Source organism: Solanum dulcamara, chromosome 10, assembly GCF_947179165.1.
Source record: "Solanum dulcamara chromosome 10, daSolDulc1.2, whole genome shotgun sequence".
In the NCBI taxonomy this organism is placed as follows: Eukaryota; Viridiplantae; Streptophyta; class Magnoliopsida; order Solanales; family Solanaceae; genus Solanum; species Solanum dulcamara.
This window is the reverse complement of record NC_077246.1, coordinates 7581854-7653942: the sequence shown is the minus strand read 5'-3', so window position 1 is coordinate 7653942 and position 72089 is coordinate 7581854. Positions and strand designations below refer to the sequence as shown.

The 72089-nt window shown below is 32.9% G+C and overlaps 4 protein-coding genes and 1 non-coding gene across 5 annotated transcripts; 2 read left to right on the top strand and 3 right to left on the bottom strand.

Annotated features, from left to right (window-relative positions):
- Positions 1–17929: 17929 nt before the first annotated feature.
- On the top strand, positions 17930–19945 carry LOC129871572 (transcription factor TCP4-like). Its single transcript, XM_055946527.1, has 2 exons — positions 17930–19585; positions 19673–19945. Exon 1 carries the CDS (start codon positions 18259–18261, stop codon positions 19543–19545), a length of 1287 nt encoding a protein of 428 aa, XP_055802502.1. The 5' UTR covers positions 17930–18258; the 3' UTR covers positions 19546–19585; positions 19673–19945.
- A 6578-nt stretch (positions 19946–26523) lies between these two features.
- Positions 26524–35084, bottom strand: LOC129870509 (protein IQ-DOMAIN 10). The gene is made up of 5 exons (XM_055945320.1): positions 34882–35084; positions 33983–34141; positions 33103–33330; positions 27597–27710; positions 26524–27036 (listed from the first exon to the last, which is right to left on the bottom strand). Exons 1-5 carry the CDS (start codon positions 34948–34950, stop codon positions 26743–26745), a joined length of 864 nt encoding a protein of 287 aa, XP_055801295.1. The 5' UTR covers positions 34951–35084; the 3' UTR covers positions 26524–26742.
- A 1574-nt stretch (positions 35085–36658) lies between these two features.
- Positions 36659–36732, bottom strand: TRNAI-UAU (transfer RNA isoleucine (anticodon UAU)). The gene has a single exon. It is a non-coding gene; the product is annotated as a tRNA-Ile (tRNA).
- A 5825-nt stretch (positions 36733–42557) lies between these two features.
- LOC129871030 (uncharacterized) lies at positions 42558–47294 on the top strand. The gene is made up of 5 exons (XM_055945896.1): positions 42558–44011; positions 44178–44294; positions 46029–46198; positions 46275–46461; positions 46561–47294. Exons 1-5 carry the CDS (start codon positions 43316–43318, stop codon positions 46729–46731), a joined length of 1341 nt encoding a protein of 446 aa, XP_055801871.1. The 5' UTR covers positions 42558–43315; the 3' UTR covers positions 46732–47294.
- Positions 47295–49094: 1800 nt separating this feature from the next.
- LOC129870776 (sodium/calcium exchanger NCL) lies at positions 49095–53164 on the bottom strand. The gene is made up of 7 exons (XM_055945638.1): positions 52686–53164; positions 51663–51848; positions 51200–51381; positions 50591–50736; positions 50237–50513; positions 49858–50160; positions 49095–49494 (listed from the first exon to the last, which is right to left on the bottom strand). Exons 1-7 carry the CDS (start codon positions 53074–53076, stop codon positions 49246–49248), a joined length of 1734 nt encoding a protein of 577 aa, XP_055801613.1. The 5' UTR covers positions 53077–53164; the 3' UTR covers positions 49095–49245.
- Between the last annotated feature and the right edge of the window lie 18925 nt (positions 53165–72089).

Genomic DNA, 72089 nt, shown 5'->3' with positions numbered 1-72089 from the left:
GACTAAACCATAATCTACAATTACAGGCAATCAAATAGGTTCATGGTAAGAGACTATCAATACTAAGACATTCACATTCATCCTTTATTTCATGATTCGCATTACTCAAGTAATTCTCAGGGAATAATCAGCATAAACACACATAGTTATTGTATAAACACATCCCTCTATATACATCAATAGCCCATAATCCACAAGTCTCAGAACTCCATTATAACCCAGCTATTGTCTACACTTAATCTCATAAGAATCATTGGACTTCTAAATAGTTTCACCAAGATTAACATTCAAAGATTGGACCTTTATCACTAGTCACATAATAATCATGACCCACAACATACATTTCCACTCTAAACAATAATTAACAATCATTTAACCATCCAGACTCCGTGCTCGAAGGCCTAGTTATGAAATCTCCCATCAATTTACATTATATTAAGCAATGGAAATGAATTTATAACTACTCAATTGAGAAAACCTAGCCTACTTGGGAGCCAAGCAATTGCAGAAGGATTAAAGCACGATCCTTGACTTCTAAAGGAAAAACTATGGAGACGGGCCTGAAATCCATGGGTTGTTGCCTTCCTTGCGCTAGGAATCTCTGTTGTAGCCTTTCCTTCTCTAGGAATCTCTTCTTTCCTACTTTCCAAGCCTAGAACACCTTCTTGGGGGTTTCTAGGGTAACCCTCATCTATTTTGGCACTTAGGAAAAGAAAGAGATAATAAAAAGATGCCCTCTTTAGCGTCTGGCCCGTCGGATCCCGCTTTGGCAGCCTAAATCCCGCTCTAGCAGCCCAACACGGACAGTTCTTAGTAAAATGAGCATAACTTTTTATTCTGAACTCTAAATGAAACAAGTTCGGTGACTTTTAAAGAAGACTCATAGACCTTTAATTTGATAGGTCATGGGCCACCTAACTGATAGTTATGATCATTTTAAGTTGACCCTAGTTTGAACTCATGTCTAAAACTAAATCGGAAAAACACTTTCAATTCAACTTTGAGATAGGAGCATAGTACGACCTTAATTCACAACTAGTGCATTCGCATACCAAGGAATTGATCCTAATCTTATGACAAAAGAGATTCGTATACTTTTACCACATATATTTTTAGTAACGACAGACTAGGTCGTTACATTTCCTTAGCTTGTGTGAACTCACTCTCATTATTAATTTCAAGCCCAAATAAAAGAGAAGGATTACAGTAAGTTGACAATCAAGATAAAATTTGACAATTAATAATAAATTATCATAATACATATATCGTTGAGATGTTTTACCAGTAGCTAAAAAATATTCTAATAAGTAAGATTCTCACCTAATACTTGTAGAAATGGAGGTAATTGTAGTCAGATAAACCTTATTCTTACAAGCAAATAAGATAAAAGTACATGCAAGAAATGTAAGGTTAAAGTAAGAAATGTGATAAATTGTAATTAACCATGAATTAAATGGTAGAATGAAACTTGGTACTTAAAGAAGACGGACACGTGCGACTATCTTCGCTATAGAAAGAAAAAAAATCTAGTAAAGTAACTATTAGAACCAAATAGGCTTTCTTCATATGTATCATGTAAAACAACGATATTTATCAGCTATTTCAAAAAAGGAAACTTCATAAAAGCCAAAATAGGAAAAAATAAAAATGCCTAGCAACTCTTATCCTACCTTTGGATAATTCGTACACAATCAATGAAGACTTTTCCTATGTTGCAACGTCTTTAATATCATGCTCTTACTTTATCTTTGCTTTAATAAGTCATTAAATTTGATGCTTTTTAATCCTCAGTTGCTATGGAGAACCAAGGATGAAATTTAATGGATTCATCCATTTAAGTTTAGGCTACACTAAAAAGGTAGTAACTGAAGTGTTAAGCATGTCTTAAGGTTTAGGACTTTGACCACATAAATCCTGGTGGTAAAATCAGAAGGTATAAAAAAAAATTGTAAAGCTAAAAGAGTATGCTATAGAAAGTTGCCAAAAATTGGGGATGAAGAAGACTTTTGAAGAATACAAGAGGCTATTAGTAATACGTGATGAAAAGTTCTAGATGGATTTTATCTAAAGTTAGGGACACGTACAAAAAGGGGAGAAAAAAATATTTAAACTAGCACGACTGATAGAGAATATTGGTAAAATTTAAATCAAATGAAGTATATTAAGGATAATTATCAACAAATGTTGACAAGAGATAATGAGATCCATAAGAGATAGAGAGACTATTTTGTAAAACTACTCAACTCAAATAAGGAGAGTAACATTTTTTAATACCTCTTCATGCCGATAGAAACTTTAGCTATACTTATAGAATTAGATCGACGGAGGTAAAGGATTTCATGAAAAATATAAAGATTAGAAATACTTATGGTCCTGATATTATCCTTATAAATATTTAGAAGTTTCTTGGAGATATCGGAATAAAATGACTTACCAAGTTATTAAATGTTATATTAAGAAGTGGTAGAATGTCCGATGAGTGGAGGAAAGAGTATCCCGAGTTTGATTTGTAAGAACAAATGAGATATTCAAAAGTTATGTAAACTATCATGATATTAAAGTCATGGGTCATATGATAAAAATCTAGGAAAAAGTGATGGAGTGTAGACTTAGAAATATGACATAGGTGAAAGAGAACAAATAAGAGCATGACAAAAGGAATACAACAAGATGGGTGTTGTGTGGATATGAATATTAAAATGTATGTGCGATCAAGATGGGTGTTGTGTGGATATGAATATTAAAATGTATGTGCGATCATATCAAATTAGTATAAGATGATCACATTCGTCAGAAGGTGCAAGTAACACATAGTAAAGATATAATGCAAGAAGGTCGCTCAAAATGGTTTGGACAAGCTCTATCGACATTTAGAAATATGACATAGGTGTAAAACTATGTAAAGTGAAGGTGTTACAAGGGAATGTGGTATACTCAAGATCAAATAGAAGGAAGTTGTCCAAAAAGACCTATAAATCCATGGTATTAATGAAAAATAACGATTCACGTAGGTACTATACTAGTTGAAGATATGTTTCAAAGTTGCAAAGAACTTTTAATATTATAACTACTATTATTTATATATATATTCCTCATGTTTGTTGAAAGGGTATACTTGAAGCAGCGATAATTAAAGTTTCTCTGTGTGATCTATAAATTACGTGTTTGAATCAAATTTGTGAAAGCAGTCACTACTGCTTGTATTAGGAGTACTGGCTACATCATATCCCTTGGGATGCAATATTTTTTTTTTGAATCCTGCTAAGACGAGATGTTTTGTACAACGATCGAGTTGTCATTTATTATTTGCCTTATGTTTATTACTCTCTTTTTTAATTTAGTATAATAAAGATATGAAATGAGCTTAAATGGAAAAAAATAAGTGTCATTGAGGGGTGGCCGAAGATTGGGCGTATACATGGGCTCATCTCTACCATCGATTTATAAATTTTTATTTTCTGCAATTTTATTTTTTATATTTATTGATTTTACTTTATTTGAAATCGAGACGTAGATATTATCGTTGCTTAAATCCATAATCCCATGTGTGTAGCGTGGGCAAGATGTCCCGTCCCTCTCTTTGGTGATAGCTACTAATTTTGCAGAGGGGGAAACATTACAATGTGTCAATCACACTTTAATGATTTGTTTGTTCATGAAAAATGCAATTATGGATCTCTCAATTGTTTACCAAAATGACAAAAATCTCTCCTACTCCTTCCAATTGTTTTATCTTTGCAAAGTCCCATCACTTCTCAATTTCCTTGTTCAATTGAAGTTATATTCCCTCCGTCTTAATTTATGTGATATAGTTTGATTTGATATGGATTTTAGAAAAAAGAATAGGTTTTTGAAATTTGTGGTCTAAAATAAGTCATAGATATTTATCTGACTATAAATCATTTCATTAAGGATAAAATAGACATTTTAAAAAGTTAAATTGCTATTAGATATAGAAATATGTCATTATTTTGAACTAGGACCGACTAAAATAGAAAGTGAGTCATATGAATTGAGACAGAGGAGTATCATTTATTAATAACATCAATAAATATTTATAATGTTAATATTTACTTACTATTTATTTTGTATTATCAATTAACGTTAAATTAATAAAAGTTACCTACAATTATGTGCACATATGTGTGTTTTTCCTCCCACAACATTCTCAATGTATCAACTTACACGTTTTTGGTATGTACACTATTTTGGTGAAACTGACAACTCAAACGCAATCAACTAATTACAAGCTTTGAATATTTTTTGTTACTCAAAGCATACAGGTGAAACTACCCCACAGAGGTAGAAATAAGGATATATGTTGTGTGTACATCCCCTTTTTTTTTTTAGATTTTATGTGAAATTATATTAGGTATATTATCGTTAGGGGTCGTTTGGTAGGCTCTACCAAATGATCCCTTATTGTTGAAAGCACTCAGGTGAAATAAATTAGGGGCGAATCTAGGATACTGAATGTGAATTTTTAGAAATTTGGTAACGTTTGTGCAGATCCTGTATTTATATTAATAAATCTATTAAATAAAAATTAATTATTTATTAAAAACCCAACAACAAAACAATCATTTGATCCGACAGTAGTGAAGGAACCTGCTTAAACTTAGCTGGACTAAAGTCTCTTTTTTTAATTTATGGTTGTTGAAAATTTATTAACTTCAAATCTTGGATCATGCAGGTGAAAAAAACAAAATATTATACAACAAAATATTGGGGGGAGGGGGGGGGGGGTTAAAAAAATTGTAGTAAAGTTGGGTCAACCTGATATTGGATTTTTTGAATATTTGATTTGAGTTTTTGAATTATGGATTGAATTTGAATTTTATTTTTAAAATATATGGATCTAGGATTTTTTTTTTTTTTTTGGGAACAGACCCTACACGAGGCTCCCACCTCTCGTGCACAGTCAGGGGTTGAGCAGCACCCCCAAGCCTTAACATAAATAATCAAAATAAAATACAAGGAGGGGGACATAAACCTTACCTCCGATCCTATGGTGGCTCATAAGTCGGCTAACCTATTAAGGTCGGCTAACTCATCCCCGATACAAAAAGAGACTAACTATAACTAGAAAGCATTAAACCTGTTAGAGGACTCCTCTCGGTACAAATCAACTAAGAAAGCATAAATGAGGGAGACTCTCCCCTTCCATGAGCATACAAGAAAGTAGCCTACACTAGTCCTATTCAAGAACAAGTATACGAACCTTCTATCTCGCATGGGTTGGGGAAATTCTTTTCATCTTTGCTCTTTTTAGACATGTCGTACCAAGTAGGTCCAAGGAAAGTTGCAGCAACACCAATCGTAGCCAAGTTGGGAAAATTAGAGATAAACATGTTCAAGAAGGTTGTTTTATCCTTTTTAATCTTCTTCTCCTGAAGCTTGCCATTCCTATCTTGTCTAGCTTTATGTAGCCCTTGGTTTCTTGTGGAAGTTGTTGAAGGTTGTAGAAGTGTTGTGTATTATCAAGTGTATGGCTGTACTTAGATAATGTATCAGCTGGAAAATTTGCTTCCCGAAAAACATGTTTGCATTGGAAGTATTCTAGCAGTTGGACCAGTTGTTGGAGTTCATTAACGTAGTTTTGAATGTTCCAGGGTGGTTTGATGTCCAGATTCAGCCACTTGATCACAAGTTCCGAATCTACTTCCAATATTACTCTATTATAACCATGTTGAATGCACCAATTAATGCCAAAACTGGTTGCTTGCACTTCCGCTTGATTATTTGTTCCAACTCCCAAAGGAGAGGCAAAAGCATATATCAAATTACCCTTATGATCCCTTACTATGCCTCCTGCTCCTATCTTTCCTGGGTTGCCTATGGCACTCCCATCAGTGTTAAGTTTAACTATGTTAGGGGGGGTTGAGCCATTTAACCTGGGTTACTTTTATGTCATGCTTACAGTTTTCTATCCAAATAATTAGATCTTTCCAAGCTGGTGGCCATTGGATATATGGAAAAACTGTGGTAATAAGCATGTATATTTCTTTGATTATATTGAACTTCACCCTAGTAGTACTAGATTTCTTTCCTCCATACTTACTTGCACACCTGTTCTTCCAGACATTCCAGCAAATAAATATAGGAAGGGCTTGCAACATGAGTTTATGTACAGCATTGTTTGGTTTGTAGGTCCACCATCTCATCAAGATGTCTCTAATGGAGTTGTGGTCCTGCCTGATTCCCCCCCAGTTGGAGAAATATGTCCAGATGTGTTTAGCAAAGCTTCCAGAGACAAATATGTGATCTATGTTGTCCAAACCAGGCCTGTAGCAGCATGAGCACTCTGCAGTTTCTCTCCCAAAAGAAATCAGTTTATCATTGGTTGGCAGTTTGTGTCTCAATGCTCTCCAAAGCAAGAATGAAGCCTTGAAAGGGATGTTAGTATGCCATGTCATCCTATCTATCAATGTCTTGTTTTTTTTCTTTCTCACATTTTCCCAAGCTGATTTACAAGTGAAATTTCCATGTGATTGCAGCTTCCATTGAGCTTGATCTAATGTGTTTTGTTGGTACATGATTTTAGTATTGAGAATTGTGTGTATCATGTGTTGAGGGGCCTGTTGCCTGATTTTCTCTTCATTCCATTTTCCATTTGTCAAGAACATGGAGACAGTGGAGTTGTTGAATCTTGGAATATATTCATAGTGATTGGCTAGAGGGACAATACCCAGCCAATCATCCCACCAGAAACTGCAGTTCCCTGAACATAAGGTCCACTTAATGTGAGGTTCTATGTCACCTTTGTTCTTCATCATGTTCTTCCACATGAGAGATTGACCTGTGTGCTACTTTTTTGTGACAGGGTGAGCTCTTTGGCAGTATTTAGCTCTCAAGAAATCCCCCCATAAAGATCTCTTAGTTCTGAACAACCACCAATGTTTGTATTGCATTGCCAGACATATATCTTCCAAGTTTTTTACACCAATACCTCCCTCCTCATATGGTAAGCTAAGGGTTTCCCAAGAGGCCCAATGGTACTTCCTTTTCTCCTTATCCCAACCCCAGAAGAAGTCAGCAATAAGGCATTTTATTTGTTTCAAAGTGGTTCTGGTAGGGGTTATGGCAGATAACAGATGTATAGGAAGTGATTGAAGCACTGATTTGATCAAAGTGGCTCTCCCCCCATAGCTTAGCATCTTTGTCTGCCACCCTTGAATTTTAGCAATCACTTTTGAAACTATACCAGTGAAATATATGACCCTTTGTCTTCCTATATACAATGGACATCCCAAGTATGTCATAGGCCCATGAGTGCATTTATAACCAGTGATGGTCACTACTCTATCCATTATATCATCAGGGGTATTGGTAGGGATTAAGATTTGGCTTTTGTCCTTATTAATAAGCTGCCCAGAAATGCCTTCATACATCTGAAGAGTCTTCATGATGAGTCGAAGGGAATACTTGGAAGTTGAGGTGAAAATAATAATGTCATCTGCAAAACTCAAGTGGTTAATTTGAGGACCCCTTTTCTCCATTTGAAAACCAGTGTATAGATAGTGCTGATGAAGGTTGTTTAACATTCTGGTCAGTACTTCTGCACCAAGAACAAAGAGAGCAGGAGAGAGTGGGTCTCCCTGTTTGAGACCTCTTGTTGAGTGGAAAAAACCATGCCTACTGCCATTTATGATGACAGAGTACCAATTGTTAGACATTATTCTCCATACCATGTCTATGAAGGTTTCCCCAAATCCCATCTTTCTCATGACAAGACAGATAAAGGACCATGAGACTCTATCATAAGCCTTGGCCATGTCAAGTTTAATAACCACATAATCTCCAATTTTGGGTTTGTTTATGTTATGCATAATTTCTTGAGCCAGCATAATGTTCTCAGATATGCTCCTTCCTTGGACAAATCCAGACTGATTATCAGAAATAAGATGTGGAAGGATGGGAGCCAGTCTGCTACTAAGGAGTTTAGAGATTATTTTGCTACTAAAATTGCTGAGAGATATAGGTCTGAATTCAGTTAGTCTATTAGGATGTTCAACTTTTGGGAGTAGAACCAGACATGCATGGGAGACGTATTTTGGGATGTCATGGCCATTAAAGAAAAACAGAATCAGCTCCAAAAGGTCCTCACTAATAATGTCCCAGCATACCTGGAAAAACTTGCCACTCATCCCATCAGGACCTGCAGCAGAAGTACCATTCATAGAGAAAATCACTTTCTGTAACTCCTCTTTAGTAGGTACCCTTTGCAACATGTGGTTTTGATTGTCACTGACCTTTCTAGGTATGTACTTAAGGAAATCTTCATTGATTTTCTTGTTGTCTGTAGTAAATATCTTTTCAAAGTAATGACATGCAGCCTTGGCAATTTCCTCATTTCCCTGAATACTATTACCCTGATCATCCTCAATTTTGTGAATATACAGTCTTCTCCTTCTCCCTCTAATGATAGCATGGAAGTAATTGGAGTTGGCATCCCCTTCCTTAAACCATTGGAGTTGAGTTTTTTGTTTGAGAATGGATTGCTCTATCTTTAGATACCTGATGTATTTGGCATTGATCAAGTTCAACTTGGTTCTATTATCTTCGGAGTTATCACTGATTATTGCATCCTCAGCCTCTCTAACTTTTGTCTCAAAATCAGTGATGGAAGAGAAAATATCACCATATTCTTATCTTGACCACTTACTCAGAGTGCTTCGCACTCTTTTCATTTTTTCCTGAAATCTTCTCATAGGATTTCCTGCGGCAGGTTTTCCCCAGCACATTTTCACTACATCAAGGAAGCTATCATTATCAACCCAGCAGTGTAGAAACTTAAAATACTTAGGGGCATTGTTCTGTCTCTCTGCACACTCCATGAATAAAGGGCAATGGTCTGATCCAGTGGAAGCTAAATGAGTAATAGTAGTCATGGGCATCATGTCTAACCACTTATCATTTACCATAGCTCTATCTAGTCTCTTCCAAATCCTGGCATCATTATCTCTGTTGTTACACCATGTATACTTTGCACCATGAAAACCCAAGTCTATGAGTCCACAAGCTTCAATAGTACTTATGAATTCAAAACTTTTGTTCATGTTGTAGGGTATGCCCCCCAGCTTCTCTTCAATGCCAGTGATTACATTAAAATCCCCTATTGTACACCATGGTTTGCCTACACTGGAATATAGCAGTAATTTATCCCAAAGATCTCTTCTCAAATGATCTTTACATTTAGCATAAACAAAGGTTGTGAGATAGGTAATATGCCATGTAACATGTTTGATCTCACAGGTAATCTGCTGCTCATCCTGATCTATAATGGAGCATGCTACATCTTTATTCCAGAAGAGCCAAATTTTGTTGTTGGAATTATGAATAGCACTGTCCATATTAAGCTGAATGGATCTAGGATTTAATATCGAATTTAGTGCTATAAAATTGTTCGATATCCGGAATTTAAATTTTATATACCTTAAATTCGGCTCAATCCCTATCAAATGTGTCTCAATAGTAATAATTCCAATTCTTGAAGATCCAATAGATTAGTATCTCGTGGATCTACTCTTTATAATATTAAGTTAAATATGGAATTACACAACATGGGCGACAAGTGGCCTCAATCGTTTTATTAAAGGTAGAAAGATACTTTAAGAAGCATACAATTAGGTGAATTGAGGTTGTTAATTATTATGATCTGTCTTAAAGACTCAAAAATTAAAATCGAAAGTTTGAAATATCCAAACTAATTAATCCAAAATCAAACTTAAAATGTCCAATTCAGTTCAAGCTTATTTAGATTGGATTTGAATTGTATGTTCTACAATTCGAAAACAAAAAATTCAAAAAAATAAATTCATATTCAACATGAACGGCCTGAAAGCCCCGTAATTAATGGATGAAATAAATTTATTTAGGTTGTTGACAATAAATATTAGCAGCACATCCCTGATTTTTCTTATAAATACTAGTTTGGACATGCGATATGAAATCATATTGATATGAAGTTAAAATTTTGTTTGGACATGCTATTTGGACTTTTTAAAGTTGTATCATTTTTCCATAAATATGAACCCACGAGTTGTGAAACTTTCAAATTTCCCCAATTTTTGTATAATCTTTACTAAATGAGTAAATTATAGTTCATAAGCAAGATATCAAAATATCTTAATGTGCCACATTAATAAATCACATATATTTATGTCACTTTATAAGTAAAGCTAACTGAATTAGATTTGACAATACACCTGCTGACAGAACCCTTAGAGTAGGAACCACCATAATTTCCCACATTCTTGGACCTCTTAGCTAATGCCTTAGCTTGCCCAACTTGTTGAACTCCTTCATTTTTCTTAACATAGTCTGATACCTCATTGAAGCTCTTACATGTAGAAGTCAAGTGCACAGACTAGACCTACAAATCATTGTTCAATCCCTACATATAAAAATGGATCCTTTCCTCCTCAGTGCTCACAAGCTGAGTAGCATAATGGAACAAGGCATAAAACATAGCTTCATAGGTTGCAATTTTCATATTACCCTGCTCAAGAGCTAGAAATTCATCCTTCTTTTGGTTTCTCAAAGTACGAGGCACATACTTCTCAAGGAACAAGGCGTGAAACTGAGTCCAAGTCACCAGAGGCAGAATTGATGAACGATACTCCATAATAATTTCTCTACCACTGCTTGGATTCGCCCTACAGCTGAAATGTCACAAATTCAATTCCATGCTGATGCACAATACCCAATTTGTACAACCTCTCATAACAACCCAAGATAAACTTAAATGCATCCTCATTCTCTGAACCGTAAAATATTGAAGGCTTCAATTTTAGAAACTTGGTCAACATCTTGTGTTCTATTTCAGTCGTCACCAGCCCCAACAACGGACGAAAGAATGCATCAGTACCAAAAGCCTCATCCATCTTGGAAGCCGTAGTAGCAAGAGGATTAGTACCTCAAGCCTGAGCAACCAATGCAGTGGGTGTCGTTCCAATACCTGCCAACTCACTCAAAAATGTCAATACTTGTTGAACCGCTTCCGAAGGCATAGGGAGAAGGCTTGTACCCCGAACCTATATTGGTACCTCTGGCTAAGCCTCCTTTTCAACTTCAATTTCCACTTCTTCTTCAACATGGTCCTGGGTGGGAAGGGGTCTCCTACCTTGGTGCTATCCTTGCTTGAGCTCTACCCTTGGTGGGTGTTGCTCTCCCTCTGCCCCTTCTCCTACCTCTACCATGATCTCTGCCTACACCTCATCTTACTGGCTCCACCACTAAATCTAATTCCCTTGCACTGTTACGTCTCATATTAATCATCTGCAGACAGAAGAGTGAAGAAAGTTAGATACCAGTTTGGATCGCTAGATACCAATTGGAATCAAGTTATAACACGAACGAAGAAAGAATGGAATTTTCCTAAAGTCCTGTAGTCTCTCAAAGAAAAGTACAAACGTCTTCATACCTTTTCGTAAGACTCGACTAGACTCGTTATGATACTATGAGATCAATGAACCTAGGCTCTTATACAAATATTTTCAGGACCTAGATCATCGTGAGTGGTAACCATACTAATCCACCAATGGAAGAATCAATTTCTAACCCAAACTTAACCCGTACACACCATTTTAAGAAGTCAAATTATACAACAAAACAACTAAGAAACAGTTAAAATAAATAAAGGATCTAGTTTCCATAAACTCCATCAAATATCAAGATTATTTTTGAAAACAACCCCCGTAGGATTTGAAAGTCATAGTACCAAACCTCTAAGTATCTAGAATAAGGAGATGCAATCCCAACAGAGAAACAATAATCTAAAGTCTAGAAAATGTCTGAGTCTGAAAAGAAGGACAAAGAAACTAAGTGGAATCTATGGCAGCCCGAAAAAACTAGCTCACCCTTGTATTTAGAAATCGCGTGTATCAAACCTGAGGTCTCAAAACAATCGCCTGAATATGCCTTGTACTCAACAAAGAAAGACCAAGTGCAATATAAGTACACAAACCAGGGTGTACTAGTAGAATCATACGACCAGTTATAAGATATGAATATAAAACAAGCAACCATAATATAGTAAAACAAGTCAACACATATAACAATCAGTCAACAACAAAAATAGACTCTCAGCCTCAAATCTTGAATTAACAAATACATGAAACATGTCCCACATTATCACAACAGCATAAACAAAATTTTCTCACGGAACTCACACTCAAACTATTAGTGTACCGGCACAATATCCGAGCCAATCAAATGATATTTCATACCAGTTGTGGTATCGCAGCCAACCTTAACATATACCACGAGTGGTACTCGATCCAACCATCTATCACAAAAAACATACATACAATCAAAATGAAAAGCCACATGAATTAAAGCCACAAGTAAAATAAACAAGTTCATAACATGCGATTATTAACATGATGTCATTTCATATTCATTTCTTATTTTCTCCACATGCATTGCACAAGTAATAATATAAAGTAGTTAATATGCAAACATTACATACTTTTTTGGAAAATAAAAACCATCACCTACCTCGAGTCAAGCCTTGAAACTCTAAAGAAGTAGAGCTTTTCTCTTTTGTATTGCCTTGGTTTGTTCGTGGTCTAAAACAATAACAAAATACAACAATCAATGAACATTGGTCCAAAGATACACGGATTATACTCAAGTTCTAACCCTTGGCCAATTTCATTATCATTTTACCCAAATCAGGGCTTTTCCCACAATAATTTGAAGTTAAAACCCTCTCCTAAGGTTGATCACCATATATTCTAGGGTTTAAGAATCAAATTACAGGTTAGGGGACTAATTAACTTACCTTTATCAAAGAGAACGATGAAAAACAAATAAAAATGCCTTAGATCGCCTCTGTAGTTTTCCAAAATGAGTTAGCTAAATAATGATCGGTTTTGGAACTTTTTTGTACTAAAATCAGACTAGCCTCTTTATAGCGGCTCTCAGACCACTATAACGGTCTCGCCCATAGCAGGATACCACCCGCTATAGCGACTTATATGGAACATAAACTTGGGAATTCTTCCAGAAGTCCCTATTTTGCAATATACCCTCAAACTTCAACGTTTAGAATAACCTCTTCACGCCAAGTTTGATATCAAGAGTTTAACTTACTCGATTTTAATTTTGAAAAGTCCTACGGACTCCTTAACGTCTTATCTAATAGAAAATACAATGCAAGCTTAGAAATTAACCCTGATAATTTTTCAAATTGCCCTAGATCTTATATTACTCAGATTTCATTTGAGACTGGCGTAGCCTGAATATTTTAAGTTACTACATAAATTTGTTTTAGCCCAAATCTTTCCACCATTGACTTTTTCATAACGATCGAAGAAGTTGTTAAACTGAATTTGAAATGTTGTACTGAATAACACAAAATAATACAATGACTAAGTATTAAAACATGTAACTGAAACATACTTAAACTGAAATAACTTACTACAAGTCATGCAACATCTAAGACTGAACTGTGGCAGATACTATAAACTGACATATAATCATGTAAGCTACAACATGGAGTTTGATGTATAATCTTCATCAAAATGGCTCAATATACCTTATCAGGGTATAAAGGCTAATCTGAACTAATGTAGTACCATTAACCTAATGTCTATAAAAGATTAAGGAGTCAGTCCTGGTCTGATAGGCGACCCTTAAAATCTTATGATGACACGTAGTTGTGAAACTTAGGGATTGCTACTAAAGGTCTCAATCCTCAACTAACAAGTGAGCCTTCATCCATAGGTCTACTCTGTGCTAGGTAAACCTTCCAACAAAAGCATGTAAATAAACTGATAATGCAATTCGACTGAAATTATTGAATTATAATGATAAACTGGTAATAACTGAGAAGCTCACGAATTTTGGTAAAAGAATTGATAAATACTTTATCTAAAAGCATCACAAATCATGAAAACTGATAATCTGAGACATGTATCTAAAATAACATAGTTCTAAAATATGAAATATCTAAGTTCTGAGGGTTCAAAGAAATACTGTTTAGAAATACTGAATGATAGTTTGAAAGTACTTAATTAAATCGTTCATGGAGAGAGGAATGAACAATGTTGTAGAAATTATATTTTTTTTATAAAACCCTAACTGCTCTAAATGCATGATGTGAAAATCTAAGTTACTTTGGGACTCATTGAGTGAAATGATACTCATTGATGAAATTTCACATACTTGGAGTGAAGACACTAGCTTGAATCCTTGAATTGAGACTTGAAGATGAAGAACTCTTGTTCTTGCTTGAGAGGAACCTTAAGGGTATTGATCATTGTTTTTTGGGTGTTATGCATGTAAGGGAAGTTTTGGGTTGACTAATTACCTTTAGCTAAAACGACATAGTATAGGAGTTAAAAGAGTGGAAAAAGACCAAAGCGATCTTGAAGAAAAACTGATGGAGGCGATCTACTAGGGTCATCTACTGTTTGTGGTTCCATTTATGGACCATGGACCTGTTCTAGAAATCAAGTCTGAATTTCTAAGTCTTTAAAGTTATCTACGATTCCCATTTACGATCTATAATTCCTTTTGCAAGTTGTAAATGTAATCCCTAAGAATCAAGCTAAAATAGACTGAAGTTGAAAACACAAGGCTCATCTACGGTCCATAGTTACTTTTACACCTCGTAAACACCTTCCGTAGAAACAAGCTAAATTTTGAGTTTCAGGTTTTTGATATACGAATCAATCTACGACCCGTAAAAGCTTTCATGGTCCATAAATAGGACTCGTAAATCTCAAACCAAATTTCCAAATCTCTAAAGTTGATCTACGGATCCCATGAACAATTTGTGGTTCCATTTACAGCCCATAGATGGTTTTCGTAAATTTTAAATTTCTGCAGACTTTACAATCCTTCTGAGCTTCTCCTGATCTAATTTGAGTTTGGAACTTCTGAGGTGTTACAAGTTGATTTGCATCTCATAATAATTTTTATATCATTACATTATTTATACTTGTACAATCATACTAGAGGTTTTATTTTCTATGAGTTTCTTTAATCAAGTTTGTAATTATTTTAAATTATTGATGTATTTTTATAATTTTGTGTTATTATATTATCTTACTATACTATAAATTAAAAATTTAAAGATTCATGGGGCTTATGCCTTATGCCTTGGGGCTTATGCCTAGTCCGTGCTAAGTAAAACGCCCTGCCTCACACCCCACCTTTCCAAACACTGAGCCAAATTAAGTAATTAATTCAAAATCAATTTTAAAAGTCCAATCCAATTCAATCTTATTTGGATTGGATTTGAATTGTATGTTCTGCAATCCTACAAAATATTCAAAAAGAAATTTTCATATCCAATCTAAACGACCCGAACGCCCCTTAATTAAATGGATGAAACAAAATTTAGTTAGGTTATTGACAATAAATATTAGCAGCACATCCCTGATTTTTTTTTTAAAGACTTGTTTGAACATGCAATATGAAATCATATTTTAAAGTCTTGTTTGGACGTGTAATTTGAATTTTGTAAGATTGCTAGTTTTCTCATGTTAATCTGATGAGAAAATATTTTTTAAAATGATTATCGAAAATTTACGTAATCTGACTTTCGAAAAGCAAAATATCATGATAACTAATTTTTAACAATTTTATGAGGTAGGTTTTATTGTGGATCTTAAATACGTGGAATAATACAACATTTAAATCAAAAGTCATTACTCTTTCCATTTTAATTCGTTTGTCCTACTTTGTTATCTAGTCAGTTTCAAAGAGACTGTTTTTTTTAGCAAGTTTTTAATTTCAATTTTGCAAATGACATGTTTAAAACGGCAATATTAAAAGATATTTTGGTCATTCTACATACTTTAATATAATATCATAAAATTCAAAAGTTTTTTTCTTAAATTTTGTGTCAAGTTAAAATAGTATAAATAAATTAAAATGGAGAATATATTTTTGATATTATAAGGGGTCACTATCAACAAAGAAAGAAGTTTAAAGCATGCCATTTTCAGCTCTTAATCAAACAGTTACTAACTTGTATCTAACAAGTTGAACAGAAAAAAAATAATCTTTAGACAACAAACATCAAGTGGGACACAATAGTAGGAGACAGGAGAAAAAAGATAAAATTAACAAAGAGAAATAAATAAATTGAACTAGATCAATTCTGTTCTGTCCAGAAGGAAAAAGGTAAAACAATCGTGAAAAGTTATAATGGAATGGATGAGATTCTTTTATTCTTAATCAAAAATTTAATTAGTAAAAAAGAAAAAGTTTCTAGTAATTTTTTTTTCTTTTATCGTAACTTATGTAACATGAATTTAGATTAATCGAACATTAAACTTTTATATTAGATGGTTATTAAAAAGAAAAAGGTAAAAGAGTTTTTGGATTGCTGATTTTGTGCTTTGTGGGCTGTACAAGAGGCAGCATAAAGAGAAAAAGAGATGGCAGTAATATTGATGAGGTCACAAAGGCTTTTAATCTAGCAGAGGGGCATCAAGAGGGCTCTTACCTTTAATAAGTAAGCGTTTAATATTCATATTGCACTCTGATTGATTTGAATTTGTGTAGTGTAAAATCTTATTTGGGAGAAAATATTTCTTATCAAAGATTTTTTGGAAAAGAACCAAAAATATCCTAAATTATAGAAAAAAGTTTTAAAATACCTTTCATCCATTTTTGGCCTAAAAATATCATTCTACTCATCTTTTGGTCTAAAAATATCCTTACATTCATCTTTTTGGCTCACTATAACCCTTGAAACTAACAACACTTTTTTTATTTTTTTATCTTTTAAATATTTATCATGTGTCATTTTCTTATTGAATGAAATAAAAATTCCACCTCCATTAACTTTTTTCATGATTTATCAAAGCCAAAAACAACATACCTCTTCAAGACCCCAATTTTTTAAAAAAAAATCTAATTTTTTTTTGTTGTTGTAGCTTTTTTTTCTTTTTTTTTTTTAAAGTTTATTTTGGAATCATGAAGAAGGATATTGTTTTGATTTGGATAAATTATGGGGAAAATATTTTAAAAAATAGTTTTTTTTATTTGGGATAGATTTTTTTTTTAATTTAGTTTTAGTTTTTTTTTTAATTTAGTTTTTTATGGCCGTCAAACATGTGTATTGTTTTGGTTTGGATAAATTATGAGAAAAAAATTGAAAATTGTTTTTAAAAATCTTTTAGTTATGTGTATTATTACATAGTATTACAATAACTATCTAAAAACTATCCTGTAATAACTTTAAAAAATTTATTTATTTATTTTTAACTATCTTGTAATGACTAATTTAGTTTAAAATAATTTTAACTATTGTAATGACTAATTTAGTTTAAAATAATTTTTAACTATCTCTTAACAATTAAAAAATAATTTAGTTACATGTATAACTAAAATCTTTTAGTTGTTTATTTATAAATATTGTTCATCAATGTAGCTTTTTTCTTTAAAAAAAAATTGTAGGGGGAGGGGGAGGCTCTTGAGGAGGTATATTACTTTTGGCTTAGATAAATTATATATATATTGTAAGAAACTAAAAAAAAAAAAGAAATATTACTTGAATTCTCATCTTCAAATTTAACACACGTTAACCAAAATTGACTAACTGTGATAATCAATTATTCAAAGTTATGTGACTATCTGAGTTTCAAACTTCCAAATTAGAGATCGCAAATTGGAATATTAGAAATAAAAAAACAAAACTTTGAATTAATCCAATGAATGAATTTTCAAATATCAATACAAAAAAAATATCAAAAAAAGAAGACCTTGATGTTTCTTAATATGTTCAACAACAAAGAAGGCCCCTTCCTTATTCACTCTGTCTTGTCTCTGTCTCTGTCTCTGTCTTTTAAGCGTTATTGATTATTTTCTAGTTTACTTTTGTCTTAAGCACTACTACTAGCAAAAAAATTGTATTACTCATTATAGTAATGCTGTTTTAGCTAAGTACAAATTACAGAAATTCATAGAAAGCTGCTGTCATTGACATCAAAAGTTGTGTTTAAAAGAAAAAGACAGAATGGGTTAGGTTTTAGCTACCCTTTTCTAGTGTCTATACTTGGATTTTCTTCTAGTCTTTTTTTAAGGTGATGGAAAGCAAGAAAAATCATCAGTAACACAAAGCTGGAATACAATAAGGTTTTTAGTCTGGATCCTCAGAGGAAAAACAAGAAGAAGAATCTACATCATCATTATCAAAATGTAGAAGAAAATGAGGAGGAGGAAGAAGAAAAAGAAAAAAATCAAGAACAAGTTTTTCATTTTCAACAACCCCATGAGCTATTTTCTCACCTTGTTATGTATCAAGATTTAGACAATACCCCACAACAAGCTCAATCCAAGAAACGTTCGTATTTTCCTCCTCCTCCTCCTCCTCCTTGCCAAAAGCAAAAAGTTGGAACATCATCAAGATTTGGTGGTGGAGAGATTGTTGAAGTACAAGGTGGTCATATCATAAGGTCAATTGGTCGAAAAGACAGACATAGCAAGGTTTGTACAGCTAAAGGTCCAAGGGACCGGCGAGTACGCCTTGCTGCTCATACAGCAATTCAATTCTATGATGTACAAGATCGACTTGGCTATGACCGTCCAAGTAAAGCTGTTGATTGGCTTATTAAAAAGGCTAAAGCTTCTATAGATGAGCTAGCTCAATTGCCCCCTTGGAAACCAACTACTGGTGTTACAAATTTTGATCAAGAAAAGGATGTTGAAATACACGGTGAAGATAAAGATAATAATGATAATGATTTGGGGTCATCCAGTAAAAGGTTGCGCAATGAAGTTTTGAACCAGAACAATAGTGCAAGCTCAAGTGGTGAAAATGCAAATGCAAGCTTTTTGCCTCTATCTTTAGATTCTGATGCCATTTCTGATACTATTAAGTCATTTTTCCCTATGGGTGGTGGTTCAACTGAAAGTAATTCTTCAGCTATGCAGTTCCAGAGTTTTCAAGAACATAATAATTTGATGTCAAGAACTAGTAGCCAGAGCCAAGATTTGAAGCTCTCTTTACAATCTTTTCAAGATCCTTATAACCACCACATAGAACCATCACAAACTCAGTTTCAACCATCAAACTTCTTTACTGGAAGCACCCCGTTTATCGGATTTGATGCTTCAGGTTGGCCTGAGCATCAGCAGCAGCAGCCAGTGGAACTTGGTCGATTGGCTGCTGATCGTGCCAGTGGAGACACTGGCATAGCTTTTGGTGGCGGGACAATTGGTGGAGCAGGTGGTTACTTGTTTAACTCTCAGCCTGCCCCGCCACTGCTACAACAATTGTTCAGCCAAAATCAGTTTTTGTCTCAGAGGGGACCCCTTCAGTCCAGTTACTCACCTTCGATTCGTGCATGGATAGATCCATCAGCGATAGCTATTGCCACAGCCGATCCAAATCACCACCAACACCAACACCATCAAGCTGTGCTGCCTATGTATTCAGCATCAATTTCTGGTATTGGATTTGCCTCAGAAGTAGGCGGATTCTCTGGCTTTCGCGTTCCTACACGAATCCAAGGTGAAATAGAGGAACATGATGGTATTTCCGACAAGCCATCCTCTGCTTCCTCTGATTCTCGCCATTGAATTAACTCGACAAAATACTCTCCCTTGATTGCCTTGACAGGTGAATCATTTCATCATTTCAAATTCCATTGCATTATACCGGCATTCTTGAAACGCAGTTTGCTGTTACATTGAACTTAATTTTCAGGAACAAGTATTATACTTCAAGATGGAAATGGGAAAGGAAAGGGCGATAGTTCATTTATCGAGTTTGATTCATTGGCAATGCACCGTGGAAGAAGAATCCTGAGCATAGTTTCAGGTTTTTTTAAGATTAAATCGCGGTGTAATATTCATGTATAAGTGTGTTTTTCTACCTCAACTGCTAATTTAGGATTGTTGTATTTCTGTTGCCAAGACTTGTCAAGTTGCTGTTGTTTTTGCTTATTATCTTCAGTTCATTAGAGATTTTCAAGCTAAATTTCTCTTGAATGTTTCTAAATCTTGTTGCATTTTCTTGTTAACCTGATTGCTTTGGTATGCATTTAAGTTAATTGTGCCCCTTTAAGTTTCAAAATATGAATTAATGAGAGGAACAAATGAGATGCTTGTGGATGAATGGACACTGTTATGTTGCTCAAACTCTCTAAAAATGTTATTACAATCGTGTCGGATTCTTCAAAAGTCCATAACTTTTGGAGGATTTCGACACTCATGCATCAACATTTTTGAAGAATCAGAACTAAATATCAGTACAAAACTTTCTTTCTTTTGATTGATTGTTGTTTTACAACATTCTAACTGAAATAGTTACCTTAATCTTTTAACATCTCTATCACTGCATGGAGTTTTGGGATAACATTAAAAGTGTTAAGTCATTTTCTGTGAACAGTTAAAAGTAACCAAGGATGTCTTAATTATAGCTAGCTAGCTTCTTTTAAATTGTTTATTTAAGTAACTTAGTCTCTTAACCATAAATTAAATTTTTTTGCCACCTGATATATAATTGTTGTGCAATCAAAATATCAAGAAGGCATGATACATTTTAATGTTTTCTTTTAATTTGATTTTAGCTGACATTTATGTCTTTTAATCTTGAACGTGCACAAGTAGACATTAAACGTATATAAAATTGAATAAGTAAACATACACATATATTCTCAATTTGCATAAAATACACTTAAATTGATTTATATACATCATATCGGATGCGTATATTTACCTGTTCATCTCAAAAATATATGGAATGAGAATTCTCTAGCTGTGAATTGTAATGAGTCAATTGGAAAACCTTATGATGTGATTTATCATCTCATGGAAATAGAGGATCTTATTTTGAATCAATTTGTTTCAGCAGCATGTCCTCCAATTCTTCAGTAGTGGGGTCAGCCACTGCACGTGGATAGAAGGTTGTAGTAGTCTAGTATATCAGCTAAGTGTGTGGCCTACTTGTCAGTTAATATGTAGTAGAGACAAAAAGAAAATATTGGCAATTAATTCCTTCCTATTGACTTAAATTTTGGTAGATGGAGATTTCTAATATCTATGATGTTAGGAGATAACAAGTATCATGTAAATTAATTGAGGTGAGTGCAAGTTAACATAAATACAATAAAGTTAATAGAATTACTTAATATATATATATATATATTGTTAAAAAATAATAAGTATTGGGTAAATTAGTCGAAGTTTGTGAAAGTTGATTCAGATATCAATGTATAAAATTACTCAGTAGCAAAGCACTTGATCAAGTGAAAAAAATGAGTGATTTACAACAACAACAGACCCCTTAACTAGGTTTTTTACTATTGTGTTATTGAGTGGTATCAAAGTAAATTAGTTCTCAATATATATATTTTGTTAAGAGACAACAAGTATCAGGTAAATTAGTCGAAATGTGTGCAAGTTTATTCAGACATCAATGCATTGAGTTGCTCAATAAAAAAGCACTTAATCAAGTGGGAAAAAATGATCGATTACAACAACAACGGACCCCTTAATTAGGTTTTTTACTATTGTGTTACTAAGAGGTATCAAAGTAAATTAGTTAAGGTCAGTGTAAGTTGATCCGAATACAGTGAATAGAGTTATACAGTATTTGTGTTGTTAGGAGATATCATGTATCAGGAAATTAGTCGAGGTCATCAAACATCAGTAAATAAAGTTATTTGATATATGTGTTATTCGGATGTATTGATATCAAGTAAATTAGTCGAGATTAATGTAAATTGACTCAAACATCAATAAATAGAGTCACTTGATATTTGTGTCATTAGGAGGTAGAACTAAGTGGGGCTTGCTAGAGATGAACAGAATGAGAGAGTGAAGGGATGCAATCAATTTCTTAAAAAAGATGAAACATAAGCTCTTATACTGGAGAAACTACATGCAGATGCTACCAAAAATATGGTACTTTGCAATTAATTTTTTGTGGCCCCTTATTATACTGCACAGCTCATTACTCTCATAAAAAATCTGTCTAGCTGGATGTCATGCCTCTTTTTTTATAGAACTCATGACTTCTATCAAGATAGTGACCATTGCTTAATGGTTGTCTCTTATTTATGATTGATGAGTTATATTATTCATAAGGCAAGAATGATGCTTATAATAATTTTATATATATTCTTTCAAAAGAATTGAATTTTTTATTGTTTCAGTTTTAAAACTTGGGCATGATTCACTTAGATTAATTTCTAATATAGTTATGAGAAAATTTCATGCATATCAATAGTTCCGCTTCTAATTATGTAACATAGCCATAGTTTGTGCATTTACGAAACATAGAAACAGTTACAATATATTCGTGCACAAGTGAAATAGAAATACATTGTATTCACATGCTTTATATGTATTCGCATATACAATATCTTTGTCTAACTTTTTTCATGTGTATCTGTTATAAAATCCCTGAGCTATCGCTATATTATGTAAACTTTTTAAACTGCCTATTCGAATAAATATAGGCACTTAATTTGATGTGTTGTTTAATTTTTCATATTGATTGAATATTTGTTGTTTAATCATCCAAAGTTCACTAGTTTGGCTAATTTGGATTTGTGTGGAGTAGACTGGCTATCGGGAGTAAAGGGATAATTTAGGATTTTAATTTGATGGATTCTAGCCTTTTGATTTTTATTACTGTTATCTTCTATATTAAAGTTAGTAAACTAGAAGCAATAAAAATGGAAAGAAAAATAGTATCCGAGTCCACAGATTTCTTAAGGAATTTAATCCTCTCTGTCATGACCCAATCCACCGGGCCTTGCGAGCACCTACTCTAACACCTAAATAGGAGAACCCTAAAACAAATATCATGCGAAAGTTTAACAATTACCAATAATAAGCCAAAAGAGTTATAAAATCACTTTATGTCAACAAAAAAAAACTCTGATGGTTTATTACAAGGAACAATCTAACACCCCCAAGGATACTAGTCTTAATAGATACAAGAGCTTCTAAAGATACAAAGTATAAATAAGGTAATGACACAACTCCCACCATAAGGAAGGAAGAGTAGAATCTGTTGGAGAATCATCTTCGTCTCCATCTAAGAAACATCACTGACCCTACAACCAGACTATACTAAGTGGCATAACAAGAGTAGTATCAATACAAACAACACGTACTGGTAGGCATCATCGGTCAACTCGATACCCACTGCATAATATAAAAAAAATTAAAAAGAAGAAGACATGCTCTTAAGAAAATATACTCGTCAAACCGTTATGCACAAACTATTATCCCATTAACCTCATTAAAGTAGTTCAAGCCTAACTTTCATCCCTTTTAGTTGGTCCGCTGTCAACACTAATATAGATCAAGACCTAGCCCTTCTATCACATAGAGGAGTTTCCAAACTACGGACCACTAATACTAACTCTGTCTAGCCCGTCTACTATATTTAGTTTTCACACCAACACATGGACTTAGAATAATTAACATCTCACTTGGAAGAGGTAAACATTTAGGGAAACTAAGGTTCCCCTTCTAACCATGCTGGCCCGCCATGGCGGGACCTATCCTGCTCTAACGGCCTCGCCACAGCAGGATTCCTCCCGCCAGGGCGGCCTGCCTGAAGACAGAAACTTTGAATAACCTCTCAATTCCCATTTTAACTCATGTGCCCACAGGACATCAACAATACCTGATTATTAAGTCATTAATATCACTTCACAACGCATTTATTGTTTTCTACTTGTTTATCGACAACCTCATAACTACTATGCGGAGGAATCTAGCACCCATAACATAATTCGAACAGACATACATAGGAACACATTATCAATTTACCATTTTAGGAGCAATATACAGTTTCATAAGGTAAATCTCAATTACAATAGTCAACATAGCTACACTTGAACCTTCGGTCCTTTCATATCAACTACTACACAGGATAGACGTGTTCAATTATGTTTGGGTCAGTTTCTCTATCATCAACCATATAGTCAAGATCAATTTACAGATGATAGTTACACAATGGTTCTCTCATAGAACCCATACCCAAGCCATATATGTGTCGGAATGTAACACTCGATCCAATATATGTGTCAGAATGTGACACCTGATCCTATATATGTGTTGAAACGTGACACCCGATCTAATATATGTATCAGTACGCGACACCCGATCTAATATCACAATCACAACCACAATCACATGTCCACAACGAATATTTCACATACTTGCACAGTCAAATAATAGGTTCATTGCATGCAATTGTTTATAATTAGTCATTTCATTAGTTTCATTCTATCTTCTTTTCATTAACAATATCTCATCAAACTTTCTTTATTCAAGGCATCACTTTTGGTAGAATAAGTCAAGATTATCCCTCGAGGTCATATAACTTAAGAAATTTGATAATAAATAATTATATTATATACATTTAGAAAAACTTTATTTATAAGTAGGAAGTGTCATTATATATTTATTTCAAATGTGGAATTTATTTTTTTAAAAGTACTAATTAGTAATGAAGTATTATAAATGTAATTTATAGTAATTACAAGATATTATAAATTAAGAAAACAACATTGAATAATTACATAGTAAAAAATGCATGAAATCTCTACTAGAAACAATAATAACATTGTATGATATGCAAAATGTACTACTTTATTTGAACTAATAAAACAACAAACTAATGATAAAAATGTGTATACATGAATAATTGGACAATGCAATAAGAATCTCTATCCTACATTACAAGTACTATTAATTTATCAGAAACACGTAAACTTAAAAAAATTATGACCGTAAAAATATTAAAGATAATGAAATAAAGAACGAAAATTAAAGAGAAAACATTTGTAATATCAAATAAATATTAAGCTAAAACGTCTATATACAAATTTACAAAAAAAAATATAAGGGGTAGGCTATGGGAGGGTGGGACAATGGGAGTGGGGGGGAAGCAATTCGCGAGCCACCTTGCGAATTGTAATTCGCAAGGCTGCCTGCGAATTACAATTCGCAATACGAATTACAATTCGCAAGACGGCTTGCGAATTGCCTCTAACACTGCTTCTTAACGCTGTTACATAGAAAAAGGCAATTCGTAAGAGGGCTTACGGATTTGCCCTTTCAGTTTCAAAATAAGATTACTTACCGTTTTGGAATTTTTGCAAAAAAATTATACCCTTTCGGCTCTGGACTCCACTACTTAACCCTTTAAGAGTTAAAGTAAGTATTTCCTTATATAAGGACAAAACATTTTCTTTCTTCTACCAATGAGAGAGAAATGACTTTTCATTTTTCCTTCATTTGGCTCCCCACATTTCCCAATTCTTATTTCTCATTCACACTTCACTTAAACCCACCCAACAATTGCTAAACCATTATAATATTGAGATTATGAGCTCAAAAAGTAATAGAGTAGTATTTTATAAAATTTAGTGATTCTTTCACATATATCTGCATTTTGTGTTATATTGAAAGGTCTCCTTACTAGAAGGTTATTTCTAGTACTCTAAGTCGAGATTCTTAATTAAGGATGGACAACTATTCCACACCCTTGATGTTTGAATTTGAGGGGAGAAAGGAACGAATCTGATTGAACAGATACATCGTGCGATGGTAGATTCTCAAACTCTCGTATTCGATAAACACAATGGGTATGAGGTCTTTATTGCCTCTTATATATCCACTAAAGATGTTCCTTACAAATGATGGTCGTGCTCGTCTTGGATTTGATCATTCCTTTTTGGGTTGGTCAAGTCCATGCAATACCAACATCAATAAGAAATGTTACATGATTGATCCTGCCAGTGATCATATGCTTCAAGTAGCTAAATAGGTTTTCAACAAGAAAGCAACACAAATAATATTCTCAAAAGTATTGTCTTTGGGAGGTCAATTATTTATCTCTTCATATAATAAAATATAGTTAAAAGTACTAATATTATTATAGTGAAAAGTGCTTGGGATGTCATTTATTTGTTGGTATCAAAATGGACAATTGAGAAATAGTAATGTTTGTAGTTGAATAATGTCACCTAGGGGTGTACATGAACCGGGTTGGTTCGGATTTTTTACAAATCAAACCAAACCATTTGTGTCGGGTTATTAAATCTATAAATCAAATCAAACCAATAAAAGTCGGGTTTTTCGATATCAATTTTTCTCCGGTTTTTCGGGTTTTTTTGGGTTTTTCATAGTATCTAATAAAAAACACAGAGCAGTGCTTCTTAAAAAGAGTTCTAGTACAAAATATCAACATATAAGATGAACGCAGAACACTGTTTGAAGTTTTAACTTTATAATATAACTTTATAAGATGAGCTTTTTTGTATATTATTTAGATGAGCTTCTCAAGTCCAAATATAAATGTAAGAAAGAAAACAAAAATTATGAAAAAATTTTTAAAAATATTTATAAATTACATTTTAATAAATATTTTTATGTATAACATAATTTAAAAGTAGTATATCTATAATCGGGTCGGTTTCGATTCGGTTTGACTTTTTTTAGTTAAAACCAAACCAACCCTATAATGGTCGGGGGTTTTTTTCCAAACACCAAACCAAGTCAAACCAAACCACTAGTCGGATTTTTTTTCCGGTTTGATTCGATTTGTCGATTTGGTGCGGTTTATCGGTTTGCCATTTACAGCCCTAATGTCACCAATATGTTACATAAAACAGCAAAAAACAAAAATAACATAAAACAAAGTTTCCATCACCACACTAAAATATAAAAAGCCAAATAATAAACATGTCAATCATCCAAAAAAAAAAGATATAGATATTCAAGTATCAAGTAGTTTGAGTTTGCCAATCAAATATCATCCTCTTGAGAAACTTGATTTTCATTAGTAGAGATGGACAATTTTCTTCCTCTTGTAGATTCTTTTCCATTTGAAATTGCTGGATTTTTAACTGAGACAACTAGTTTCATAGGTCCCAAGTTTGTAGCTTTACTAGTTATCTTGGCAACTTGGTGAGGGTTTGTTTGAACTCTAGCCTCCCATGGTCGAACCGCGATCCAACGCTCCATCCAACTCCAACCCCAGCTCTCCTTGCCAAGATCATAATATGCTTGTCCAAAATATTGATTCGAATTGGCTCTCCACTGAAACACGTATAGTGTTAGGATCGAAATCATCAAGTTTCATACAAAAACAAATCAAAATTAGATGATGATAAATAAATAATAGAAATATACTAAAGGAGCACAAAATTTAATGTGGTTCATTCAATTGACCTATCATCAGTGGAGATAATCAGTAATATAATCCACTATTTTAAAAATAGTTATAAAACACAATATAAAATTGAGAGAATACCCTCATAAATTTATTATCAAAGAGTTCACACAAGTGAAGGCTAAAACTTGTGTCTCACATGTTATTTCTTTAAGTTAAACTCTCTAAGTTTAAAAGTCATAGTGGATACTACCATGTGAAAAAGAAAAAGTCTTACCAAAAAAGAAAAAAAGGTGAATATGATAGATTTTTAAATTCCTCAACTTAAAAAGGTAAAAATCAATTTTGCTAAGCATATTGTTCTTCTTTAATAAAAATATAAATCAAATATGATAAGAAAATTGGGGCAGACGAATAACACATCATATCTGATTTTACTAACCATCCAAAAAAAAACAAATTAAAAATGGGGTCATAGCTAACTTGCCTGATGAGAAAATGCATAAGCCATTGCCCTCTCCCTCTTAATTGAAGCTTCTTCTCTCTGTTGTAATTTCTGGAGTATTTCTTCTATGGTTTCAGCACTACTACTCCATTCCACCTATTTATCAAATCAAAATTGAGTGACTATCTAAGCGCCGTAGCCATAAAAAGTGAAAGGTATTCACCTGATCAATTGAACATCCTTCATTAAAAAAATTTACCGTATATACATGTCAAAATAAAATTATGTACTATTTTTGTATATATATGGTCTGTTTGGCCAAACCTTTAAAATCAGCTCATTTTGAAAAATGTTTTTCTAAAAAGTATTTTTAAGCAGCAATTAGTGTTCGGCCAAGTTTTTAAAAAGTGGTTTTAAATATATTTTTCTCAAAAATGTTTTTCAAACAAATACTTTTAGAGTGTTTTTAAATGTATTTTTCTGCTACTTTCCAAAAGATTATTTTCTCTCAAAAATTTAGTCAAACACCTCACTTTTTAAAAATAAGCATTTAAAAAAAAAAAACTTGGTCAAATAGGCTATTCTTCTTACACGAGTTAGCTAGCAAAAGTTATACATAGTATTTAGCTTACATAAATTGTAAATTAGGTCATGACTTGAAATCAAACTGATTTGAAGTTGAAGTTTTGTTTGGATATATGATTTAAATTTTTTAATTTCTATTTTTTCTCATAAACATGAAAGTCCCACAATTTGTGAAAACTATTAAAATTTCCCAATTCTTATACAATAATCTTACCAAATGAGCAAATCATAGTTCATAAATAAGATATCAAAATATCCTAAGATGCCACATCGATAAATTGCGTATCTCCGTGTTGTTTTTACAAATAAATATTTGTTATTACAAATTTTCAAATGTACATATAGTTTTATAAATATTCACTAGTCAACAATAGTAGTAATTAGTTATTTTTTATTATAATTGTTTAGTTATTTTTTAGTATAATCCTTTCACAAGATAGAAACAATTTCTTTACGATGCACATGAGTCTTTTTTACAAAATTTAAAATAATTGGTTTTTTTTTACAAAATATAACAAGTTTTACATTTAGAAATTTTAGAATTACAATTTAAAATCCCAAATAATATTTTTTTAAAAATTTAAAATAAAATTATAATTTTAAATATTAATCCCAAATTACATATCTAAATACTAATTTTAAGTCATAATTTAAAATTATGACTTTATTTTATATGTTCAAACACAAACTTAACTTGCAATCCTCATGATGGCACCGTAAGAATGTGATAATTTATTAGTTGTTGTAATAAATGGGACAAGGGGGTATGAATGTGTTGTGAACAAGACAATATATAGGAGTGGAAAGTGAAAGGGAGGTTATAAAAAGACAAATTTTGATCAATAGGTGGGACGGGGAAGCTAGATGACAGAAATTAAGTAGCATAATCGAGATATAGAGGTGTCAAATGGACAGATTGGATTAAAATTAAAGATATTAAAATAAGTTAAAATAGAAATTGAGTTAGGTCATGATCCGTCTAAATTTACTTGAAAAAGGAACACTTGTATTTAAAAAGAGAAACTATTTACGGACAGTTATCCCCTACTTTCATATCCCTTCTTCCCCAATGTTTTTAACTGCTAATTCGCGTTTACTGCTTGATACTATTGGAGTATATAAACTCTGATGGTATTAAAGAGAATTAGAGAATACTACTTAGTTATTATTTGATACCATTAGAGTATATATATAACATGCAGTGTTTCAATGAAAAGACTATTTAATTATTGTTAATATCATCAAAGTATATAAATATCATCAGAGTATATAGATACTATCAGTGTGTGTGTGTGTATATATATATACATACTCCGATAGTATCAAAGATGAAGAAACAGTCGTTCAGTAAATAGAATAAGGGAGCAGGCAGGTAAATAGTTTGGGTCGTGATCCAAATCAGGTAAATAGTTTGGGTTGGATCCAATTTGGTTAAATAATTTATCTAATGGGTCCAATTTGTATAGTTTTCCTAATTTACTTTGTGCTCAAATGGGCAAAAAATCGAGTTGGATCATGACACCTTTAATCTCAATAATTTTAACATATTATTATTTAGCTTTTATAACCACAATTTGAATTTCAACTGAAGAAAATAATAAAAAAAAGTTACAAATGAACAGATAAATCCTAGAAGATATAAAATAGATAGTAATTCACGCCTTCAATATGAGACCATACATTATATCAATTCAAATAGAGAGTTTTAAAATGGAATGGGTTGAAATTACATATTAAATTGGGCTCAATTGAAGATTCTCTTAAAATGGATTAAGGCTTGAATGGATTGAGCTCAATACAAATTATCTTGAGCTCGATCCATAAAATTTTGAACGAATTGAATAAGTTATCTATATTTGAATTCATTTTAACACCCCTACCGAAATGCCTAGCTCGATTTAGATATCATTATTATGATTAGAAATAACTATTGAGTCAATTCTATTCACAAGTGGTGATAATTTATTAGTTTAGTTTATTAGTCAGTCTTTCTCTTAAATCTCATCTATAACATACAAATACCATCATTACAAGTACTCTGAAAAATATAGTTTTTTCACTATCAAGTGATGACTAGGGTTTGCATAGAGAATACACTATGCATCACTTAAAAGAATATTTAGGTTGTAGACACATGAAATTTATCCTCTTAGTAAAACTTTTCGACAATCAATAATTCAAGTCCTGATATATTGCTGTAGATCCCCTCTTATATCTAGGAAAAATCTCTCCTAACAAGTGCTTTTCAAAATAGAGAAAATGACCAAAATGGTCCTTAATGTATGGGTAATTCTTTATTTTGGTTCTTAATATATTTCACTTGATTGAAATGGTCCTTAATATATGACAAATGTGTTTATTTTGGTCTTTAGTATATTTCACTTGATTGAAAGAGTCCTTAATGTATAACAAAAAGGTATTTATTTTGGTCCTTTATCCTAAACCTAACAGATTTTATCCCTAAAAAAGTGTGAAATTTAGTCGTGGACCCCACGTGGCTTTAAAAATTCACCATTGTTGTCTTCTTTGTTAGCTCCAAAGAAAAAAATTCATGAAATCTAACATCATTGTCTCTACTTTTTTTAACAAAATTTATTATTTTCTCTGGCTTAAAACATAAATTTTTATTAGGTTAGTGTAATAATATTTTAGGAACAAGAAAATGGTAAATTTTGTTAGAGAAAATAGAGAAAATGGTGTTGGATTTTATGGAGTTCTTTCTTTGGAGTTAACAAAGAAGACAACAATGGTGAATTTTGTTACCCACGTGGGTTTCATAATTAAATTTAACACTTTTTTTATAAATCTATTAGGTTTAGGATAAAGGACCAATATGAACACCTTTTGTTATACATTAAGGATCATTTCAAGCAAGTGAAATATATTAAGGACCAAAATGAGTACATTTGTTATACATTAAGGATCATTTCAATCAAGTGAAATATATTAAGGACCAAAATAAAGCATTACCCATACATTAAGGACCATTTTAGTCATTTTCTCTTTCAAAATACATACTACAATTCTTTTAAAAAAAAAGGATAAACTTTTGAATAGATTGAATTGAAATCGGATTGTTATTTGATGTATTATAAATTCTTTCATCTATAATCAAATGTTTTAGATTTAAACAATGGAAATAAAGAACTTTCCGATTAGAACCCTTAGCGGGAATGTAAATTAAAATTAATTAAATTGATGAATTTCGAATATTGAATAATTAAATGGATGCCAATTGAAAAAACAAAATAGCTTAACAAATATCTCCCTAATTAACAATGATAATATGAACATAATTCAAAAGTAAGTGATTGAGAGTCTTTTTAGATAGACTTATTTTAAGTACCTTATAAGTTGAAAACTGCTTATAAGTTAAAAAAAAATAAGTAGGTGCAGCCTAATTATTTTTTTTACTTATAAGTTGTTTTCAACTTATAAGCTGCTTAAAATAAGTCCATCCAAACAAACGCAATTATTTATTGAAGATTATTTTAAACACAAAATATTTTAAATTGATCAACCAAATACTCAAATAAAACTGAAAACAACTTATAAATAACTTATAAGTCAATACAAACGGACTCTGATATAGCCCATAGACATTATCAATTATTGTAAGGATGTTAATTATTTTGTTAGTGGTTGCACTACTACTAATACTGGCTTTTCATGCCTTAAATGGGGCAATGGAATTATTAGGTTGCTTGGTTTGTTTGTGCAAACTTGTGAAAGTTAATTTTTGGAAATGGTGTTTAAGTTTAAAGTTTTGAAACATTCTTATGCAAAAAGTGGCAAAACAAAATTGAAGTTGAAGAAGTCTTTGGTACGATAAGGTGATTTTTTCATGAAACAATTGTATTTTAACTCACAAATCACAAGTCACATATCTTCTAAAAACCTATAGAACACATTATAAACTTTTTCCCAAAAATGAAGGTGGTATATATTTGTTAAAAATAGACGGATGATTAATAAAGGGACATTTATGTAGTATCATGCTCTCTACTTTAATAATAATAATATATATTTAGTGTGATCTCATAAATGAAGTCTGAAAAAGATGGGGTGTACACAAACCTTACCCTTGTGAAAAATAAACAGGTTGCTTTTCGATTGACCCTCAATTCAAGAAAAGCGATTCCAAAAATAAATTTGACAAATACAAAAGCAAAATATTACGCTCTTTACTTATTTAAAAAAAAATATTTACAAAATACCCGGCAGGTAAGCAAGTTGTATACCTTCGGGATGTATGAACTATATGACTTAGCTATTCATATAATTGAAGTATACAATATGTGAATTGTATACCCCAAAGATATACAACATACAAAACATATGCAGTGTAATTATTTAAGGGGCAAATTTGTAAATGAACCAAGCGTATGTGCAATATTTTACTCCCTCGGGATAATCATGAAATGATTGAAGTGTCCCACATCACATGAAAATGAATGAATGGTATCTTTATATGGACTTAGACAATTCTTACCGCTTGAGCAAACTTTTGGGATTGAGTTAAGCTTCACATTCATTTCTTTATGTGGTATCAGAGTAAGATTCATCTCAATTGATATTTACCGTTGATAAGCCCCTCAGATTAAATTGCTCACGCACCAGATGTTCAGCGCTAGGTGTAAGGTGTGGTGTTGAAGAGTCTCACATTAGATGAAAAGGGGATGGATGATATTTTTATATGGATTTGAACAATCATAACCTCTTCAGCTAGATTTTTGAGATTAAGTTAGGTCCAAGATCCATTTCTTTAAAGAAACTTCCCTACCCCTCTCTCCCCCAATTAAAAAAATGTATTCTAATACACTAAGCTTTATTACGCAAATAATTCAAGAAAGTACTGGACCACATTGAGTCTTTCTATTGATTTGCTTATTGCAATAGATTGATTCCTCGATTTGAACCTATAAATGATCTTTGATTATATGACAATAACTCTTATTGTTACCTCAAGCTCATGAAGCTTAGCCTCCAGTTTTTGTTGATTTTGAATTTTCTTTTGTTTATTGTGATCTTGAGTCACCATAATGAATCGCCTTGCCCTGATCTCTGATTGTATTTTGCTCCAACAATGTATTCGCTTCAAAGTCCCTGCTATTTGATTATTTACACTTAGCCCTTCAATTACACCTTGGAATCTCACTGCGCCCCTTACACGCCGTAGAGCTTTTCTTGCCTACACAATTAATTGCACTTTTAATCCTCTAATTACTGATGAATTATGATTTTGATCCCATTGTATAGGAAATACTTCTATTTGTACTATTTTTGAACTAATTACCCTTAAAATATGAGGTAATAATACAAATTTGATATAACCCATATGTATTTAAATAGTTTTAACAACAGTTAACAACTTATTATCTGTGAAAATTCAAGAGTATATGGATTGAATTACACTATAATTAATTGGAGGTTATATGTGTTTAACCACATATCACAAAGACCAATATACCAGAATTTACCATAATAGGAGGACCAAATGTGTTGTTATCCCAAACAAAAAATATTCATACTCAATATTTTAATCAAACTAATGAATGTAATATGTGTCTTTTATATATATGTTTATGGCTTAATCACAGTTTTAAAAAATTATCTATGGAAACTCTTTAAAGTTAAACAATTTAACATTAATACGAGTTTGTTGACAAAAAATAAATAACTAGTTAGTACACCCCTATATCAACATAGTGATCACGTTTTTCTTTTCGAGATTCAAATAATTGATCTCTAAAATATTGATCAAGGTTTATATAGTATGATTCCAGAAAAGTGAAACGTGATAATTATTTTGAAACGGATATGACTATATAGAGAATAGTTACCAAATGAGCTCTGAAGGCAGTCTGAATTTTAGTGGCAGCAGTGTTGTGAGTAAATTTAGTCTTGTGAGTAATCTTTTTTGAAGATGAAGTTCCATTTGAATAATGAGCACTAGAAACTAGAACATCTCCCTTTGGCTCATTAAATGCACTGCTTGTACCCTACAAATTAAATGTCAAATATATATCAATCTAACTCTTATTTTTATGTATGTAAATTTGTTCAAGATGTATATATAGTACGAGTCGAAAACATAGTTTGTGTGGTCACACTTGATGCACAAGTCTAGATTTGCTCAACATTCTATGACAATAAGTAGTCACGGAAACATCCTTTATGTATATATACGAAATGTTGAATCCCTCACTACCCTCCCTCTTCCGGCTTTCTAAATGTATATGTTGATTTCATTAGTGAAAATTCTGACACTCTGGTACAGTAACGATATATAGACTGATAGTGCTTTAAAATAATATAAAATATATCAATTTTGTGACAAAACGTAAAGAATCAAAACTGACAGTCCTCAATTCAAACCCACTTATACTTTAAATTGTAATGATAGATCGACATAACATTTACAAAATCTTGCATATGATACCACGAATACGTCTTTTTGGGGGGTAGGGCTAAAATATTAATTTTTGAACTATTCAAAATAGGCTAATTTTAACTCTTTATTATGTTTTTGCTCAAAAATACATTCGTCATTAGTCAGTTAGCTTAAAAATGTCATCCAAATAGCTAAAAAAAATACTTTCTCTACTAACGATTGTTCCAAAATAAGGAGAACTAGATCGATTTTGCCCTTAAACTACTCGAAAGTAAGACAATTTTGCTCTTTGTACTTTTTCTTTAAAAAAAAAAAAGTGCAAGAAAGTGTAGAGAGAAATGTAGGTACCTTGAGTTGTTTGGATTTTCGTCTTTTGTTCCTCCTTAGCCCAATAATTGTTTTCAAGCAAAAACCCATAGTATATAATATTGAATGATCAAAATTCAGAATATAACATACATGATTTCATACCTGAGAACTTATAAAAAGCAGTTAACAAAAATATTTGGTTGTGTTTAATTTTTTGATTCTCAACTTTTTTGTGGTGAAATTGAAATAAATTAAAAAGGAGGTAGGTGATCTTTTCTTTTCTTTAATTTGTTTTAAAAAAATATGGAGTAGAAAGAAATGCAATTGTACAACTTTTGTCACTCAAAAACTACATGCCAACTAGAAAGAAATATAAGGGTGGTGTGTGAACATTTTTTGAAAGGTGAATAGTCAATTTTTTAGGAGGTTGCTTCATTTTGTTCACAATGTAGGTGGCTTTGCTCTATTCAATTTCAATCAAAATCAATGGCTTACCCTCACACCACTAAATAAAAATAAATTAAAGGAAATTTCACTCAACTATTACTCCCTCCATCTTGATTATGTAAGGGTGTTTGAATATATGGATAATATGGAATTCAAGTATATAAATAGGATTTGAACTTTAGGACAACAATCTCAAATGTAAGTAATTGGGTTTCAAATTTAATTTAGGCATAATACATAAATGTGCCTTTTTAACTTAGTCGTCCGCTGACATCTATAGCCTCCAACTTTGAATGTGCACAAATAGGCACTTAAACTTGTATAAAGTTGAACAAATAGACACATGTATCCTACAAACCGCACCCCATGTGGCGACCTACGTCAATGTGTAATATGTCATGTATGATGTGTGTGTCTAAATGTTCAATTTTATACAAGTTTTAGTGTCTAATTGTACACCCAAAATTAGAGGGCATTGCCAGCTGAATTCAAGTTAAGAAGACATTTATGTATTATGTCTTTAATTTATGTACATATTTAATGATTTTTTAAGGAAAAATTACCTATATACACTATTTATTTACCATATCTCCAAATATTTTCTACCATTTTAAAATAATTCAAAAATCCCTTCTTTTACACCCAAAACTCATTTTTTCGGATACATAATTGCTTGTTCATTAATGTATCGGATACCACAGAATGTATCCGGATGGACTATTTTTCGAATTAATGTATCCGGATAATTGCTACTCTCTTTTCCTTTTTAGCTCAACTAATTTGTTAATTAATGATTCCACAGGAAGTATCCGATACATTCTTTTTTAGATCAACTGATTTGTTAATTAATGTATTCGGATGGACTATTTTTAAAGGGATTTATGTAATATTAAAAAGGGTCAAGACAAATAGTAATTAGCTCCTTAGACTATGTGATTCTTGAAAATTTTACATTTTTTTAACATGTATACATAATTTGGGTCAAAACTATTGGTTCAATAAAGGGATTTGAACTTTATAGGGTCTGAACTTTTTTAGAACATGAATTTCAAATTCAACCAATTGAGTTCTGAATTTAATTTATGTATATATTTAATAATTTTTTAATACTTATACATGATTTTGTGCCAAAACTATGAGCTCGACAAAAGGCTACCTTTGCCCCTGAAATAAAAACAAAAGAAAAAGACATGATTTGAACTAAAATTATTGGGTTCGACAGAAGGCTGCCTACGCCTCTGAAATAGAACAAAAGAAAAATACATGATTTGAGTCAAAACTATTCGGCTCGATAAAGGCTACCTCCGCCCCTTGAATAAGAACAAAAGAAAGACATCAGAAACTTGCAACTTGAAAAATAGCATAGTTTTGGTCCTGGCGGGGCTCGAACCCGCGACCTTCGGCTCATAAGACCAACGCTCTAACCAACTGAGCTACAGGACCTCACATGGTATTATATGGTCATATAAAATATATTACTTTTCAAGGATTCAAGATTATCACGCATCAATATTTACAAATATTTATTGGTCTTTATTTTATGATAGATAGACACTCTTTATGAATAGAGGTCAACCCCCTCTTTCTTTAGCTATTATAAATAATTATAGTATATTTTATTTTTATTACATGTGATTACCGCCGACATTTCATTACTCGAGTTCTTCGGGATTCAGCTGATATTTATGCCCTCCAACTTTAGATGTACACAACTAGACACTTAAATTTATATAAAATTGCACAAATAGACACACGTGTCTTCGTGGGATAGTATATATAGGACGCCATGTAGGACACAAAATTGTCATGTAGGATATCATGTAGGACGGATGTGCCTGTTTGTTCAAGTTTTAGATTGTTGAAGTGCCTACTTGTGCACTAGTAAAATTAAAGGTCATAATTATCAGCTGAAGTCAAATTAAGGGTCATATTTATGTATCATACCTTGCCGGTTGGACTAAAAAGGATATATTTCAAAAGAGTTTATAACAAATATTATTTTAGTTGTGTAAATCTTTTCATAGAAGATCATTAAACTTGTATAGATACCCTTGACCACCATCTATAAATTAATCAATGAGAAAATAAATTCTTTTCTTGATTATATTTCACATGATAAATATACATTAAAATCTATTGATATATCCAAAATTCATAAATTTTAAGAAATTTTTGTAATTTGAAAAAAAGTAAAAAAATAATGCGATTAGCTCTTAACATTATGCGATTTATGTAAATTGTACTTAAATTAACCCTCATATTAATAGACATTTACTTTTAGATCCAAATATTTTAATTCATTATTAGATCATAAATTGATCTCTTTTAAATGATGGTATATTTGTGTATAAATATATTAATATGTGAGTACATAAAATAAAATAAAATAGAAATTACTAACCAGTATTGATTTTCAAAGTGTCAATAATTGAATTATAAAAAGTAGAATAAGGACATAAGTATGAGAATATTGAGTAGGTAGTACAGAGAGAATCTTATGCATAGATGCAAATATCTAACAAAATCTTGACACCATAAATACCAAAACAGATTGGTCATGTGTCATTAAAATGGGTCCATTGAATGTGGCTTGTTGCCTGTCTTGGCCCCTCTTCATCCACACACATTTTTGTTTTGTTTCCTTTTACTCACATATAGTTTGTTGAAGCTAAGGTGGGCCATTTTGAAAGCCAAAATCCAATGGTATACCACAATAAAGATCTTCATGACTCTATTTTAGTTTTTAAAAAATGGAAAAATTATCAAATTACACATTTTATATTTCTATATTTTCAATTATTTTCTATTATTTGTAAAAAATTTAAAAAAATTTCTTCTGATACATAGGAATAATGCTGATACATCGCGATTTGATACATAAGTCATTTTCATGATACACGGCTAGTTGATATAAACCAAACACAAAATGTATTTTTACTATTTTTGTTGTGTTCATAATATATTAGGTGTTATAAGTTTTATTGATATTACAATGTTTGGTTTGTATCAACTAGCGATTTATCATGAAAAGGACTTATGTATCAAATCGCGATGTATCAGCGTTATTCGTATGTATCAGAAATCTGAAAAAAAAAAAAGAAGAGGGAATTCGGATAATTATCAAAACAATCGGAATAAATTATAATTTGGCTTTTTCACTATGAAATTTAAGTAAAATATCAAACAAAATTATTACTCAATTTTGGTTTAGCTATCAATTATTTATCTAATTTATCTATATTTCTTTCTTTTTTTTACATAGTTCTTCGAATTTTTCCACCACTTAATACCATCACCATTATTACTATCGCTTTTAATCACCGATTCCAATGAACTCAATAAATTTGGAAGAAGATCTTGCAATTCGTTATTGTTGAGCTTGAAGCTCTCATATTTTAAGAAAACCGAAATTGTATAAGTGTTATAATTTGAAGTGGGTGTTAATAACACTAGTGTGAAGCTTATACAAAAATTTGAACCCATTTAGGGTTGATATGAAGAATAGTGGGTCGAATTTTTGAGTTGATGCATTAAAAGACGAGTTGAAGTGTATCTCTTGTATATCAAGTATATTAAAGGTATAAGCGATATACATAATATTCAATTGTGTTTTCCAGATGTATTTCAACTCTAAATTTTGATTTCATACCAATCTAAAATCACCTCAAATTTTGTATATAGTTTCATCTAGGTGCTTTCAACGAATTTCAACACAAATACTAAAAAAAATAGTGATTAAATAGGATTATAAGGTTAGTTGCAGGTAAATATGATTGGTAGGCTAATCACTTGTAAATATTTTCTAATATATTATTGATTTTTTCCCATTTTTTTGCTTTTGATATTATGTACATGAAACATACTGGTCAGACTAATTTTGTACCATGTCGGATAAATCCATTAAAGAGAGTAAAACACTTTTTATTAAAAAAAAAAGAATTCATTTTTAGAGTTCAAACCTGAAACGTTTGACAAAGGTTGGACCACTTGGTGACTCAATAGGATCAAACAACCCTTCACCTCTCAATTTTCATTTTCCCCCTTTTCCATACCCTTTTAGCTCACTTGGATCTAATGTCCTTTTGGTTACTTTGTATTTATATAAATAGGAGAAAAAGGGCAGCCCAAAGTAGTTGTTTTGGGTTTTGAAAGAATCCAAAAGGGAATGTGTTTTTCCATATATAGAAATTTTTCTCCAATGTAATCTTTGCTTAAAATTGCTAAACAACTTGGGATGGGCTTTAATAAATTGCTTCAACAAATCCATCTCATATGGCCTAAAAAGGATACAATTAAATGGTTGTTCACATACAAAATATCCTTTCAATCTTTTAGTCAAAACAAGTAATTAATCTTTGCACAAATTAAAAGTTAATTAACTAGAATAGATATTACAATTGAATAATATAGTACAGCTTGGAAAGTAACCATACATGGAAACCTAGCATAATATTCCAAGTGTTGAAGAAAAATACTGTGGAAAGCATTCAATAAATGTCAAAAGTGTACCAAGCATTGTATTAAGTACATAATTCCAACATACATATTTAATACCACAAAATTTAAATGACATTTTAATACATTAGGCATATTGTTTAGTTTAAGATCACAGAATTAAAAAATCTTCTTTATTTTTATAAATTTGATGTCTGTCAAGCTATCTTGGTCAAACTTTTAAAAATTGCTTATTTTGAAAAATATTATTTTTTAATCAAATTAGCTTTCCAGAAGTACTATTATTTTTTGTTCAAAAAATACCTTTAAAAGTGTCAAATTACTAAAAAAATTATAGAATTGAGGTTCATTTACAATTAGTATTAACTAAATAAAGAAATATATTAAGTATTTTATATAAAAGACTCTAATTAAGTTTTTATTTTTATTTAATTAGTTAAAATTTTATAACATAAAATGAAAGTATATATTAAGATTGTTAATCAATACCAATATAGTTAAATAAAAAAGATAGGAGAAGAGTATTGTATATATTTGAAATATATATAAGGATTAAAGCAGTGAGATAATTTGGAAAATAAAAATTTCTAGTAAGGATCCTCTTTTGCTTTTTATATGAAGCAGAAATTTGTAGCGTCTCTCCAAACAATTAAAAAAATTATTTCTACTGCTACTCAAAAGCACGTATCATTTCTAGATAAAAACCTCAAATATTTTTCACTTTTCAAAAAATTGGACAAACAGGCTATAAGACATATAAAATGAAATAAATAGAACATTTTATTAGTTTTCTAAAATGACAAATATTTTCGATCAATTTTTCTTTTTGATTGAAGTGACACATTAAAATGAGCAAAGAGAGTATTTGTTAAGATTCTTTCCAAGTATTTATTACTATATATATATATATATATATTGAACAAATCTTGTATATTAAGATCTTATATTAAACCTCGTATAATATTTGCTTTTCTTATGGTGTATAATATGCAATAGAGAAAGTATTTGTTGGTTGCAAGTGAAAGCGCGATAAAAGAAAAAATCTTATTAGGAGAACCTTTTTTAAAATGGATGTTACAATGCATGGATTTAGATATAATTATATTTTACTGCATATATAGAATATCTAGTGAAAAATTAAAAACATATATATTGAAAGATAGTATAGTAAATTATTTTGGTTCATCAATCTTTTTTCTAGATACTATAGATAAATATGCAATGAATAAGAGTTCATAATGGTGATTTTTGAAACACCGTATAAGAAGAAACACAACAAGTTTTATGAAAGAGAATTTTTTGTGAGTTGATGTAGTATAATATTTTAACACCATCATACTAAATTATATATATAAAAAAATATAAATTACATGTAATAATAAGTAACTATTATAAACAAATACAATTTTCAAAAAAAGAATAATCAATATAAAATGTTAAATTATATTAATATCAATTTATATAACTTAAATTCATAAAGAATTACTCATTTCGATTTATGGTTTACTATGTTGAAATTATTTATATAGTAATTAATGATGAAGAAATGATGTGGTGATTAATGGACTAATAATTGTAATATATAGTTAGTCCTGTCTTTGAGATTGATTTTCTTATATTATATTTTAATTACACATGTATGCTAACTTTTACCTATAATTAAAGATTTATAATTATAATCATATATTATTTGTATTTTATTGGAGATATACTTTTAATAAATTTTGTAAGTTCTGATGGTGAATTCGGAACGTTTTTAATAGAAGAGAAATTGAAAGATGAATTAGGGACTTCTTGAATTCTTCCAATTAAAAATAAATATTTATTTTTATTTGTGCAGTTTAAAAATCAAGAGATAGTTTTATACTTAGTTTCTTATTTACTTTTATTATTATTAATTATATTCATCTTTAATGTGTTTCTCAAAATATAACATTTATTATATTTAAAGAGGGGTATAGTAAAATTATTAAAATATTTATTGCTTTTTCCCCTCAAAATAAAGGTCGGACCAAATTGAGTTAGGACGACCACTTCAGATATTGTGTCAATTCAAGTTTTGAACTATCACAAATTTGTTTCATAGTTTTAAATTGAGCGACAGACCCGATGTGATTGATGTTAATAACAAAAAATTACAAAATGAAGAATCCAACCCCCATGACCCCACCAACAAAATGAAAATACAATTAGAAAACCAACTAAGTTACTAAAATTAGGAATGAGGATATTCGGAATAAGGTGTGAGAGTGACCTTTGTGGTAGACAAGATGAGAGAAGCACAAACTGAGATGATTTAGTCATGCGAAGAGGAGATGCGTGGATGCACTAGTAATGAGGTGTGAAATGTTGATTATAGAGGGTACAAAGAGAGGCAGAGGTAAATCGAAAAAGTATTGGAGAGAGATGATACGTCATGATATGACTCAGCTCCAGATAACCGAAGACATGACTTTAGATAAAAGAGTATCGAGGACACGTATTAGGGTATTATGGTACTATTGTCGTACTTAGGACAGTTGGTGTTTGCCATTATGCTAGTTATATTAATATAATTTTTGTTTTTGATATTCGATCATTATCTATTATTGTTTCCATTGATCTATTTGTTAGATATTGTATTTCGATTATTGCACTATTTTATTTTTTTCTAATAGACTTTGCATTTTATTGTTGTGACTGACTATATTTTCTTTGTACCTGAAATTACTACAGTTGAGTTAAGAATTTTTTTAAAATAATCTCTCTACCTCCGTGAGACAATGATTAAATTAGATGTGCATTGAGTCTAATCTTCATAGAGAAATAATAACAATAATTCAATATCTTTTTCTTAGTAATAAAAGCTTAGAGCGCGGCAGTCTTCGTTTGCTTGAGAGTAAGAGAAAAAAACAGAGAATTTGATGAGAGATTTAGAGAAAGAAGAGTACTTTGGAATCGGAAAATGTGGAGTCCACCGGACATTTTGGGCGATAAATTTGATTGTCTGAATTTTACTCTCACAATTTCCGCATTTTTAGCTTCCTTTAGATTTCGATTTTAAAATTTTTGAAAAAAATAAATGAAATTGTTTCTTAATTTACTGATCTGATCTACTGGTTATGAGAAAAATCCGAATATTCCAGATACTCTTCCTTTTCTCTCCTTGTTAACCCTTTGCTCTTTATAGCTTTTACTGTATCTGTATTTTGTGTACATTTTTGTGTAAATAAGATCCATATTATATAGATTTGTTTGCTGAATTATGGGTTTTTTTGTACATTTATTTATTAATTTTATCTCCATATAAGTTGCAGATCTTGACTTGATGACCTATAAGATTTCATGTAACGTACAAATGGGGAACTGGTTTTTTTTCTCTTCTCCTTGAATTTGGCTTCTTTCTGTATTTTCTTTGAATATTTCCATTTGGGGTTTTCTTTCCAAAACCCTTAAGAATCAAGATTAATTGTATTGTTTAAAGAATTAATATGGTTATAATGTGGTGGATTGATTCAATGTCTATATATATTTTCCCTTGTAGGTTTTACTTTTAAGTAGTAGTAGTAGTGTATAGCTTTTTTCTTGATCTATGATGCCGAGGACGATAATGGAGATAGAGGAACATACCCGTAAGTGTAGTAATAGTAGTGGTGGTTGTGGGGGTGGGGGTGGTGGGGGTTCGAGTTGTAGTGGTGGTGGTGGTGCTACGAGTAGAGCATCGAAAAAAGTGAAGCAGAAAAAAATCCCACAAAGAGGGCTTGGTGTTGCTCAACTTGAAAGGATTAGAATGGAAGGGGAAGAACAACAAAAAAAAGATGCAAATTTTCAAACACCTAATGTTTTGGTACCAAATTCAGTCCATTCCACCAAAATTATGTCCAAATGCTTAGCAGTTGAAGGTTCTACTTTTAGGCCTAGTTCAATTCCTTTACCACCGACATCAACAATGGATCTGCATTCGAAACATAGTGTCTTTAGACCAAATCTGTCTGCCCTAGTTCTTGATGGTTTCCGCCTGAAGACTTTACAATCATCAAAACCAATGAACATGAGTGGAGGGGAGTTAAGTTGGTCGTCTGTTTCGGGTCCAGGGAGTGATAAATGTCCTAAATTGTGGAGTTGTGAGTACAGTCCTGAAAGAGAAAGCCAACAGGGAAATCGCCATGGTGTTGCTTTCGGGGCTAATGTAGATTTGCCTAATGAACTGCATAACCCCATTTTGCCTCTACCCAGTGTGCTGCAAAGATCACAACAATATCAGCAACCTTCTTGTTCTTCATCAATGGTAAAGCAAGTTTATTAATTACTTGCAATGTTATATATCATCGTTGTGGGATTTCACTGGGTTGTTGTTGTTTGTTGTTGTTATATATCATCGTTGGATTATCACGTCTAGGATTTTGTTTTGATGTGTTTGAAATGCTGATTAAATCACTTTGTGGTAACTGCAGATGAATATCTCATCAGGGATTTCATCATCATCTGTACTAAATTATCAGATGGAGCCCCCTTCAAACCAAAATTATTATTCGTGTAATTATTTACCTCTGTGGCCTGAAGATGTGAAGGTAATTTCTTTTATTCTGCCTGTTAGTTACTATTATATAGAAATCAATTTTCATAATGCTCTCCTCTGTCAAAAGGCTGAAATACAGTTAACCTGGATAACCTATTGATTCTATTGAGGATCTTACTTTGTAAAAAAACTGTTATGTGAAATGTTCTTTGAATTAGAAAGATGCAGACATGTCATTTACATCCAATGTGTTGAACATCTATTTTCTTCGCGCTCTTTCTCCTCTTCATTTCGTCGAACTTGATCGTAAAAAGCTTTAGTACATGCCTTCTACTGCCCAAAAAAAGTAAACGGATTTCTCTTTGTGACCCTAAACTAATATTCGGATACTTGATCCCCTAACCCCTTGACCCAAGTCCATGGTTGAAAAGAGCATCTTAAAAGCCAGAAGCGATGCTCACCAGGCTCAGGTTACACCCTCCACTCCCCACAAAATCTAGTATAGCTCTATTGTTGACCCCTTTTTGCTCAAACAGTTCTTTTGTTCTTTCATCTAAACAAGCTATCCGAGGATAATGATTTAAAAACCAAGAGACATGTAACAATCACGAATGCTATTATCGAGGATGAATTCCTATGCATGGATCAATGCAAAAACCCATCAAAAAGTCATTGACTGGAGACAAACATAGAACCTGCTAAGTCAATAAATCACTTCCAAATGACATCTTATAGCACTAGAGGATGGGCTTCTCGTTGAGGCGAGACAGAGATACAGAAGTAAAGGGCTTACTGACTGGAAAGGGAAGTCGGATGGTTTGGGTGTGGTATTTTATTTACTACAGTTCAAGAAGATTTTCTTGGTCGAGATGAACTTGAGTTATGGAGGGCTGTGTCCACATTAGGGGTGGCAAAATCAATCCAACCCGCTCAACCCAACCCAACCCAACCCAACCCAACCCGTTTAAGTTTGGGTTGGTTATTGACCCGCCCATTCATTAGCTCAACCCATTTCAAACCGTAAAAAATTGGGTTGATATGTAACCCGAATAGGCTCATGAGAAATTTTGTTAAAATATTTTTTAAAAATGTTTGTTTTCAATTTGATATGTTATATATTGCCATAGAAAAAAAATAATTTTATTAGATACTAAAATAATTTAAAAGAACAAATAAAACAATTAAGCTTAGTAAAAATTGAATTGGGTTGAGTTGGATTTTGACCCGTTATATAACCCATTTTGACCCAAACTAATTTCGGTTGGGTTGGTTCTTGACCCAATTGTTATCTTAATCCATTATGACCCGTCCAAACTTGACCCAACCCGCCCAATTGCCACCCCTAGTCCACATGCATAGATTAGTAAGATAACGTCTCCAACTATTATTTCAATGAGTCAAAGTGGAACTCGCAAATAAAGATCTAAAACTAGATGCATCCAAGCGTGTGGCCTAGTCGTCAATGAAGCGGGTTGAACACCATGAGGTCTCATATTCAAATCCTTGCAAAGACAAAATTCTAGGTGATTTTCTTCCCATTTGTTCTAGCCTTGGTGGACCTGGTAACTGTTGCTGGTGGGAAGTGACACGTATCCCATGGTATTAGTCAAGGTGCGTGCGAGCTAGCCTAGATATCACGGTTATCAAAAACAAAAAAATAATAATCCAAAACTAGGTTTCTAGATGTTTTATCTTTTAAGTTTTTTGGCTATGGGTTTCCCTTGTCATAAAAAATAAGTTTTTTGGTTGATGGCTACAACTTTGATTGCTGATGATGTATTTGTAGATGGTTGGCATGAAGAGACCATATCCCTTCTCTCCAGAGTTTCCACCAGTCCCTGCATTTCACTGCAAGTTTCCTCCAGGCTATGTTAGCCTTGCATCCAGATCACCTGAATCAGCTTCCTGCAGCAATGAATGTGCAGCTAGTTTAGAATCAGGAAGTCTGCTCAAAAGGTTTGATATCTTGAGTGATCATTTTATAGTTTTAGTGCTTCAAATACCTGCTTAGACTTTTGGTACTTTTCTCCAGAGAAGCTCCTTCGGGATCACGGACTCTATCTGAGTCCAAACCAAGGAACGTTGTCAGACAAAATAAAGCTCTCAATGGAGATTTTCTCACGTTGGCTCCTCCTACAGCCATTTATTCATATCAGCATTCATCTGATTCAACCCTTCAGAGTCGAGAGATACTTCCATTGGAATCAGTGACCTGTCAGGTGAGAACAAAAGGTCTACCATTTTTATGTTCTGATGCCTTTTTCTATTGGTATCTCAATTTTGGTGTAACGATCTTCTTGCCTTTGTTAAATCCACAGGGAGTTGCTGAAGAACCTACTACAACAAGCTCAGCCCTAAGCAGATCAGTTCAACAACCCATCTATGGATTCTTCCCAACTGCCAAGGTACAAATCAGCCAAGAAGGAACAAACAAGCGCAACTGCCACGTTGAAGTAGGAGGAAACGTTGATCTCAATTTGAAGCTGTAGAAGTTAGTCCATTACACTTGGTTGTGCTTCTTCTGGAGAGTTTCTGTATATCTCCTCGTGAGATGGCTCGTTCAAGTCCTAAGGTGTTTCTGCAGGGCTGTCGTTCCTCTATGTGGTAGAATAACGTTCCTTCTAATGAAATGTCTTCACCATTTGTAGTTAAGCCTCAAATGTAAGTCTGAACATGAAAAGTATGCCAAGATCTTGGCCTCATACAGGAGAGGGATGGATTAACCTTCGGTTCCATGATGATGACAAGTGAGATTTTGATGAGATTTTTCAACTAGGACATCTGGATTCGGTCTTTCTGGTACCATTGGTTCGTAGGTCTTAACTTCTGTAAACTGTTACTCTCTTATGCGTGGCGAGTTGGATTCTTTTGGCTATAAACTTTCACATGTCTTGTGTTCCACAAGGCTAGTGAAATGGGGAGAATTCTGGCAATAGTAACTTGTTTAAATCAAGTATTGAACAAAATATGTTTTGCACTTGCTGTGTCTCTATCTGTTTATTAGATCAGTCTAGGCAGAATATTAAGTGCCTAAATGCTTCAGCCTTGCCTTGAGTTATTGCCTACAAGCTACGGGTGGCAAAATGAGCTCATAAAAATATGACTTACTTAAATTTGGGTGGGTTAATGACTTATCCGCTTATTAACTCAGTTCATTTGACTTGCCAATTCAATCCATCTAAGGTTGGGCTGATATATAATACAAAATGACTTTTGAGAAATCGGAATATTTTAAAAGATTTTTTTTGTTAGATATGTTGTATATAACCCCAAAAAAAAAAGATTAATTAGATAGTTAAAAGAGTCAACAATCTTGTTTATTTTTTTGTTTTAGTTAGGGTTTGCTGGACAATAACAAGTAGTACATGGGACATTCTAAATTAATTTTATGGTAAGAAATTAAGATCCTGTCGAGAAGGAATCACAAAATTAATATCGTTATCGTTATTTTTATCATTAATATTGTTATTATTTTCTATTCACTATTCAATTTTATGCAGTATTCCCAACATTATTTTAAAAATTATTATAATTAACAATAATGAATTTTTATATTCTTCTCTTTATCTATAAAATATCAGCATAGGTTGTGTTGCAGTGATGGTACTACTTCACCCTTAACTAGAGATCACAGGTTCAAGCCTTGAGTATGGAGAAAATCTTGTAGAAAGCGTCACCCCAAGAAAAAAAATGTCTCTTAAAAATATAATACTTTTCAAGATAATGTAGCACAAGAAGGTCCCTCTTTTTTTAGCGATTAAAAAAAACTATAATCTACATTAAAATATAATTAAAAATATAAAACAATGCATGCCATGTTACAATTGTAAAACAAAATAATACTATAAACATACAAAGATAATTTTAAAAAATACCTCAAAGTAACTTTAATTGCGGAGCTTGATATAAATATCTTATTACAAAAAAAATAAGGCCAACCACAAAATTGTAAAAACAATATATGCCATATTTTAATTTTAACAAAATAATAAAATACAAAATTTGAAACATACCTCAAAATAGCTTTAATCACCAGAGTTAAGAGATGAAGGTTAAACAAGAAGCTAATTCTTGAAATACTGGTTGGGAGGGGTGTGGGTGGGGGTGGAGGGGAGAGGGGGGAGGGGGGGGGGGAGCAAGCTTTAATCACTAAGTTAAGAGATGAGGGTTAAACAAGAAGGTCAATTCCTGAAATATTGGTAGGGAAAGAAATAGGAGTGGGAGTCAAACAAATAGGAGTCGCAACAATAAAGGTATGGAAGACTAAACCATTCATTAGTCGTGTGAAACTAAATGCTTCACAAGGTGTTTATCTGCACGACTCGCCAGTTAATGTCAGACTCTCTCTCTTTTCTTCACTAGGCTTATACCTATATGATTCGCCAATTAATGCCATACTCCCTCTCTTAAGAGTCGCAACAATAAGGATATGGGAGACTGAACGACTCGTTAGTCAGTCGTGTGAAACTAAATGGCTCACTAGGTGTGTATGCCTACATGACTCGCCAGTCAATGCCTCCCTCTCTTTCCTTATTCAATTTTGATGTGGTCATTCCCTAAATTCTTTTCCCGTGAATTTCGTTCCGTGCCGGATGAATTTTTATTTTCACCTTCTTAAACTTTTCATGTGAAGAAGTAACCCCCCAAAAAAACCTTAAAAATTGTACTAAGCATGTAGTGAATAAATTCCCTTGGACCCATGAACAGAACTAGATATGTTTTAAATTTTTTGTTGCTTGACTAACATCCAAAAAAAAAAGAAGCCTAAAACAAGTCGATTGACTTCCCACGACTAACATAATTTTTAAAATGGTGTATAGTCACTACAATCTCACAAAAAAAAAACAGAAAATTAAACAGCCAAACAGCAGTGGGAAATTATAAGTAAATAGATACAACCAAATCACTTCAGCTCTCAAGTTCCTGAAGTTCTACTAGCACGTCCAAGAGCAACTTAAGTGTGGCGTAGCTTAAAAGATGCATACAAGTTCAACCAAAAGGGTCTAAGACCAACCAAATTTGTAGTCAAGAACATATACAAGTACAAGAGAGAAAGGGTACAGTAGAAAAGCTAGCAAGGAAGTCCACAGGGGAAAGGTGCTGCGAAAGCTTGCAAAGACCCCCACAACAACACAAACAATTAGTATAACCAACACTTCAGACGAGAAGTCCCATGTCAATCCTCTGATATAGACGAGAGCTAGGAAGACGGATAGACAAAGGAGATTGTTCATAGTCACTGCTCCGTACAACTGCAAGGTACCATCACAAATGTTATCAAACTAAGGCAATTGTATCAGTGATCAAACTGCTCAAATCTAAATTATTGATTGTTGAAACAAAAGGGGTTAAAATGGAGCAAAATGGATATTGAGGATTAATAGAGTTGATTTGAACTAGCTTGAGGATTAACTGTCCTACATAAAATCCCCTCCAACCATTTATCTCATCCTGCATACATAAATGATCGTAAGGGATTTGACAAATTTGGAAACCTCGGATCAAGTATACCTCTTGATTTTCATTAATGATCTTCCAGGTTCACTGACGCATGTAATGGGTAGAAAAACCACAATTTGTACTACATAAAAGCACAAAAGATGAAGAAAACAAACCTCAGAAAACGTTAATGATGCAGATCTCAACTTTTTCCGGCTAGCAAAGATAATAGCTGACACCGACTCACTGGAGTTGGTTGCCAGTGGCAGTGCAATGAATGAGATGAAGAAAGAAGGAATGCTTGTGGCACTTGAGAAATTATTGACAGCATCAACCAGCGGATCAGCAAACACGGCAGCAATGACAGTGCCCAGCAACAGCAGTAGAACAGCCTTAATTGTAGTTGATCTAGGATTCTCAACAGCCTCAACACTTTCGTCACTTTGATCCCCTAAGAAATGGTGTTCTCTCCTTGTTTGCTGCAAGCACATATACATTATATCACTATCATCATGGCAATGAACTAACTAGAAAAGGTCACAACACTCAACAAACCTCATGCAAGTCACTGAGGTACTTCACTGTATCAGGACCAGCTTCAGCAGAAGGAGCCTTGGAACCCCTGGCCTCAGTAAGCCATTTTGTAACTCCGGTAATGAACTCAGAAAGTTCAATTTGTTGATCATGAGAAGTATCGAAGTCTTTCAGCAGTTTTTCTACAGCATCATTCTCATGTATGTTTATCTCCTCCAAACGGATTCCTACTACCAGAGCTTTTAATTCAGCGCGGGAAAGATGCCCATCCTCATTTTCATCAATTGCCTTGAATAGCCTGTCGTGCAATCCTTGATCATATTGATGAAGATTCAAAAAAAAATTAAAACTGTGCAAAAAGCATTTCAAACTTACTTTTCTAAAACTTCTATATTTGGTTCTCCCTGGTCTGTGCAAAGCCTCCCCAAGGCACGCATTCTTAAATGTTTCAAAACTCCTGATATAACATGCTTATGTTTTACATAAGCAAGACGTCTATACTGTATCCAAGGCTGAAAGACCTGCATTAAAAGTTAAAGAGAAGTTCAGAACAACTTTGCTTCATAAATGAAGAGAAGAAACAGGCCTCATGATCTGAAACTCTAAAAAGGTCAATCTATTTACCAGCCTATTATGAAGAATGAAAAAGATTTATCTTAATTTGTTTCATCTTGTTGGAAGAGGAAGGGGTGTACAGGAGTCATCAGGTTGTCTTCTGACACAAGTTCAATTTGAACTCAGGTAACATGTGGAAAGTTCATTATCCAGGTTATGTAGGGATAAAAACTACCTAAAGCACAGTCAATCATAGACAATGTTGTTATTGCCTATTTGAAAATTTAGCTAGAAACTATAAAAAATGATATTTATCTCCAAAGAGTGTCGTCAATGCAGATCTCTGCAGATATGTCCTTGCTGTTTGAAAGAAAATTACATTACCCACAGTGAATAATTGAGAAAAACATATGGGCAATGTCATAGTACCTGATAGACGCAATAAGAAACAAGCAGTGTAAGTGAAATGATAAGAGCAATCAAGACAGATAAATGTCTTCCTGAAGTTGAATGGAGGAGCTGTGGCAATTGGACAGCAAGAAATGGTGTTACAGACACTGCCATTATCGTTGCAGCATGGCTTGTCCAGATATCAGTGCTAACACCAGAACCTACATTGACAGCCACTCATTGAGTAGAAGCATCTTGATACACAAAATCTGCCATATACTAGCAGGAATATCACTTGCACAAGTACACAGTACACAAAATCCTCCTTATGGCCCAATGATTTGAAAGACGAGAGCAGATTTAATCCATACAACGGCAGGGGGTGAAAGAAAGCAGAAAGTGATCTATAGCAACATATATTCAGAAAAGACAAAAGGAGTAAAGAACAAGAAGGAGCTTGTACATGTTTCTGTATACATATTCTAAGAGTTGAGAGGCAAACCCGTCAAGCTGAATCCTTTAGTGTCTTTCATGTCTACAGCAACAGAATTTTGTATGTCACACTTGCCAATAATGCAACAGGTTCCCCAAATAACAGTAATAAGCATCACAGTTGACCCAGCTAGCAATCCCATTCCTACAGAGACCTGGCTCTGAGCAGCTGCAGGACTTCCAGATATCCCCGATACTGAAACAGTGAAGTTCAAAGTAGTTAGAAACTTGGCATACATTCATTATGGCTTGTAACATATGGTCTTGACTGATATAGCAAGCATCCACATTAACCAAAACAATAATAATTTAATAACCGATAAATTCACGAGGGCTGGTGGCACTGTTCGAAGCAGTGGATAATGGGCTCCCACTCTACACTTCTCTACTTAATACCAGGCCCTTGTCCGCGGCAAAGTTCTAACCTAGGATGTGCACCTAACCTACACTTCACAAGCTTTGCTCTTACTACTAGCTACTAGATCGAAGTCATGGATTAGGTACTGCAATCTGAGGACAAAGTGAAATTTATTTATTTATTATCTTTTTAATAACCATGGTGACCAGGTCGGCTTTCGCATCTCAACTAATTCCACAAAATACTTATCACCTTCCACCATCAACACATACCATCCACTGAGTCTAGGACTAGGACGAATGGGAAGAAATCACTTGTGTCTTTTGTCTCGACTGGGATTTGAATCTGAGACCCAATGGTTCTCAACCCACTACATTACTCATAGTAAAACACACCATTTCTTAATCAAGTAAGATTGCATCAATCCCCTTATCCCTTTAAGTTCAATTGACATATTATATCTTGAAAACAAGCGACAAGTGATTAGTCGCATCATTTATTTCCCTTCAAGATCAAGGAATCATATTTATAAGGTTTGAACGAGTGTCTCCCAAATCCAGCATGCAGACTTTGAAGCATGGTTAGGATGGTCTAGCTGCTACCATTACTAACAGGTAAAACAAATTGATTAATAATAATTGAACCAAAATGAGAGAATTATAATAATAATCGTACCTAAAATGAGCATAGCATCAGGAAGAGCACCAAGTACAGGAAGAAAAAGTCCACCAATAATACCAGGCCCTAATATCTCAAGCAACAGTTCACTACCAGAAGAGAGATGTGTAGCACCAAGGAACATGAGGTAACCGTAAACCAAAATAAGAAAAACATTTCCGAGAGCAGATTTAGTACAAGGCAGAAATCCATAACTCTGTTCGCAGCTCTCACCCTCGCCGCCGGCGAAATTCCGGTCCAGATGGAGAATCTCCGAATCCCGATCGATCTCACTGTGAACTCCATCGGAAATTAGTCCGCCGGAGTCCGTGATGAAGCGGCGGCCGTAAACGGCGCCCGAGAAGATCAGGAGGATTAAGAGAGGGAGAAATAAAACTTTGAGAGACATTTTTCGTAATTATGGTGCTAAAGTATTGCTACCGTGATCTTACAGTGTTTTTGAGAGTGAAAATTGGAGTCAGTCACTAATTATTTATTGATTAACTAATTACCTAGCGTCGTGCTTCGCGCCGTCATAATTAATGACCCCATTAAGTTAATGTAATATTGCAAAAGTCTTACGTGTTATACAATAAATTAATTTAGCAAACTAATTAGAGATAGTGAGAGATAAAGCGAATGGAGAGAATTTCTCCTATTTTTTTAATTGTATAGCCATTGCAAATTTGAGAACGTAACAAGTTGACACAAGTTGAGAAATCAACTTGGGCGACAAAAGTTGGTGGAGAAGAAAAATGAGGAGAAAAGAAAGAATAAGCAAGGGGGAAAGGGACGTCCACAAAGTGGACATCCACTTTCACAACACTCCCCCTTGGATGTTCACGTGTAGTGTGCCTAATTAAAAACTTTATAAGAAACTATATACATAGTTATCCTAAACACTCATAGATCTTGTGTCTCGTTAAAACCTTACTAGAAAAAATTTAGTGGAAAAAAGCCTAGTGAAGAAAAAAGAGTATACACATCTGGTAATACGACTTGAGTGCTGCCTCATTAAAAACCTTATTAGGAAAACTCAGCAGGACAAAATTTTGGTTAAGGAAAAAAGAGTGCAGCGCGTATTTTACCCCCCTTGATGAAAACTTCATTTGATATTTTGGAGACGACGCATTCCAATCTTATATCTTAGCTTCTCAAAAATTGATGTTGGTAATGCCTTTGTGAATAAATCTGCAAGATTATTACTCGAACGAACTTGTTGTACATCAATATCACCATTCTTCTGGAGATTATATGTGAAGAATAATTTTGGTGAAATATGTTTCGTTCTGTCTTCTTTTATGAAGCCACCTTTCAATTGAGCTATGCACGTGACATTGTCTTCGAATATAATTGTGGGTACTTTGACATCATTTTTCAGGCCGAATCTTTCTTTGATGAATTGTATCATCGATCTCAACCATACACATTCTCTACTTGCTTCATGTATTGCTATTATTTCAGTATGATTTGAAGATGTAGCAACAATAGACTGCTTTGTAGATCGCTATGATATAACAGTTCCTCCGTATGTAAGTAGATAGCCTGTTTGAGATCAAACTTTATGTGGGTCTGATAAATAACGTGCATCTCCATAACCAATAAGGTCTGCATAGCCTTTGTTAGTACAAAACAAACCCATATCAATGGTACCTTTTAGGTATCGCAAAATATGTTTGATATCGTTCCAATGTTTTCGCGTTGGAGATGAACTATACCTTGCCAGCAAATTAATAGAAAATGTTATATCAGGTCTGATTGCGTTAGCAAGATACAAAAGTGCACCAATAGCACTAAGATATGGTACTTGAGGACCAAGAAGTTCTTCATCCTCTTTTGGAGGTCGAATTAGATCTTTTTCCACTTCAAGTGATCGAACAACCATTGGAGTACTTAATGGATGTGCTTTGTCTATGTAAAATCGTTTTAAGATTTTCTCAGTGTAGGCAGATTGGTGGACAAAGACTCCATCTGTTAAATGTTCAATTTGCAGACCTAGACAAAGTTTTGTCTTTCCAAGGTCTTTCATCTCAAATTCTTTCTTTAGATATTCAATCGCCTTGTAGACCTCTTGAGGGGTTCCAATGAGATTTATGTTATCAACATAAATGGCAAGTATAACAAACTCTGATTCCATTTTCTTAATAAAAACACATCAACAAATGACATCATTTATATAACCTTCATTTATCAAGTACTCACTAAGGCAATTATACCACATACGCCCTGATTGTTTCAGACCATGTAATGATCTTTGCAAATTGATTGAGTACATCTCTCAAGACCTATTACTTGCTTCAGACAATTTTAATCCTTCTGCGATTTTCATGTAAATTTCATTATCAAGTGAACCATAAAGGTAAGTTGTAACTACATCCATTAGATGTATTTCAAGATTTTTCTATATAACTAAACTGATGAGATATCGAAAAGTTATTCCATCCATAATAGGTGAATATGTTTCTTCATAGTTGACCCCGGGTCTTTGAGAGAATCCTTGTGCAACAAGGCGTGCCTTGTATCTTATAATTTTATTTCTCTTATTTCGTTTTCGCATAAAAACCTATTTATAGCCAACTGGTTTTATATCTTCAGGGGTTTGGACTACAAGTCCAAAAACCTCACATTTAGCAAGTGAGTCTAATTCTGATTGAATTGTCATTTGTCATTCTAGCCAATCACATCTACGTCGACATTCTTCGATGGATTTAGGCTCAAAACTTTCACTATTTTGCATGAGGTTAAGTGCAATATTATATGCAAAAATATTATCCACCGTAATTTTTGATCGATCTAAATTTATCTCATCAGCGGTAGAACTTATTGAAAGTTCTTCATTCACTTGAGTCTTGGGTTTACTGATTTCTTCCGAAATATCAAGATTACTCAAATCTTGACCTTCTTCAGGAAGTTCTTTTGTAGTATCATCTTTATTATTTCTCACACTTCTCTTTCTAGGATTTTTATCCTTTGAACCCAATAGTCTACTACGCTTCAAGCGTGTTTGGGATTTAGAAGCTATGATACTAGTAGATGATTCTTTTGGGATGTCAATCTGGACAGACATATTCACTGCAGGGATATGTGACTTAGTTATCCATTGCAAATCAGTAAATTCATCTGACATTTGATTTGTTATTTTTTGTAAGTGGATGATCTTTTGGACCTCCTACTCACATGTGCGGGTACGTGGATCTAAATGAGATAATAATGAAACTTTTCACGCAATTTCTCTTTCGGGTTTCTTTTTCTCTCCCCCTAATTGCGAGAAAGTCGTTTCATCAAATCGATAATCTGCAAATTGAGCTGTAAATAAGTCTCCTGTCAATGGTTCAAGATATCGAATTATGGAGGGTGAGTCAAACCCAACATAGATGCCCAACCTTCGTTGAGGTTCTATCTTTGTACGTTGTGGTGGTGCTACAGGCACGTATACCGCACAACTAAAAATTCATAGATGGACTATATTTGGCTCATGACCAAATACTAATTATGACAGAGAGTATTTATTATAATTTGTCGGTCTGAGACGTACAAATGCTTATACATGTAAGATAGCATGACCCCAAACAGTAATTGACAATTTCATTTTCATTAGTAGAGGTCGTGCTATTAATTGTAGGCGCTTAATAAATGACTCTGCAAGGTCATTTTGAGTATGAACATAAGCAACATGATGTTCAATGTTATTCCAATTGATAAGCAATAATCATCCAAAGTTTGAGATGCAAATTCACCAGCATTATCAAGGCGAATAGCCTTAATTGGATAATCTAAAATTGCGTCCTTAATCTTATTATTTATGCTAACAACTTCGCAAACGCCAGGTTGCAAGATGATAACATGCACATATAAGACCATCTTGATGATGTATCTATTAGGACCATAAAATATCTATACAATCCACTAAGTGAATGAATATGTCCACATATATCCCCATGTATACTCTCTAAAAAATCAGGAGATTCGATGTCAACCTTCAGGGTTGATGGTCTGACAATTAGCAGCACATGAAAATTCATCATTCGTAAGAATCTTCAAGTTCTTTAACGGATATTCAGTTGAATTTTTAAGAATTCATCTCATCATTATTGATCTAGAATGACCTATTCGATCATGTCATAGCATAAATATATTTAGATCAGTAAACTTCTGGTTTACGATCAAATGTGCTTCAATGACACTAATTTTTGCATAATATAGGCCAGACGACAAAGTTGGTAATTTTTCCAAAATATATTTCTGTCCTGAGACACTCTTGGTTATACCAGGGTATTCAATATTCATTTCATTTAGTATTTCAACATAATATCCATTTCTACGGATATCTTTAAAATTTAACGAGTTTCTTGGGGATTTAGGAAAGAATAATGCATCTTCTATAACAATCTTTGTCCCCTTAGGCAGAAATATAGTAGCTTTTTTTGAGTCTTCAATCATTTTTTAATTACTAGAAATTGTAGTAACATTTGCTTTTCTTCTATGCAAGTTGGAAAAATATTTCTCGTCTTTAAAAATGGCATGAGTTGTTCCACCATCAATTATATAAATATCATCATGATTGATCATTGATTCAAATAAAATTTTAGGCATATCCATATTTTCTTCAAAAAGAAATAAAGTAAACATTATAATTAAAATATGGCTCATTATACAAATTTTATTTATTTACATGGATTAAAAAAATACAAACATATTATTTAGTACAGACAAATAAAAAGAAAATTATTTAAATATTATCAGGGTTACCAATATTCATATTTTCTTCTAGAAAATTGAAGAAATCATTTAAATGTTTGTCTCTGGATTATTTTCTCTTCTCTTCAAGGATGTCTGATATAGTTGAACTAGACGTTTTGATGATCAGTAGATCTCTGACTAGTGCCCCATACATCCACCTCTATGACATATACTTTCTGAATTTTTCTTTGGTATAGTTTCTGGCTTTTCACTCTTCCTTTTATATTACTGATCATTTTTCGGTGCCAGCCGAGCATCATGATTATAATCTCTTCTTCGACCATGACCACAACCACGACCACGACTGGGGCTATGACCTCTTTTTCGTTGGTTATAATTTGCCTGATTCACTTCACAAAATGGCAAAGAACCAACGGGCCGACTATCATGATTTTTCATTAATAGTTCGTTGTGGCGTTCAACAATAGGGTGAGAAAGTAATTCAGAATATTTTTAAAGATCTTTTCGCGATATTGCTGCTGTAGGAGTATATTCGCGGATGAAAATGTGGAGTATATTTTTTCAAGTTTGTCTTGCTCAGTGATTTTTTCTCCGCATAAATTTAACTGAGCTATAATACTAAATAAGGCAGAATTATATTCATTTATATTTTTAAAATCCATTAATCTAATATTGAGCTAATCATGACGTGCCTATGGAAGGATGACCAATATCAGGTGGTCGTATCTTTCTTATAGATTCTTCCACAGTTTAAGGTTTTTTTTTTAATGTGAGGTACTGTAATTTTAACCCCTCGTCAAGATGGTGGCGGAGAAATATCATTGCTTTGGCACGATCTTGACTAGATGCCATATTGTCATCTTTGATGGTGTCTGCCAGACCCATTGATTCTACGTGTATTTCAGCATCTAGTGTCCATGATGAGTAGCCTTTTCTAGATATATCAAGAACAACAAATTCAAGTTTAGAGATATTAGACATTTTAAGAAAATATTTTTCCCCCCTTTTGTTACCTTCTTAAAATAGCTCAAAGTGATGAACACTCGTGCTAATAACGTGTTATAAAATAAACTAACTTAGCAAATTAATTAGAGATAGTGAGAGAAAGATGGAATAGAGAGAATTTCTTCTACTTCTTTAATTGTATAACAGCAATAGCTATTTATAGCCATTGTAAATTTGAGAACGTAGCAAGTTGACACAAGTTGAGGAATCAACTTGGGCGACAAAAGTTGGTGGAGAAGAAAAATGAGGAGAAAAGAAAGAAAAAACAAGGGGGGAAAGGGACGTCCACAAAGTGGACATCCAATTTCACAACATTACGTATCTTCTCTAGATTTTTGAATTGTAACATTTATTCCTTGGTATAAGTGACTTCTTAATAATCCTTGATTTTTATGGTTGTGTTTTCTATTTTTGTGTGCAGGAAAAGAATCACATACTCAATTTCATGGTATACTCTGTACTTGTTCTCAAGAATTTCACAATGTAAAGTTTTCATAAAAGTATAATCGATTAAGATCAAGAGTTAGTATATATTAGTTGGACCTGATTAATAAATAACACACAAAAAATATATTTTCATTAAGTTACGTTATGACTTGATCCTCCAAGGGTCGAGATACATAGGTAGTTTAGAATATTTTTTTTAAGCCTAGTCACGACAAAGCCATCGAGTCGATGTCGTGAGGAAGAATTATAGGACTATATTTATTGGTAAGGATTTTCTAAAGATTGTAACCTGTACAAGTTATTTAAATCAAATATTAATACTTGTTATTATTTTTCTTGTGTTGATTATTATTTTATAGGTACGAAATTTAATCGTTACAATTTCAGCTTGTATTGTTTCTCCAAGGGAAACAAAAGCAAAGTTGTTCGTCTCTCAGATCCTTATGTTAGCTATAACGTGAATGACTTTGGGGACATTCCCTTCCCTGTTTGCTGATATACATTTCAGCAAAGGTTACTTATGTGTGACCTTGTCCAGGAAAAAGAACTATTTGTGAGGAAAAAGATAGCAAGAAAACTTTAGAATGAAAGTAACCAAAAAAAATGAGGAAAGATATAAATAGAATTTCTACATTGTGAGAGACATCACATTATATTCCTTATCACCAACTTTATACACATATATATACAATAATATATTCGGTGTAATAAGTTAGATATGGGGAGGGTAGAATATACGTAAATTAATCCTTATTTTTATGAGGTAAAGAATTTATTTTCGATAGATATTCAGCTCAAGAAAATGTATTCAAAGCAGAATTGAAAGAAATTATATGAATACAAGTAATAAAGAATTTACAAATACATCATTAAGATGGCACAATCAGTATGTATTTTGAATCCTTTTTTTAATATCAATATCGGGATTGAGCTTTTAATACGAGAAAATCTTGTTAGGAGCACCACTCTCAAATGAATCTTGCAGTGTGTGAATTCTTAATATGAGAAAATCATGTTAGGAGTATCACCCTCAAATAAATTTTGCAATGTGTGAATTCTTAATAAGAGAAAATCATGTTAGAAGCATCAACCTCAAATAAATCTTACAGTGTGTAAATTTAATCGGAGCTCGACAAACTCCGAACATTTAAGGGTGGAAAATCAAAAAAAGAGATGTCATCGGGTGTGTAGCGTTCCTGAAAATGGATATTACATACTTGTTTTCGCATGAGAAATGAGGAGTTTCGGTCTTTGATATTAAAATTGATGTTTGAGCAAGTATTTAAATTGAACTAAAAAAGAAAATTATTAGAAATTTAAATAGAAATGATATTGGAGTCCAAAATTTAGAGGGGATGTTGAGTTGTCTGTGTGAGGTCCAGTCCTCACCTTTTTTTCAAATAATTTGCTGGCCACTCTTTGTTAAAAGTGGCTGACCAACGTTTTTTTTATAAAAAATGCTACAAATTACAGCTTCTCCGCATTTCTTGTCAAAAAGTTGGTGGAAGAGTTCCTATAAAAGGAGCTCTTCATCTCCTCATTTATGGTATCCAATTCACAGATTGAGAGAAAATATTTGAGCTGTGAGGTATTCCATAGACTAGGGGTGTACATGGACCGGGTTGGTTCGGATTTTTTACAAACCAAACCAAACCATTTGTGTCGGGTTATTAAATCTATAAACCAAACCAAACCAATAAAAGTGGGGTTTTTCGATATCAATTTTTCTCGGATTTTTCGGGTTTTTTCGGGTTTTTCGGGTTTCTCGGGTTTTTTGGGTTTTTTCGAATTTTTTCGGGTTTCTCATAGTATCAAATAAAAAGCACAGAGCAGTGCTTCTTAAAAAGAGTTCTAGTACAAAATATCAACATATAAGATGGAGGCACAACACTATTTGAAGTTTTAACTTTATAATATAACTTTATAAGATAAGTTTTTTTTGTATATTATTTAGATAGCTTCTCAAGTCCAAATCTAAATGTAAGAAAGAAAACAAAAATTATAAAAAAAATTTAAAAAATATTTATAAATTACATTTTAATAAATATTTTTATGTATAACATAATTTAAAAGTGGTATATCTATAATTGGGTCGGTTTGGGTTCGGTTTGACTTTTTTTAGTTAAAACCAAACCAACCCTATAATGGTCGGAGTTTTTTTTCAAACACCAAACCAAGTCAAACCAAACCACTAGTCGGTTTTTTTTCCGGTTTGGTCCGATTTATCGGTTTGGTGCGGTTTATCGGTTTGTCCTGTACAGCCCTACCATAGACTATAAAAAAATAGTCTGTGAAGAAAAATAAAGTGTGAGCGATATTTTTTAGTAAGGTGTGAGATCAAAAGAGTGTTATTCCTTTTGAGTGTGTGGTAGTCATTTTTTAGTATTGTACTCGGTACGATCCAGTGTAAAAATCCTTACTATAGTGATATTAGTTGCTCCTTTTGGCCCGTGGTTTTTCCCTTATTTAAAAGAGTTTCCACGTAAAATTCTTGGTGTCATTATTTTCTCATTTTATTTCTACTATTTTTAACCATATATATTTTTTGTGTTAATCCATTTTTTCCAACAAATTGGTATCAGGGCAAGATTTTATCTGAGTATGCTCTGTGGTTGCAGCATAGTCTAAACTTCCAAATCAGAAAATATTTACTTTAATTTAATATATTTTTTTGGCACGGAGGGGGTGATGGGGGACGATGAAAGTCAACGCTAGTAAAATAATTACTTTGAATGGTGTTCATTATGTCATTTGGAAGGAAAAAATGGAAGACTTGCTTTATATGAAGAATTTTTATCAATCAGGTTTTACCACTGTAAGCCTGATAATAAAACAGATGAAGAGTGGAATCTGTTGCACAGACAGATGTGTGGATTTATTAGGCAATGGGTTGACGGTAATGTGTTGAACCATATATCTGGGGAGACACACGTTCGTACCCTATGAGAGCATCTTGAAAGCTTGTATGCTCGGAAGACTGGAAATAATAAAATATTCTTAATAAAGCAAATGTTAAGTTTAAAATATCATGATGGTTCTCCGATGAAAAATCATCTGAATAATTTTCAGGGAATCATGAACCAGCTATCTGCTATGGACATTAAATTTGACGAAAAAATTTAAGGCTTACTTCTACTTGGTTCCCTACCAGACTCTTGGGAAACATTTAGAACTTCATTGTCAAATTCTGCTTCGAATGGTGTGATCTCTATGGATTCCGCCAAGAGTAGTTTCTTAAACGAAGAAATGAGAAGAAAATCTCAAGGTTCTTCTTCTTCATTGGATATCCTGGTAACTGACTCGAGGGGAAGAAATAAAAATCGTGGTTTTCAAAATAGAGAACATAGCAGGAGCAAATTCAGAGGTAGACTTAGGGATATTGAGTGTTATCATTGTGGCATGAAAGGACACACAAAGAGGTTCTACCGGAAATTGAAGAGGGAGAACAAATACAAAGAGGAAAATAAAGAAGATGACAATGAAAATTTCCTAGCCACAGTCTCCATCGAAGATCTTGTTACAGTCTTGATGCAGATATGATAAATATTACTTGTGATGAGTCAAGGTGGGTTGTGGACACTGGTGTCGCATCTCATGTGACATCAAGAAAGTAATTTTTCTCTTCCTATACTCCTGGTGACTTTGGAACCTTGAGTATGGCTAATGAGACTGTATCTAGGATGGTTGGTGTTGGTACAATCTGTTTGGAAACTAGTATTGGAACTAAACTAGTTTTGAACAATGTAAAAAATGCATCTGATGTTCGTCTGCACCTAATTTCTGTTGGTGTTCTAGATGATGAAGGATATGTTAGTACCAATGGCGATGGAAAATGGAAACTCATCAAGGATTCCGGTTGTAGCTCGTGGTAACAAACATTGTGGTCTATACTGGACTGCGGCTTCTACTTGTGCAAATATAGTGAATGTAGTTGAGAGGGATAACTCCTCAACATTGTGGCACAAGAGGCTTAGCCATATCAGTTAGAAAGAACTCAATGGTTCGGGCAAGAAGAAATTGTTGTCTGATTTTTAAAGTGCTAAATTAGAAAAGTGTGAGCACCGCTTGGTGGAAAAACAAAACAGGGTCTCCTTTAAGTCTAACCCTCCTTCAAGAAAGACAGAGTTGCTTGAGTTGGTGCACTCTGATTTATGCGGTTCAATGAAGAAAGGACACTGGGTGGTGCATTCTATTTTGCCACTTTCATTGATGAATGCTCAAGAAAGCTTTGGGTCTATGTCTTAAATACTAAAGATCAAGTGTTGGGTGTCTTTAAGTAGTTTCAGGCTTCAGTTGAAAGAGAAAGTGGAAGAAAATTGAAATGTATTCATACTGAAAATGAGAGAAACTGGAAGGAAATTGAAATGTATTCGTACTGATAATGGTGGTGAATATTGTGGACGATTTGACGAATACTGCAAGCATCAAGGTATTAGACACCAAAAGACTCCTACTAAGCCTCCTTAGCTAAATGGGTTGGCTGAGAGGATGAACAGGACCTTGATGGAAAGAGTTAGATGTTTGCTTTCTGAAGCAAAATTGCTGAACTCTTTTTGGGGTGAGGACTTATTGACCGATGCACATGTTATTAATTTATCTCCTGTTGTTGCTTTGCAAAGTGATGTTCCAAATAGAGTTCGGTATGGAAAGGATGTTTCCTATGGCCATTTAAAAGTATTTAGTTGCAAAGCCTTTGTACATGTGCCGAAAGATGAGAGGTCAAAGTTAGATGCCAAGACAAGGCAGTGCATCTTTGTTGGATATGGCCTTGATGACTTTGGTTACAAGCTATATGATCCAATTAAGAAGAAGCCGCGATGTCATTTTCATGGAAAATCAAACCATTGAAGATATTGACAAAGCGGAGAAGCTAAAATCTTCAAGTTCAGATGTTGTAGTCCATCTTGATCAAGTTCCTCATACAAGTGTGGATGATGTTGGTAGACTTGATGATCATGGTGATGCTCAAAATCGAGTCCCAGATCAACATGTTGATGTTGATGATAACAATGATGTTGTTATTGATAATACTCCTTCTCATGAAATTGTGGAAGAAGCAAATAATCCTCTTAGGAGGTCCACAAGACAATGTATTCCCTCTTTTCTCTATTCACCTAATGAGTATCTACTACTCACTGACGGAGTGAACCTGGGTGTTATGAGGAGGCCATAGAATATGAGCATAAGGATAAATGGTTTGAAGCCATGCAAGATGAGATGAAATCTTTGCATGAGAATCACACTTATGAGTTGGTGAAATTGTCTAAGGGCATGAGAGCTTTGAAGAACAAATGGATATTCAATGTTAAAGCTGAAGAACACAGCTTGAAGCCCAGATACAAAGCTAGATTGGTTGTTAAAGGATTTGGTCAAAGAAAGGGTGTTGACTTTGGTAAAATATTTTCTCCTGTTGTGAAAATATCCTCTATTCGTACAGTTCTTGATTTGGCTGCTAGTCTAAATTTAGAGATTAAGAAGATGGATGTGAAGACGATTTTTCTTTACGGTGACCTAGAAGAGGAGATTTATATGGAACAACCTGAGGGCTTCAAGGTAGATTGTAAAGAAAATTTTGTGTGCAAACTCAAAAAGAGTCTTTACGGGCTAAAGCAAGCTCCTAGACAGTGGTACAAAAAGTTTGAATCTGTTATAGGGGAGCAAGGCTAGAAGAAGACTTCTTCAGATCATTGTGTATTTGTACAAAAAATTTCTGAAGATGATTTTATCATCCTCCTGCTATATGTGGATGATATGTTGATTGTGGGTAGAAAAACTTCCAAAATTGATGAGCTGAAAAAAGAGTTATGTAAGTCTTTTGCTATGAATGACTTGGGTCATGCCAAACAAATTTTGGGCATGAGAATTACTCATCTCAGGGATGAAAGGAAGATTTATCTGTCATAAAAGAAGTACATTGAACGTGTACTGGAGCATTGCAACATGAAGAACGCTAAGCCTGTTATCACACCTCTTGCTGGTCATATGAAGTTGAGCAAGAAGATGTGTCCTACAGCTCGGGAGGAAAAAGAGAGTGTGGTCAAAGTTCCATATTCCTCCATCGTCGAAAGTCTAATATATGTAATGGTATGCACTAGACCTGATATTGCTCATGCAGTTGGTGTTGTCGGCAGGTTTTTCGACAATCCAGAAAAAAAGTACTGGAAAGCTGTAAAGTGGATACTCAAGTATCTGAGAGGAAGCTCAGATAAATGTTTGTGTTTTGGAGAATCATATCCAATCTTAAAGGGCTATACAGATGCTAATATAACAGAAAATCAACTACTGGATATTTGTTTACTTTTTCAAGAGGAGCTATATCATGGTAGTTAAAGTTTCAGAAGTGTGTTGCACTGTCTACAACTGAAGCTGAGTATATTACAGCTACTGAAGTTGGAAATGAGATGATATGGCTCAAACAATTTCTTCAAGAGCTTGGCTTGCATCAGAAGGAGTATGTTGTCTATTGTGATAGTCAAAGTGCAATAGATTTAAGCAAGAACTCTATATGCCATGCAAGGACAAAACACATAGACGTGAGATATCACTGGATTCAAGAAAAGATAGAAGATACATTTATGCAGGTTGAAAAGATTTCTACAAATGAGAATCCTGCAAATATGCTGACCAAAGTGGTAACAAGGGACAAGTTCGAATTGTGTAAAGAACTTGTTGGCATGAGCTCTCTCTGAGAAGATAGAGATACCTCCTTCTAGTGAATGAGACTAGAGGAAAAAATTTTGGGGTCTAGTCCCCACCCTTTTTTCAAATAATTTGCTGGCCTCAATTTGTCAAAAGTGGCTGGCCAACGTTTTTTTGGTCAAAAAATGCTGCAATTTACAATTTCCAGCTTCTCCGCTTTTCTTGTCAAAAAGTTGGTGAGAGAGTTCTTATAAAAGGAGCTATTCAGCTCCTCATTTGAGGTATCCAATTCACAGACAGAGAGATAAATATTTTAGCTGTGAGGTATTTCATAGACTATAAAAAAATAGTCTGTGAAGAAAGATACAGTGTGAGCGATATTTTTTAGTAATGTGTGAGATCAAAAGAGTGTCATTCCTTTTGAGTGTGTGGTAGTTATTTTTGAGTATTGTACTCGATACTACCCAGTGTAAATATCCTTACTATAGTGATATTAGTTGCTCCTCTTGGCCCGTGATTTTTTCCTTATTTAAAACGGTTTTCACATAAAATTCTTGGTGTCATTATTTTTCTATTTTATTTCTACTATTTTTGATCATATATATTTTTTGTGTTAATTCGTTTTTCCCAACAGTTTGAAAATATTTAATCATATTGTATTAGCTAAATTCATTAATTCAAAAAAGCATTTGAAACGATAATATAATCTTTTTAAATCCTAAGTCCATGTATGACCTCATAGCAAATATCTTTCCAAGTCCATGTATAACCTCATAGCAAATATCTAATGTGTCATAAGAAGAAGTACAATCGTTTTTATTTGTCTAGGGGGGAGAAAATGACTATAGTATTATCAAAATGATTGACTTAGATTCAAAAACTATTCCCCCTTATCTTCTACTTTTAACAACAATCCAAAGTAAGTCTAGTCTTGTAATTGTCTTTAGTACAACAATTAATTTAAAGGATACCTAATAGTGAAAATAGAATTTCAATTTTTGGAATGGGGGTATACTTGACAAAATGTTAAAAGTAAAATCAAGTATTACAAGAATATACATTTCTAAATTGAAATGGAGCTTTTGCTTCTTCATTCATTAGCTTTTTCGTTGTTCCTAATCTAAAACATAGATAATTAATACATCATGAATTTAAGCAAATCAGGTTGGTATTAACCTGAACTAACAAAGTCAACACAAAAATAAGTAGAGTAGGATGCAACAAATCACTAAAATGTACCTCTCAATTATTCATATTACCTTCATGAGCCAACTTTTCACAATTCTACTAACAATAATTTATTTAAGTCTTAGCAATCACAATCTTCAAACTCTGTGGAAAATATTTTTTCTGAATAAACAAAACAGAAAGTATATATATTGATCTCTTACATTTAGGGATGTTCATGGTTCAGTTTGGGTCGGTTATTAGTTAAATCAAAATCAAATCAATTTAATCGATTTTTAAATTTCTAAAATCAAACCAAACCAAAAGAATAACCTCGGTTTGGTTATTGTCGGTTTGTTCGGTTTGGTTCAATTTTTTTGATTTTTTTTGGGTTTAAAAATAATAAATTTGCTGAAGTCATCCGCATCCTAGTAGACACAAATACCCTAGTACATGAACAAGTCACAAGAAAGCTACTATGAATTCAATTAAGGAACTAAGCAATACTAGAGTTATTATTACACGAAAAAAGTAAATTAGTTAAGCAATACTAAAGTCATTAAACATCAAATATCAAAAGATCAAATCTTTATAGCAAAAAAATAACCTCAAGTCCAACAATTGAGGAACCACCCAAGGAAGGGGTACAAGAAACTTATATACTAAAATTTAAGTGTTGGACTTGAGAAAATGATAAAGTTAAAGACGTAAGTTAACGAAATTTAATAAAATATTTATATTTTATTTATGAATAATATATAAATAATTATGAAATTTATATATATAATTTCTCGGTTCGGTTTGATTATTTTTGCATTTCATTTTTAATAAAATCAAAACCAAATGAAACAGCATCGATTTTTAAAATTTAAAATCAAATCAAATTAAATACCAGTTTGATTCGAATTAACAGTTGGATTTGGTTTTTTAACCATGAATAGCCCTACTTATATTTATTATCAATGTATATTATATAGGTGGTTCACCACTAAAAGAGTTGTTGTCTATTAGCAAGCATACTCCTCTATTCCCCATTTATATTAAGAGTAATAATTGTTGAACAATTATGTTTGATCACAAAGAAGCAAATTATAATTATGGTTACTTAAGTCTCAATTTGACACTATTTCTTCTTCTTTATAAAATTTGTATAACGATATAATAATATACCAAGAAAGCTTTATAATAGTTCCAAAATGTACATGTACAGAGTTAGAACTTAGACATGACACTAAAAGAACATCATACACTGCAACTCAATAAAAATAAAGTTTACAAACTCCCCACTTTTGAACCTATATGTTCGTAATTCAGTCTCTTGTGGGATCTGTCTCTACACATTTTGTTGCAAATAGCCAGTATCCTTATAATGAAGATTTTACGCTACTACACTTGATAAGTAGTTGGAATATAATACATGTCTCTAGTTACCCCATTCACCAAAGAAGGTAATTGAAAATGCCTGCAAAACAAAGGCCTTATAAATAATTGATTCTTAATAGTGATCTGCACATGAATTTCTGTTGTCTGATGTCACCAAGTTAATATTCATATTTTTCTGATAAAATATTTGAGATTATACTGTTGAAATCAAAATATGAAAGAGACAAATACTTCTTAAAAGAGTATTATTAACTCACTTCTAATTACATAACACTATTCATATTTGTTGTTATAACTTTCCAAATGAATCTGCCCTGCACACCGTTGCATATTGCAAATTTCTTACTTGTCGTTGATATATTATCTTCTTTTTTTTCTCAAAATGTATTTTCCTCTATAATTTTGTCAAAAATTTCTCATGAACCTTCAAAATATGAGACCACAACTTGATGAATTCATATGAAATTACTAAAAATGGAAAGAGCATATAAAATTGATATTTTGTGAAGAAACAATACTCAATTAAAGAGTACAAAAGTGTATTAAAAATAAAATCTTTTGTTGCTTACCATATATCAAATTATCGATTGGGCATCTCTGATTTGTAAATGCATAATAACTTGAGGTAAATGTGTAGTTTATGTCAAACAATGCCCCAAAATTAGAGAAATAATTTAAAAGAGTTATTAGAATCAGTAAAGGCACCAAAAATAACTTCAATGTGTTGCCAAAATTACTAAACGAAAGTATTGCTGCAGATAGCCTGCATCAATGATTGTTGGTGTTGTTTCAGCTTTTGTTGTTGCATCATCTTCTAAATTACAAATGGGTTTCCTTATCTAAATTTTTAAAAAAATATAGAAATTTAAAGAGATAATAAGGATTTCGATTGAAAGAGGAAAAGTCAAAATAATTAAAATAACTATCAGAATTTATGTTTTTTTAAAAAACTGAAAATTAAAGAAAAACAATAACTAATTACTACCTAACTTAACTAATTTGTCCTAAAACTAACACGTGTTGATCAAATGTTACCACTTGGCATGATCTTATGATAGACTTTCTTTCTTTTAATTATATATAGATTCTTAATTATTCAGATATTAATTATTAAGTCATTAATTTATGTTACAATTTTTTAATGAACCCTGAATGAATTTTAATGATTAAGATCGATAACAATTGGCATTTGCTCTATACGTGACACATATTGCAATTGTTTTGTGATATGTTGATAGATGAAAAATTGTGGTGGAAAAGTTTATAGGGATAGTTCATGTTTGTAATATTGTGCTTTATGGTTAAAAGAAGAAATTGTAATTTATCTTGTTCAATGTTCTTTGAGTTTATTTCATATACGTGGACAATGCTATGAAGCAATAAGCAATATTTAAGGGCGTCTAAGTGGCCTTAAAATTTTGATTCTAACAAAAAGTACATCAATTCATGCAATTCATTGTTTTACTCATCAACTTTAGTTGACTCTTATCGGGGTATCAAAAAATGACTTCAAATTGGAGAACTTTTATTGTTGATTTTTAATGACTTAAATGTATTGGAAGGTTCTTTCAAACGAATGGATAAATTTTGAGAATTTCGACCAGAAAAAGTCCAAGAGGCATTAGATATGGGCGATGTTAAAATTGATAAGGGCTTGAATCAAGAACTTGGTCTTGCTAGAGTTGTCGACACTCATTGGGGTTCACTATCACGAACCAAAATCGGGTGTGATGACACTTGCCTAATCCACTAAGATGAGTCAACCTAAGAGTCTGAACAATTCTAATTAAGCGAAAATAAAAGACGAAATATAAAGTCTAAAACGATATAAATAAGGATAAGCGGAAAACAGATTCTAAACTATCCAAGACTTAGTGTCACATATATAAGACACTATTTCAACAGAAATGGAAAAGATACAAGTATTTATGCCTCAGTTCTCAAGTAGAACAAAACGTAATGTAATGAACGTCAAGAGTCTGCCGAAGAGGACAAACTGCTACCTCTCAAGCGTCTAGAAGCTCGGACCGGTCAAATAGTACTATGAGTAGGAGGTGTCGGGCTCAGATCCTACACAAATGTAGAAACAAGTGGTGAGCATCAATAACACGGTACTCAGCAAAATAGAAACTAAACCCTAAGTAAAGCAATGCGGAACATAGGTATTACTGACATCCCAACCACAATCCTCCATAACTACACACCTGCACTCAGACAACCCAATCTATACAGTTTATATCACAATGGGACTAAAAATACTAAACAGTCCATAATAGAAACACCAATATATTCTCACCACTATACTTAGGCAAACACATATAATCTCAGGTCATAATCAATCACATAAATAAATGAATGCAAATGCAATATCAAATATCGTGATGCATGTCTGTCCTACGATACACATTCTCTAATCACCTTAGACAGGGATCCATGGGGGCCTCACATAGACCATGTATCCACCGTAAATGACCTCGGCCAATATTTGCCAGAAGAAACCTCGGCTAGAATATCCGCCGGAAGAGACCTCGGCCGCCAGAAGAAACCTCGGCAAATTACCTCGACAGGCAGAAACCTCGGTCCCAATACTCAATACCTTGCTCATATCATTTCTCAGCCATCACAGATACAATATATGCACAATTAAAGAGTGAAGCAAGATAAATAATCACAACGATGTCATATAAACCACAATCACACAATAGATTACTGTCCCAAAATCCACAACACTTAGACGATTAATCCCTATTCAAATCCACTATCACCCTTTCACTCATATAATTCAATTCAATCTAATGACCCAACACACTCTAATCCCCTCACATAGGAAATAAAAAGTTCAACATACTTAACAAAGGTTAGAATTTTACTTGCCTTAGCCAAAAAGTCATGAATAATTCAAAATCACTACTTTTCATTTCCAACGATATTCTAAATCACCACAATCTAATCAAATATAGACTCACAATCACATTTTGAATTTATTGACACTAAAATCAAGAAATTCGGGTGAAAAGGATAAAATGGTTAAAAATCTCATATTGGAAATCGAACTCGGAATCTGATTATTTTTAGATGAAATTGTTTCACAAATAACTAGGAATCTAATGGTGAAATCCGTTTAAAAAATGAGGTCAAAATCCCCATTTCTCTTTCAAAAGTTCATGTTTAAGAAAATCCAAAATCTCCAATTTGAAATCCACAATTTGAAGTTAAAATATGAAATTATTCAATGGAAATTAAGGAAAAGTGTTGAAAATACATTACCCAATAGTTTTGCCGTGGAAAATCTCAAAGAAAGTGCCTAAACCGAGCTTGGAAATGTTGAAAATGATGAAAATACCTTAAACCTCGTCTAAACCCCTTCTGATGTCGCTTAAGCAGCAGAATCTTCACTTAAGCGAAGGTTCGCTTTTGCGATCCCCGCCTAAGTGAGTCCCTTCGCTTAATCGATGGGTCTCGCTTAAGCGGACCTTGTATCAACACCAACAAAAATGGGCTAAGTCACAATTTAATCCTCCGATCGAACCCTCGGGATTCGTTTGGAATCCCGTATAAATAAACCATATATGTAAACCTACTAAATTCGACGTTCCGGACTCAATGAAACCATTGAAATTTGAATTCGAGGTCTCCTTGACTTGAAACCCTATAAGTCGCAACTAAACTTGTTTCAGCACTTAAAATAGCCAAAATACCTCGGGGCCTCTAAAAATTATAACAAAGACATTTCTAGCATTAGTTTCACCTTTCGAAACCATTGGAACCATCAGGAATCCAATTCGAGTACCCGAAACCCAAATGTTAACCAAAGCCAAACTTGAATCAAACTTTAACTAAATTTTCAACTTTGGACCTAAATTCCACGTTTTAACTCCAAATATAATTCCGACAACTCTCCTAGACCAATTTCCACATTTCTAAACTGATGGAATCGACGAAATTTTATTTCAAGACTCAAAATTCCAAATGACTCCGAAACTCAAAAATTGACAACTTAAGCCTTTAGAACTTATTTCTTTAGTAAAACCTCAACTTTTTACAAGATTTTTAAAAATCAACTTTCAAACCCAATCTAAA

Excerpts from the sequence above, each read along its gene's own strand:
- LOC129871572 (XM_055946527.1), top strand. The coding sequence starts at position 18,259 with ATGTATCAAGATTTAGACAATACCCCACAACAAGCTCAATCCAAGAAA.
- LOC129870776 (XM_055945638.1), bottom strand. The coding sequence starts at position 53,076 with ATGTCTCTCAAAGTTTTATTTCTCCCTCTCTTAATCCTCCTGATCTTC. Across the intron at positions 51,849-52,685 it reads TGATGCTATGCTCATTTTAG|TATCGGGGATATCTGGAAGT; the intron begins GTACGATTATTA and ends TCACTGTTTCAG. Across the intron at positions 50,514-50,590 it reads AATATAGAAGTTTTAGAAAA|GCTATTCAAGGCAATTGATG; the intron begins GTAAGTTTGAAA and ends ATTGCACGACAG.
- LOC129871030 (XM_055945896.1), top strand. The coding sequence starts at position 43,316 with ATGATGCCGAGGACGATAATGGAGATAGAGGAACATACCCGTAAGTGT. Across the intron at positions 44,012-44,177 it reads CTTCTTGTTCTTCATCAATG|ATGAATATCTCATCAGGGAT; the intron begins GTAAAGCAAGTT and ends TGGTAACTGCAG. Across the intron at positions 46,199-46,274 it reads TCAGGAAGTCTGCTCAAAAG|AGAAGCTCCTTCGGGATCAC; the intron begins GTTTGATATCTT and ends ACTTTTCTCCAG.
- LOC129870509 (XM_055945320.1), bottom strand. The coding sequence starts at position 34,950 with ATGGGTTTTTGCTTGAAAACAATTATTGGGCTAAGGAGGAACAAAAGA. Across the intron at positions 34,142-34,881 it reads GAAAATCCAAACAACTCAAG|GGTACAAGCAGTGCATTTAA; the intron begins GTACCTACATTT and ends TTTAATTTGTAG. Across the intron at positions 27,037-27,596 it reads CTTATGCATTTTCTCATCAG|TGGAGAGCCAATTCGAATCA; the intron begins GCAAGTTAGCTA and ends TACGTGTTTCAG.